Genomic DNA, 72,089 nt, shown 5'->3' on the forward strand with positions numbered 1-72,089 from the left:
GCATACAGAGAAGGTGAGACGGAGGGCCCGACAGCTTCTGCGAGACTTAATGGCCACTAAGAACAGAGACAGTCCATACGAGCCCTGCGCGACCCCATTCTCCTGGATATGGATGGAACTATGGAAGTCGCCAACTTTGACAAAGTACTAAGCGAGCGGCAATCAGGTGTTGCCGCCTGGAAAAGGCTGTTCGGGTGGCATACTCAATGGACAAAAGATTTTCAGTAGTAGAGCGACCCTGGCGGAAGCCGCCCTGACTTGGAGTCAGTAGGCCACGTGACTCTAGGACTCAACCTAACTGCTTATATACCGTATGTTCCAGCAGCTTACAAGAGCACTGGTGAGGCTCATGAGCCGATAGCTGTCGACATCAAACAGGTTTTTACCGCGCTTGAGCACCAGAATCATGATGCTATCTCACCATTGCGATGGAAAGACGATATCGCACCGGATACAGTTAAAGATGACGAAGATGTAACTTGTAGTCATATGAGAGATGTTTAATCATCTGGCTATGGATGCGATCAGGCCCAGGAACTGTGTCAGGGCAATGTGCAAGGGCACTGAGGAGCTCCCACTCTAAATGAGGCGTTATAGGATTCACCATATCATGTAGTGAAAGAGGACGTTCCCTTCCACCTGCTGTTTGAATGCGTGAAAGGCTGTGAGGTAATTCTCAGACGCAGAGGCTCGATCAAAGTGCTGAGCAAAGTGCTCGGCAACCGTGTTTGCGTCGGTACAGAACTCGCCATTCATGGTAACATTGGGAACAGCTGTTGGGACATGGTACCCGAAAAGACGTATCATCTTTGTCCAGACTTGGGAAGGTGACTTGTGACACCCAATGGAGACACCTCTCTCCCAACACTCCGACTTCCGTTGTCTGATAAGGTAGCGAGCAGAGGCAGAACCATTTAAAGGCCGTGAGGTGCTTCAGGGAAGTGTGCCGCTTACGCCGCTGTGTAGCTTGCCGACGCTCCTTAACTGCTTCTGCGACTTCCGGTGGCCACCAAAGGACTGCCATACGCCTTGGGCACCGTAAAGAGCGAGGGATCGTGTTTTCTGACGCAGAAATAATTGCGCTAGTCACCTGCTCAACCATCACATCCATGTTACCCTGTGCAGGAGATTCAGTGGTGACAACAGAGGTGAAAGTTCCCCAATCCAACTTGTTCGAAGCATATCTGGGCAAGCGTCTGTGTGGCTGACGTTGGGGCAGTGACAGGAAGATGGGGAAGTGGTCACTATCACACAGGTCGTCATGGGCTCTCCAGTGGATAGATGGGAGAAGTCCTGGACTGCAGATTGGTAAATCAATTGGCGATTAACTACCATGAGCCACAGTGAAATGTGTGGCGGCCAAAGTATTTAAGTGGCTGAGGTCGAATTGCGACAGTAAAGTTTCGAGATCCTTGCCTCGGCCAGTAAGCATGGTACCACCCCACAACAGGTTATGGGCATTAAAATCTCCCTGAAGTAGGAAAGATTTAGGGAGTTTATCAATCAGTGCTGCTATAACATTCAAGGGTACTGCACCACCTGGAGGAAGATATACATTGCAGACAGTTCTTTCCTACATAGTCATTCTCACAGCCACAGCTTCACAAGGGGTCTGAAGGGGCACATGTTCACTTCAGACCGAGTTTAGGACATAAACGCAAACTTCACTTGATTATTACAGTCGCTATAATTCCTGTAACATCCCATATAGCCAAGGAGGACAGGGGTCTACATTGCTGGGAACCAGGTTTCCTTGAGGGCAATGCAGATAGGTGTAAAGCTTAACAGTTGCCATATCTCAGGCAGGCAGTGGAAAAAACCGTCTCAATCCCACTGGAGGACGACATTGTTAGACTGGGAAGGCATGGAACATTCAATGAGGAAATTAACACCGATTTATTGCCTGGGAAGTATATACGCATAGGATCTCAGCGGATGCCAAAAGCTCCACCCATCCTCAGTCAGAGAGCTTGTAGGTTGCAGTGGTTAGGGTGCCACTGCAATTTCCTTGGTCTTAGGGGTTTTCATTTCGGATTTCTCTCGCTGTTCCTTGGATTTCCATGGCTGAGAGGACTTCACTGGCTTAGTCTCTGGGACTGAGGGTGAGCATGAAGCCCTACTATCAGCTGCTTTTGGGCTTTTCAGCCACTGGCAGGTGTCTTTCCCACTAGAATAAACCTGGGAAGGGAGCGACCCAATCGACCCCTTCCTAGCGAGAGAAGGTGAAGACATATGCTTCTGCAGCTTAGAAGTGGTAATTTACATCCCCAATTGTTGGGGGCTGTTGCTCCCAAACTAGGTGGTGCAGAAGCAACAAGGAGGGAAATGTCACCACCATCAAGGGGGCAGGTGTAGTCTTCCAGCTCCGAGAGGCGACCTGGATTGGTGGAGCTGATGGTGCCAAAACTAAGTCTGCAGGCATTAGTGGCAGTTGTCACTTAAGTTAAAATCTTCTGGGTTATTAGGCCGCATCTACTAAAATGTTCAACGTTTCGACTCCTCTGCTGGGATCTTCCTCAGGATATTTTGGTGTCCACTACTGCTAGAACAGTGTTCTAGCAGTAGTGGCCACCAAAAGATCCTGAGGATCCCAGCAGAGGAGTCGAAATGTCTAACATTTTAGAAGACGCAGCCTAATAACCCAGAATATTTTGACTTCAGTGCCAGAGCTCTTGAAGCTGCGGCGTAATACGATGCCATACGTACAGGATGCAGGAGTTCAAATTCTCTTAGCCTCAGAGGAGATCAGTCTGTCCAGGGTCTTTTATTCCATGATTTTGCTTTCTTTCTAGGAAATACTGCAGTCAGGCGAGGAAGGTGAATGGTGCCCTCTGCAGTTGACACAGATGGGAGGCAGGGCACATTGAGTATTGGGATGTGATGGGCGTCCGCAATCTCGGCATGTGACGGTGGAAGTACAGCAGGAAGACGTATGACTAAACTCCCAACACGTGTAGTACCACATCGGGGGAGAGAGATAGGGCTGTACATCACACTGGTAGACCATCATCTTTACCTTCTCTGGCAATGTATCACCATCGAAGGCCAATATGAAAGCACCTTTAGCAACCTGTGTATCCTTCGGACCCCGATGGACACGCCATACAAAATGTACACCTCGCCACTAAATTGGCGAGCAGCTTATCGTCGGACTGCAAAAGAAGGTCTCCGAAATATTATACCCTCTACCATATTTAAGCTCTTATGGGGCGTGATGGTTACAGAAACATCCCCAGCTTGTCACAAGCGAGTAACTTCTGTGACTGGGCAGAGGATGCTGTTTTGATCAAGACTCACCCAGATCTCACTTTGGAGAAGCCCTCCACCTCCCCGAACTTGTCCTCTAAACGCTCAACACAAATGAGGCTTCATAGTCATGAAAGATTTCCGATCAGCTCTTCAACAGACAAGGTACTGGGGTGAATAAGATCCTATGTCATCCTTAACCTTACGTTCCTGTTGTGGTTTGGTTAGCTATGGGAACGATTTGGGATTGTACTTCTGAGCATTGAATTGAGCTCTTAATTGCTTTGAGACTGCTGGTGTTTCGCAACCAGCAAGTGAAGACGGACTATGCTTCATCGCCTTTCATCCACCCTGATGCCAGCCACTGACCAGGGGCCCTCCCTACATGTACACCCAGCCACAGCTAAGGCCACCTCAGGCTGGCCTTTGTTGGGAGTCTACACCCCAGGGGAATGGTCACCTACCCCTTGTCTTTTTGTCATCAGTCTACTGACTGGTTTGATGCGACCCGCCACGAATTCCTTTCCTGTGCTAACCTCTTCATCTCAGAGTAGCATTTGCAACCTACGTCCTCCATTATTTGCTTGACGTATTCCAATCTCTCTCTTCCTCTACAGTTTTTGCCCTCTACAGCTCCCTCTAGTACCATGGAAGTCATTCCCTCATGTCTTAGCAGATGTCCTATCATCTTGTCCCTTCTTTTCAGTGTTTACCACATATTCCTTTCCTCTCCGATTCTGCATAGAACCTCATTCCTTACCTTATCAGTTCACCTAATTTTCAACATTCGTCTATAGCACCACATCTCAAATACTTCGATTCTCTTCTGTTCCGGTTTTCCCACAGTACATGTTTCACTACCACACAATGTTGTACTACAAACTTACATCCTCAGAAATTTCTTCCTCAAATTAAGGCCGGTATTCGATAGTAGTAGACTTCTCTTGGCCAGAAATGCCTTTTTGCCATAGCGAGTCTGCTTTTGATGTCCTCCTTGCTCCGTCCGTCATTGATTATTTTACTGCCTAGGTAGCAGAATTCCTTAACCTCATTGACTTCGTGACCATCAATCCTGATGTTAAGTTTCTCGCTGTTCTCATTTCTACTCCTTCTCATTACCTTCGTCTTTTTGCGATTTACTCTCAAACCATACTGTATACTCATTAGACTGTTCATTTCGTTTAGGAGATCATTTAATTCTTCTTCACTTTTACTCAGGATAGCAATGTCATCAGCGAATCGTATCATTGATATCATTTAACCTTGTATTTTAATTCCACTCCAGAACCTTCCTTTTATTTCCATCGTTGCTTCCTCGATGTACAGATTGAAGAGTAGGGACGAAAGGTCACAGCCTTGTCTTACACCCTTCTTAATACGAGCACCGTTCTTGATCGTCCACTCTTATTATTCCCTCTTGGTTGTTGTACATATTGTGTATGACCCGTCTCTCCCTATAGCTTACCCCTACTTTCTTCAGAATCTCAAACAGCTTACACCATTTTATATTGTCGAACGCTTTTTCCAGGTCGACAAATCCTATGAACGAGTCTTGATTTTTTTTTAGCCTTGCTTCCAATATTAGCCGTAACGTCAGAATTGCCTCTCTCGTGCCTTTACTTTTCCTAAAGCCAAACTGATCGTCACCTAGCGCGTTATAAATTTTCTTTTCCATTCTTCTGTATATTATTCTTGTAAGCACCTTCGATGCGTGAGCTGTTAAGCTGATTGTGCTATAATTCTCGCACTTGTCAGCTCTTGCCGTCTTCGGAATTGTGTGGATGATGCTTTTCCGAGAGTCACATGGTATGTCGCCAGACTCATTCTACACACCCACGTGAAAAGTCGTCTTGTTGCCACTTCCCCTAATGATTTTAGAAATTCTAATGGAATGTTATCTATCCCTTCTGCCTTATTTGACCGTAAGTCCTCCAAAGCTCTTTTAAATTCCGATTCTAATACTGGATCCCCTATCTCTTCTATATCGACTCCTGTTTCTTCTTCTATCACATCAGACAAATATTCACCCTCATAGAGGCTTTCAATGTATTCTTTCTACCTATCTGCTCTCACCTCTGTATTTAACATTGGAATTCCCGTTGCACTCTCAATGTTACCACCGTTGCTTTTAATGTCACCAAAGGTTGTTTCGACTTTCCTGTATGTTGAGTCTGTCCTTCCGACAATCATATCTTTTCCGATGTCTTCACATTTTTCCTGCAGCCATTTCGTCTTAGCTTCCCTGCACTTCCTATTTATTTCATTCCTCAGCGACTTTTATTTCTGTATTCCTGATATTCCGGGAAAATGTTTGTACTTTCTCCTTGCATCAATCAACTGAAGTATTTCTTCTGTTACCCATGGTTTCTTCGCAGCTACCTTCTTTGTACCTATGTTTTCCTTCCCAACTTCTGTGATGGCCCTGTTTAGAGACGTCCATTCCTCTTCAGCTGTGTTGCCTACTGCGCTATTTCTTATTGCTGTATCTATAGCGTTAGAGAACTTCAAACGTATCTCTTCATTCCTTAGAACTTCCATATCCCACTTCTTTGCCTATTGATTCTTCCTGACTAACGCCAGGAACTTCAGCCAACTCTTCATCACTACTATATTGTGATCGGAGTCTATCTGCTCCTAGGTACGCTTTACAATCCAGTATCTGATTTCGGCATCTCTGTCTGACCATGATGTAATCTAACTGAAATCTTCCCGTATCTCCCGGCCTTTTCCAAGTATATCTCCTCCTCTTGTGATTCTTGAAGAGGGTATTCGCTATTGCTAGCTGAAACTTGTTACAGAACTCAATTAGTCTTTCTCCTCTTTCATTGCTTGTCTCAAGCCCATATTCTCCTGTAACCTTTTCTTCTACTCCTTCCCCTACAACTGCATTCCAGTCGCCCATGACTTAGATTTTCGTCCTCCTTTGCATACTGCATTACCCTTTCAATATCCTCATACACTATCTGTTCGTCTTCAGCTTGCGACGTCGGCATGTATACCTGAACTATAGTTGTCGGTGTTGGTCTGCTGTCGATTCTGACTAGAACAACCCGGTCACTGAACCGTTCACAGTAACATACCCTCTGCCCTACCTTCCTATTCATAACGAATCCTACACCTGTTGTACCATTTTCTGCTGTTGATATTACCCAATACTCATATGACCAGAAATCTTTGTCTTCCTTCCACTTCACTGACCCCTACTATATCTAGATTGAGCGTTTGCATGTCCCTTTTCAGATTTTCTAGTTTATCACGTTCAAGCTTCTGACATTCTACGCCCCGACTCGTAGAACATTATCCTTTCGTTGATTATTCAATCAATTTCTCATGGTAACCTCCCCATTGGCAGTCTCCTCCCGGAGATCCGAATGGGGGACTATTCCGGAATCTTTAGCCAATGGAGAGATCATCATGACACTTCAACTACAGGCCACCTGTCCTGTGGATACAGTGTGCTCCCTGCCGCCGTTGGATAAGCAGCTGCAGCATCAAGTCGCATAACCCTAGCTTACTTGTTTGTTAGATAGTTTAATTAATTTCTTTGCGTGTTTTTGGGTACTTGCATTGTTTAATTCATATATTTCGGGCGTATTATAGTATTTGAGGGTTGTAGCATCGCGCCTTAGTACCTGAATAGTGTAAATTCGCGTAGTCGTCTGTCTTCTGTTTTTGATGTGAACGGCCAGTGTCGGTTGGTCAGTCAGGAGAGAGGGAAAGAAAGGACAGACTGTCTCAAACGCCGAGGCAGAGTCAAGGAGAAGGAGGCAACGGAAAGAGTAAGGAAGACAGTGAGATGGAGAAGAAGGAAGACAGTGAGATGGAGAAGAAGGAAGACAGTGAGATGGAGAAGAAGGAAGACAGTGAGATGGAGAAGAAGGAAGACAGTGAGATGGAGAAGAAGGAAGACAGTGAGATGGAGAAGAAGGAAGACAGTGAGATGGAGAAGAAGGAAGACAGTGAGATGGAGAAGAAGGAAGACAGTGAGATGGAGAAGAAGGAAGACAGTGAGATGGAGAAGAAGGAAGACAGTGAGATGGAGAAGAAGGAAGACAGTGAGATGGAGAAGAAGGAAGACAGTGAGATGGAGAAGAAGGAAGACAGTGAGATGGAGAAGAAGGAAGACAGAAAGAAACCAGTGGAAGGAAGACAGAAAGAAACCAGTGGAAGGAAGACAGAAAGAAACCAGTGGAAGGAAGACAGAAAGAAACCAGTGGAAGGAAGACAGAAAGAAACCAGTGGAAGGAAGACAGAAAGAAACCAGTGGAAGGAAGACAGAAAGAAACCAGTGGAAGGAAGACAGAAAGAAACCAGTGGAAGGAAGACAGAAAGAAACCAGTGGAAGGAAGACAGAAAGAAACCAGTGGAAGGAAGACAGAAAGAAACCAGTGGAAGGAAGACAGAAAGAAACCAGTGGAAGGAAGACAGAAAGAAACCAGTGGAAGGAAGACAGAAAGAAACCAGTGGAAGGAAGACAGAAAGAAACCAGTGGAAGGAAGACAGAAAGAAACCAGTGGAAGGAAGACAGAAAGAAACCAGTGGAAGGAAGACAGAAAGAAACCAGTGGAAGGAAGACAGAAAGAAACCAGTGGAAGGAAGACAGAAAGAAACCAGTGGAAGGAAGACAGAAAGAAACCAGTGGAAGGAAGACAGAAAGAAACCAGTGGAAGGAAGACAGAAAGAAACCAGTGGAAGGAAGACAGAAAGAAACCATACCACAGTTCATCAAGAGTAGTGACTGGTGCATTGTGACGAGCCAGCTGTTCGGCCACCATTGACCAGACGTTTTCAGTTGGTGAGAGATGTGGAGAAGGTGATGGCCAGTGCAGCAGTAGAACATTCTCTGTATCCAGAATGGCCCGTACACGACCTGCAACATGCGGTCGTGCATTATCCTGTTGAAATGTAGGGTTTCGCAGGGATCGAATGAATGGTAGAGCCAAGGGTCATAACGCATCTGAAATGTAACTTCCACTGTTCAAAGTTCCGTCAATGCGAACAAGAGGTGACCGAGACGTGTAACCAATGGCACCCTATAACACCACACCGGGTGATCCGCCAGTATGGCGATGACGAATACACGCTTCAAATGTGCGTTCACCGCGATATCCACAAACACGGATGCCACTGTCATGATGCTGAAAACACAATCTGTATTCATCCGAAAACATGACGTTTTGCCATTCGTGAACCCAAGTTCGTCGTTAAGTACACCATCGCAGGCGCTCCTGTCTGTGATGTAGCGTCAAGGGTAACAGCACCCATGGTCTCCGAGCTGATAGTCCTTGCTGCTGCAAACGTCGTCGAACTGTTCATGCAGATGATTGTTGTCTTGCAAACGTCCACATCTGTTTACTCAGGGATGGAGATGCGGCTGCCCGATCCGTTACAGCCATGTGGATAAGATGCTTGTCATCTCGACTGCTAGTGATACAAGGCTTTGGGATCCAGCACAGCGTTCCGTATTACCCTCCTGAACCCACTGATTCCATATTCTGCTAACAGTCATTGGATCTCGACCAACGCGAGCAGCAATGCCGCAATACGATAAACCGCAATTACGATAGGCTACAATCCGACCTTTATCAAAGTCGGAAAAATTATGGTACGCATTCCTCCTCCTTACACGAGGCATCACAACAATCTTTCGCTAGGCAACGACTGTCAACTGCTATTTGTGTACGAGAAATCGGTTGGAAACTTTCCTCATGTCAACACGTTGTAGGTGTCACCACCGGCGCCACCCTTCTGTGAATGCTCTGAAAAGCTAATCATTTGCATATCTCAGCATCTTCTTCCTCTCCGTATATATATATATATATATATATATATATATATATATATATATATATATATATATATATATGTGTGTGTGTGTGTGTGTGTGTGTGTGTGTGTGTGTGTGTGAATCAGCACTAGTTTGTAGGTGTCAGACACTTTATTAAGAGAAAACTCCCCTGAGCAAGTCTAACCGTTATGCACTACGAAATGCTGGCAGTGGGCGAGCCATGTCGGCTAATGCAAATCTGTCTAGTTCAGGGCAGAGTGACTCTCAGTGAATACGATTCTTTGAAATAGCTTGCGTCCTGTTTGTGAAATCTCTATGTTGCGGTCGGCTTCAGCAAGTCGGTATTTCGTTCACTGAATAAGCTGTACCTAACATGAACTTCTAATGTACATTGAAAAACTGATTTTTGTAGGGGTGTGCTAAGGACAACTTGTGATTCATGTTACTTTAGGTGATGTCGTTATGGGGAATTACGTGTATATGAGGCACAATATTAGCCCAAGTAATAAATCTGATACTTTTTATTTCAAATCCATACCAATGATAGATTCAGTTTAATGAAGCACAGTCTTTGTGAGTCAACAAGCGTTAGCTATTCACAAGCCTTTTTGGAAGCCTTGGGTGGAAGTAACAAGTTAACTACTCTCGTAGCCAATTCAATTTATATTTCATTCAGAACTAGTTGCCCATAATCAATATTCAGAAACACGATACTTTTTGTTTTATTAAGCTACTTTTTTGAGAGGGCAGCTGCATCAATCTGAATACACGTTTTATGGTATACAAGGTTGCCACAGATAGAGAATCATATTATGTATTAACGCAGAACTACTACTCATATTTTACTAATTAGAGGAAAGCTAGATCCTTGGAACATTCCATCTGGTTTCAGTAAAAGGAAAAGTTAACCAGCAGTAAATATTTTAAATCGCCCCCTTTGCCAGAAAAGCATTAGGAAAAAGTTTTTTCTTTCTGAGATTACAATACCAAAAAGGACAAATGTTGTTTTTATGTTACCTGGCATATGTCGATTCGAGAAATGGCCTCGGCCATTTTTCCGTGCAAATTAAAGATGTGTCAGTGGTGTGCTTAGCAACACACTGTTTGGAATTTTGGTACATTATTTACGCTGACACAATGGATATTGATGGTGAGCAAAGAGTGAATGCTAAGTTCTGCATCAAGCTCGGGAAAACCTCAAGTGAAACTTGAGCAATAAATGCAGGCGAGGCATTTTCAAGAACACAAAGGGTTTCACGAAGACTGAGATTCGAATCAACACGAACACGATCTGGTTGCCCGTCTGCAACACATACTGATGCAAACGAGGAGCGTGTAAGGCTTTTATTGCAAGCGACTTGCAACTGTGCGTGTGATATCAGGAGAGCTCAATTTGAATCTTGATGTGTGTCTTACGATTGTATGCGAAGATTTAGGCAAACGAAAAATTGTTGCAGTACGCGTCCCTCACACACTAACAGACCAACAGAAAGAGGAAAGAAAGGAGTTTCTGCTGAACTACTGGATAGAGTCACTCACACGTTTCTGTCAAAGATTATTCTTAGTGCTTAAGATTGGTCTACCGTTAACACCCTCACATGAAGCGTCAAGTGCTGAATGGAGGAATTTTCTGGATCATGAGCCTCGAAAATTGTGAAACGACAATCTTCGAAAACAAAGGCAATGTTGAACGCATTCTTTGATACTAAACGATTAGTTCGCCACGACTATGTCCTCGAGGTCAAACAGTGAACCAAACTACTTACATCGAAGTCTTGAAAGGTTTGCGACATCAATTTGACATCGCCCTTCTGATGTGCGGCATTCACAAGACTGTTTCTTACTGCACGACAATGCAAGACCCCTTAATGCTTCATCTGGTATTGAGTATCTGGTCAGTCACTCTATTACTGACATCCCACATCCACCAAATGAGCTGTGAGAAATGAACTTACAAGCACCACAGTTGAAACTTTCCATGCTTGCTTCTAAGACCTCCAGCAACGTTGGCAACTGTGTGTAGGTAGCCAAGGGGACTACTTTGTGGGAGCTAGTATCATGCCTTGGTAAGTGTAGTTTTCTATTGTTTTTTAAAAAAAAGTGTCTTGAGATTTTTCTGACAAACGGACCATTTAAAACATCACATATAAAGTCCATTGCGCTTTTTTAGTGTCAGACTCTGAGAATCGTCACACAGTAGAGTCATTTTCGCAGGGAGGCCAAACTTTATGCAGCACATAACAAACATCAACTGTTGCACTTTAAAGTACAAGAAAAATATCGACTATACAGAAATCATACATTCTCTAATAGCATGAAAACAACATTTAATTGCAAGACAAATCTTTGTTTCAGTGAATATAAAAATATATATCAGCCCAACGATTGTTCTTCTGGATAACATTCTCTAACCTTCAAAATATTTTAAATGTCTCTAATTATAATTAAAGTCCCCACATAACGTGAGATGAGAAACACACTTCAAATAATGTGTACCTTGGTCCTCATTACAGGGAATTTTGTAATAAACAGTAAATTGTCAGACCAAATTCTGTAACCATGGTAGGCCGCTAAACAGTCACATTTCATAACACCATCCACATTACTGTTGACGTTCATAGTCTTTCCACGATCAAAATAAAGCCGATAACTATTGAGTGTACTCAGCCTCAGTAAATAGTCTTTCCACGATCAAAATAAAGCCGATAACTATTGAGTGTACTCAGCCTCAGTAAATTCACTGTACACTAGCGTTTTGTGATGACTGCTAGTTCTTCTCATACTTCTGATGGCTTGATTTTTCTTTTCTCCTGTCAAATTTTAGAGTCTTGAATCGCCTTTTTTGAAATTTTTTCTTTCTATCTTTTTGATTCAAATCTTCTTGTCTTGCATATCCTCTTCTTCGTCTATAACATTAACATCGGTATCTATTCTTAAAAATATGCTCGTCTCTGCACGGTCAAACTGCATTCTTCTACTCGTTACGATAATTCTATGCTCTACATAAAATCTTGTGACTTTCGTCACAAACAAACTAAATAACTTTCTTCGAAGCTATCACTCTTTCTCACAGGTTGAATTTCTTGTCCTGTGTGTTCATCGTTAGGTTACCGAACCCCACCATCGACTGACCCTTATCATTTCCCGATTCCTCCTTATCAAAATTTTTCACAGATAGAAGTTTTCCTGCTACACGAAAGCGATCTCTATACGTGTAAACTGCATACAGTCCAAAGTGTTTGTAACATTAGAATACAAAAAAGGACGTCGTCTTTCATTTACACTTAAATACAAAATAACAAAAAAACTTATGGTACAACTTATATCACATTATCGTTGTTTAATGAATCACTGAAAATGCACTGCATTATGTGGCGGAGAAAATGTCCATTACAGTATCACCACGGAATAAGGAAAGAAGCAATCAGCCGGCATTTGTAGTTAACAGAGGAGATAAAGCAAACAGGAAAAAAAATACATTCCCAGTTGACTGGCAAATATTTCTTCACTCACTGCTTTGTTTCTTGAATGTCTTTTACACAAGAATAATCTGTTTGATGATTTCTGTTAGGGATGGCTGCCACGATAACTGTTTGCTACCTTACTAGACACACATTCACTGTCAGAGTTTCAAGTGAATGTTTCAGTTTGTTCCTGTGAACATCACACGCATCATCAAGTGTTGGAATCTATTGATTTTTTGATGCATTGCGTTTCATAAAAATTTCGTGCATACAACAACCAGGATTTGTTTGTAATGTTTGTAAAATTGAGTCACTCTCTTTGCGTGGTTGTCTGAACATAAGGTGTTAATCTAAGTTTTATTATGATTCATAACAGAAAGCGTTATTTCGGTTCCAATATTATGGCTAATTGTAGGCATGTTTTCTTTATTTGGCTGCTGAAGCACATTTCACTGTAAGTCAAACAGTCAGTCTCATGACATAATTGCAGCTATTGGGATATTTTTTCTGAAGTAGGGCATTAATATTTACTGTGGGATAGAGACTGATTTCTTGTGATATCTGTTCTTTTATTTATTTACTGCGGTTAGTTACACATTGCGAAGTGTCAGAAGCACTTGTTATTCGTTGAGTTACTCGAGAATGGCATTCAAATTGAATCGACGAATAACTTAAAAAAACATATGATTACAGTACTTTTTCTTGTGCCTTCAAACACTTTCGGACCGACGAAACGGACGACTCCTTACAATTTTATCTTATCGAGCGTATTTGGTGGTACCGAAATAATTTTTACATCCACTGAATGCATTCCGTGTGTTTCGAGTAGCAAAAGTGAGACGTGCTATTAGTCTATCAACAAACCAATAGTTCAAAGAACGTTTTTTGCAGTCTTTCTCCAAATTTTATTTTCTATTTTTATTTCAGAGACAGAGATACTTTTGTCAACTTTGCGCTCTGCTATGGTCCATTCGTGCGTTCCACCGCAGTTCGGACGAAAAATATCTGCTCAAGTAGCGTTGGCCTTGACATCTCTCTATTAGGCTCTATTAGGTTGCCAGTTCGGATGTCATATATGTCAAGCGACATTACCTCTACTCCGAAGGTACTGATCGCATTCAATTGATGCTGTATCTGTAGGGTGAAGATAGCAGAAGAGGTGTACACAAATGACGTCATTCAAAGTTATGAATAAGGTGACATGAGTGCAGCTGCCGTACTCAACGAATAACAATGAACTAGCAGAGCCAGGATTAACAGAGTTAAAATAATTTTGTACCGACCTATGACCCAGTTTTGCACTCGATGATATCCATGGCTGCATACAGAGGATAAAGTTACAATTTTGGTATGATCTTCAGAAGATGCAGTACAATCAATCAAACTGACGTAAATGAGCCAACACTTTCCATATCTATAGGGAATACAGACTGTACTTTTACATTATGTATATGTATTATGCACACTGAATCATTTAGTTATCCATACCTGAAAATAATGCGAGACAAACCTCTTCCGTGAGAGCTTGCCGTTTATTAACAGTTTAACTTGTTCTAACTCCCTTTCCTGAATAGCTAATCCGTGTATCAACGGAAGATGGAGGTGAGAAATTCATATAGATCATGTATTCGATATTTCAAAACAAACTGCGAGTAGAAAGGTGCGGTATTCTAGGAAGGCGTAAGGAGCATCACAGAAAATATCTTAGAAATCTCTCAATCATCAGATTTAAGGCGCAGATTTATATCGGTACAACTGTGCAATCTACAGACATGTAGGTATCTGTGACATCGAAGTAAACTTCGTAGGAGAAAGCAGATTGTGGGATTCCTCCGCAACGTTCCATCAATGTTTTATCCAACGGAGTCCTAAACATCTTATGGCCGTTATATATCTCTATATAATATGTTCACATGTGTGTACAAATTTCCAACCTATAGCCATTTGAGATATGGTGTTACACCTCATTACAGACACTTATCTAACCCACTCTAAAAACTATAAAACTAAATTGAGCTTCTCAGTGACCTACGAAGTGCATCATTGTGAAGTGAATTGGGTATTGTAAAATAAGCTAAAGTATCCGTCACAGGTGGAGGTACATGTTTACCCTATTTATGGCACTGTAGTCAGGTTTCCAAGTGCCTTATATTATCCTGAATGCACATCGTACTGGTTGGTGATAACGCAGCTGCATATGGTGAGCAATTACAAGTAATGTATCCTGTGGCCGCAAGGATATGTGTGTGGTGCTGTGGACATGGGGCTTACGTGTTTTGCACTCGGTTGACAGCCGGCTGTGATGTTTTATTTTAAACTGCTACCTTCGATTAGTTTCGAGAATGCGAAGCGTCTATCATTGGTTGCTATTAAATACAGAAAAATAAACTTCTTAGAATGTATGTTCGTCAACTTTCATGTTACAGTAACACGCTTAAAAAACTCGACAACAGTTGACGAAAAACAAAAGATTTATTTTTTGTTAATAAATTTGCCGAAGATTGGTAATGAAAATTCAAAACAGAGCAAACATGAACTCGAACAAAAGAACAACGAACAAAAGAACAACGAACAAAACTGAACAAGTAACTCAAACAGAACAAAAAACTCGAAACAAAGAGGAACTACTGGAACAAATAAATATTTTCTTCAGTTGCTGGAAGCAGCAACCGCAGCACGGCTGCTGAGCTCCTCGGCTGCCCCCTCCTCCACTCCTTGACGAGGTTTCTCCCTACCAGCAGCGTCCACCTAGGCAAACAGCATGGCTATAGTTGCGACAAAATCAGTCATCACATAGAACGTACATAATAAAATAACAGTAGCAAAGTATATCCAGACACTGTGAGGAACAAAGACATAATAGGGAACACCATTCTTATTATTACGTGTGTCGTGCAAAGAAGAGAAAAAAGAAAAAGAAACTTCAACCATATTCATAACAGCTGATAGCTAATAAATAAGACACTTTTACACGTCCTCTTAGGCCTGTTACAATTCATAAACTAGAGAGTTGGGCTATTTAGCAAACGACGTTGAGGCAGAGTGAATACAGCCATAGGCCGCCTTTAGAATCATCTTACTGTTACAGAGCAGCGGACAAAATAGAACATATTGCTTCTACGTGCTGATAAGAAACGCTTAGTCCTTTTCACCACAAGAAGACAAGACCTGGGGGCAGACTGCAAATCAGTGACACACAGATACAGTGGACCAACCACATCAGATACCTAGGTGTATTATTAGACAATAAATTTATGTTCAACTTACACATACAAGTTAAGAAAGAGAAGACAATAAGAGTAATTCATGTCCTACATCCCTTACTAGACAGAGAAAACGTGAAAGTCAATACAAAAATAAGACGTTATATGGCAGTCACTATTAAGGCCATGACATACAGAAGTTCGTTTTGGGGCGCAGTATTTCTCTTTTCATATGAGATGCTTGATACTCATTTTCAAATAACTCCAATTGTCTAGAGCCAGAGACCTAAATAGTGAACTTCATGAAGTGATGATAGGTTAGTTGGTTGATCAAAACAGCATTAAACTGCTTGAAAAATTAAAAATCTTATACCAGCCTCACAACATTTATAATATACAAGCACAGTCAATCGCCAAAGATGGCCTCATGTACGAGTTCCATGAGCAATGATAGAAGCTTTCGAGTTGTAGCAGCAGAGTATAATCAAGTCCAGGACAGGAGCACAACGTCCTGTTAACGTCAGAGAAGCACTACAATGATTCTAAGAAGTCCAGCCTTCAGAGAATACAGTACTGCTGCTAACCGTTAAAAAATATGAAAGAGAAGTAAATTGTTTACAAACAGGAGTCTTCGTCTATCGCACAATATTCAATGGGATACCATCTCTCTATTAGTAACGGGACTTTAATTAGATACACACTGAAACGATTTCTGGCAGGTTATTAATTAAGTTGTCCTTTCAATGTAATCCCTTTCTTGTAAGTAAGTATGATGTCGGTTTTGTTACTGTTATCGAATTATCTGTTCTGAATTGGTTGATGCTAATCTAAAACGGATAGTCAACTGCTTGCGAGCAGTCTTGTAACTGAGAATTACCCAACTTGGTGGTTTACTTTTATTCAATGAAGAACTGTGTGTCAGTTATAAGCATCGTTTGATTTCAGCTGTTACGAGTCCTCCAAAATTACCCATTTCCTCTCCTTCCCCTAGTGCACATTTGCTTATTCAGTACATTTTGCGGTCTCTGGACACCAAACATATTGTCCTATTGTGATGCGATATTATGCTGGGCGTCAGGGTATGAGAGAATCTGTTGCAATAAAATAATTGGAATTGCAAACGAAAAGACAACACACTGCCTGCCGGTGCATAGTGTAAAGTGTTACTGTATGCAACTGCCTCACACCTGAGCTACAGAGCCCCGTGTTACTGGGAGGAAGACACGCTGAGCACTATGGGACTTGACATCTATGGTCATCAGCCCCTAGAACTTAGAACTACTTAAATCTAACGACAACACACAACACCCAGCTCTCACGAGCCAGAGAAAATCCCTGGCCCCGCCTCATTCCAGCCAGCGAGACGAAGTAAGGTCTTCATTTGCGTCGTGATTAGGCATTTTCCTTTGTTACACGTTTTCCTGCTAAGGAATTTAATTTTGTCAGTGAGGTGGGGTTTGTTGTCTGGGTACTTCGAACATCTGAAATTAAAAGGAAATTTCTCAGGAGATAATTTATTTATGAACAAGAAAATAGGAATGCGGCCGAACAACATAGTAGACAGATGAACATGAGTAGCCAGATAAACATGAGTCTTAAACCCACATGATGTTAGTATGATAGGCTGCTAGTTTGTAGATCATTAGGAGGTGGAAATAAATAAAGTTTGAATAGACAAAAATATTCATTGCATGAAAAGAGAAAAAAAGTAATTGTGATGCAAGGCGAGAATTCGAGAGCAGGACAATATAAAATACGGCAGAGCACCATGAGCTATGGGCAAGTAATTGTTGAGAAAGGTGCCTGGAAAAATGTGCACAGAAATCACTTGAATTTGTAAATTTAAAAAATATGAAAGGAGGCTATCCATCTTTTAGAAACCTGGAGATACCAGAAGACTTCAGAAGACTATCGACTGTTTCAAAGGGAGCTCTAGGCAACCGCTGATTCAGAAAGAGAGATGTATTGCAAAAGATGACGAACAGTTGGTTTCGAGAGATGTGATAATGAGAGCTGCATAGGATCAAATGGGGGAAAAGACAACTCATCAGTAATGAATTTTATTCACGAAAGAAGAATATACCTAAATACAGAAAACTAAGCCAACACAGATGTGAATACATAAGTTTAAAAATAATGGAGATGAAACTCTAAACTTGACTGTGGGAATAATAGACGCTCCACACAGGAAAATTTAAGAAAACTTTAGAGACAAACTTAATCACATAAATCAATACCTAGGGCTCAGATGGCAAGACAGTATGAAGCAAGAAAGGAAAGACTGAAACTGGGATACAGTGTATGGACAGGTTCAACAAAGAGTACCAGCTTGAAGTAAATATTATCTAAACGGAAGAGGAATTAGACGAGGCTAAGAAGGTGCACATTATACTGTGAAAGGAATTTCACAGATCACTGAAAGACATATGTCGGAGAAGGACACCTGGAGTAGACAACCCATCTTTAGTGTTATTGGGATCATTGTGAGAAGCAAGAAAAAAAGCGATCACGAGACATGTAACACGTGCAATGTTGAATACATACTCTCAGTCTTCAAAAACATCTAATGATCCCACTTCAAACGTGGGAAAATTCCAAAGGGGTTTGAATGTTAATGGAATAGTTGGAAGAGAACTAACACGAAATTATTATAAGTTTAGGTTCAAGAGGGATGTAGAGATGCACGAATCATTACTGACTCAATTCTACGACTTGGGAGATAGACTGAAGCAAAGCAAACGGACGTTCATATCTGCTGCATTTCTGAAGGTAACAAGGATGAAATGCGAGACAGGAATGTGACAGGTTTTTAGCCTACTCCACAGGTTATTCGGTGTGGACATTCAGCAAGCAATACGAAAAGAAAAACATAAACTTAAAATGGAGATTTTAGTTCCTGGGGAAAAAAATTAAACTTTTAGTTTAGTCGATGACGTGACGGCACTTTACTTGAATTATCAGCTCAACGAAATGTGTAACGTATTGAAAATATGTTGTTTGCTGAATGCTAAAAAAGTGAAAGTAAGTTAGTTAAATGCAATAGAATAAAATCGAAATTGTGAGCTGTGGAGGGAAATGGATTAGGAAATGACAGTGAACATATCACAAGAGTTTTTCTACTTGGGTGGAAAAATAGCAGATAGATGCCGAAGTGCAGAAGACATAAAATGAGAACGCCAATAACAAAATTTTTTAACAGAGAAGGCACATTTCGATGTCACATGGTCTTTTCTGAAGGTATTTCTCTGCAGTCTAGCCTTCTACATGGATGAAACGCGAACTGATGATTTTGATGGGGAAGTGTTCCAGGAGAGTGCTGAAATACGAAGTCGACCTACGGCGTGGCTTACATGGGGAACTCAATCGAGCCGAGGAGACAAATATTTTCATGACAGAAAGCGAATAAAAGATGGAATCTGTATAGAATGCATCATGAAATCTCAGGGGATTATCAGGTTGGTGAAAAAGGACTGAGGGAGTGTGTGTGATCGCGGAACGTGGGATGTTTGTGAAATTCTGCTGATAGATGAAGATTTGAACATGTAAAGTGGACTCACATGATTGACGCTTGCCATAGTTTTGAAGAAACCAAGAGGCTCTCAATCGATGGACTACTGTGGCGAGCTGCATAAAGCCATTCTTCACACAGGAGACAACAAGAGCAACGGTAGTGCCTCGGGTTGATATTCTACTAGTTGCCTGTTCCGTACGTACTAAGGACTATGGCTGTACTGATGCTATTCACAGCAAAATAGTGGATGAGGCTAATTAGACGTACCCTTACACGAAAAATATTCTGTCATTGTATATTCTGGTAGCAGTGGCGACTGTAGGTATGTAACATAGGAGTTGTTCTTGTACCTTCACATGCAGTACCTTTATTAATCTTCTGACATTTAACACACTTCATCATACCATTCTCCTTTAAACTCGCCGTTGTTAATTCTTATTGTCATATCACATGATAAAACGTTCACCGTTATTTTGTGTGTTAGGTTATCCGCATTCTTTGGTGTAACGGTCAGTGAATTATCACTTTGTCACAGCAGTAAAATATGAGAGAAAAGATACTGAAGTTGCAGATAGGCTCAGTATCATTGTTCGCCTTGAAAATTTCAATGAATCTTACATCTACGCCCGACATGTCCTTAGATGTAGCTTTGGGTGAAACGAAAGTCCTCGTTACCAAGCTTACTGCATTAATGTAACAATTCCGTCGGTTCCTAAAATCTGCGTTACATGGAACGTCAAATTCTCGTGGGTATCAGGCACTGGAGTGTTGTAATTGTTTTTGATTGCTTTATCGATGACATTATACTTCATAACATGGTCATCTGTGGTATTCAGGCGACATGTCACTCTGCCTCCCGGTTTCATATCTTATTAGACTCATACCCTACTATAGCGTCCAGTTCAGCTCATAGGTTTCCTTACGTCGCTTTAACATGTGAGTACATCGCAATGTTTTCCTTTGACAGTGTTACGTCTTCGGTTTAATATTTCTGTTTGGTGCGTAATCGGGCAGACGAACCTATGCTACTGCGGTCATTGTTTACATTACTGACCAGCAGGTAGGTAATTTCCTCTGTTCTTTTCAGCAAATGGCTAAGGATGCAATCTCGTTGAAGAAAGAGGTACTTGAGATCACTTGAAACTAGTGGATCAGTTCATCTCCGAAGGAGTCGACTTCGGGGAAGTCTTACACTTCTAGCAGAAACAAGCTAGATACAGACGATATTCCAAAGAAAACTACAACGTGGCGAAGGTGTGAGTTGGCTAAGACACAGTACTCGAAACTAGTGTGTGCCCTTTTAAATGTTCACCGACTATCCAGATTTAGATTGTTCACGTTTCCATAAATTACGTAATACATTAATCGTCATAGTTGCGTTGAATGTTAGTCAATGGATTTGAGTATTCGTCAATTCCAAATTAGAAATCACGCTACGTAAATAACGTCTTTGTTGCGGAATAAAAGTTAACTGCTTATATTAGACAATAAGCATCTGTCATATAGACGGAGGGATGTAACTCCAGTCAGCAGTGACATACTGTCACTTGTGACTCGCAAGAACTATGGTCTGCAACTGGCACGACTCAAGTCGTTGCAGGATGCCATGTAACCATACCGAACACGAGACAATTTTGCAATGGAAGCTTATAATCTCTAGTGATACCATCGCGTTAGACATTGGATTCAGTTTAGCGTCTAGTAACTGAAGGACGTGAGTACACTCTAAATAACCAAGTGATGTAGATATATAGACAAACAAATTATTACAGTTTCAGTAAAACTGAATTGTTTATGTAAGAGAAAGGGCTTCACAAGTTGAGGGAGTCAATAATGCTCTGTTCCTCCTCTGGGCTTTATACCAGCAGTTTTTCGACGTGGCACAGATTATTGCAGTTGCTGGATGTCTTCCTGGCAACGTGGCATATTCTGCAGATCGGCGTGTTAGAGCACCAAAATCTCGAACTTGACAGAGGACCCTACGCATAACACTCCGAACGTTCTGAAATGGGGAGAGATCCGACGAAATTGATGGCCATGTTAGAACCTGACAAGCAAGAAGGGAGGCAGTATAAACTCTCGTCTTGCTGAAATATAAGCCCTGGATAGCAACAAACCGTTGCTGTCGTGCTGTAAAGGAGCCGCGAATGGAATCCAAGTGGTTCCAGTTGTGAAAAGGAATGACGCCCCAGACCTTCACTCCTGGTTGTCAGACTGTATGGCGGGCGGCAGTCAGGGTCTTCTCGAGACACGTCTCGTCGGATCATCGGTGCTCAACTCGAAGAGAGCTTCTTCGCTGAAGAAAATTCTACTCGTGTCAGAGAGATACCTAGCTGGAAACGCATATATATGGCCCACACACCAACCTGAATGTCGCCCGACGTAAGGACCGACAACTAGAAATAATGCTTAGTGCTCCTTTTCCATTCATAGCAGGACTCAGTTGGTTTTCATCCGTGGAGCCCTTACAGCACTGCGTTGCGTCGAAGATATTCAGCACCTCGTTTCATTGTCCTACATGACAACCATCATGGGATTAAATTTCAGCAAAATATTGTTCTTCCGCACAAGGCGAGAGTTTTTGCTGAACTTCACCAGCAAACTCGCCGGATCTCTTTCCAATTGAAAACGTCTGTAGCATTATGGAAGGGAACCTGCAACCAACTGAGGATTTTGAGCATCTAACCCGTCAGTTGGACAGAATGTGGCACGATATCTCAGGAGGACATCCAACAATGATGTCAATCAATGCCAAGGCCAACAACTGCTTGGAGAAGGTCCAGAGGTGTACCAAAGCGTTTCTGACTTGCTCAGTTTGTTAAGATCATCCAATATTTTTGAAAGCGTAATCATTTGTTTGTCTGCACCTCTACATCACGTCTACCGATATCCTTCCCATTCTGATACTTCGTTTGGGTGAGTCGTTCTTTTGTCTTAGAGTGTATTAGAGGATTGTAATATAGTGAATCTCTCGTTTCGTCCTTCATGTAAACGAGACAGTCGACTACATTTTAGCGTCGTGAAAGGTAACCGGATTGTGAGAGGTTCGCGAAAATTATCGTCCGGCAGTACAGACAGTCTGAGATGTATTCGTCTTTTCGTCGCTCCAAACTGAGTGGCCATTTATTCCTGGTAGCTCTTCATTGTACTAATAACACTAACTTACCTCAGCGGGATCCTCCTTAGGCAGATCAACGAATTCCACCTCTTCTTTCTTGCAAATAGTCTCGGCGTTCACAGTCAGTTTACAGGCGTCGTCCTCGAGCGGTGAAATTTCTTCCAGCACATCTGTCACGTTGAAACGCCCAATGACGCGGACCTGTGGATGGTTTGACTTCATCATCACTGAGTCAGCTGTAAGGCAAGCGCCTAACCTACAGAGAACCTTAGTCTAACTGACTTAACTCTCTTAAATGGGTTATACGAGATCTCTATGTGTAGATTGTAATAAAGCTGAAAAACAGTGCTACAGATGTCTGTTAAAAAATAAGATAGAGGTAGAGAACTAACAGGTACAGGTATGTAAAGGAGGGGGAACATTTTTATGGGCCAGACTGATCAGAAAGGCTAACGTGAATACTGGTAAGTCAAGGAGGAATAGTTAATCGGGCACTTGAAAATAAGAATTGTTAAGATATGTTCAGGTTCGAACATGAGAAGCAGGTTATTACCTATGCAGTGTTTTGTGCACACCATGATACAAAATGATAACACAGAAGGATGAAACTTGCTAAGAGAATGATGATCTAGGGACTTTAGACATTTTCTGTGGTCTATATGGCATGTAATCTTCGTGTTGGTTTTTGATTACTACTTACAATAGGAAACATACAGACGTATAGGAACTACGTAGCAAAATATGCAGTCAACTCTAAGCAAGGGAGGTTGCTAAAGAAAATGTCGATATATATGTTTTTTTTAATACTCTGTATCATGTAGTAAAGTTAAGTAATAATCCAATAATCGTGACAACGTTTGGAATTAAATGCAATATATTTGTCAGTTGTCCAGATAATTAATTTCATTTACAATAAAAGTGTTTAGTCAAGTATAAAACGTTCATACGTCTTTCACATTCATGTGTCATATACCAGAACTTGTATGATTGCTCTGAAGTTGATGAAGCTTTACGTTTTAATTCGCTCCAATAAAGTTACATCCGCTTCCCCCCAACAGATGTGGTTCTTCTACTTAACTTATGTCTGTTATACGCATGATTTCATATTTTTAACCTCCAAAAAATAGAACTAGTTCCTAATGCATTACTACTATTCATCTTGTTGAGTGTAATATTTTTCATCAACTGTTCTTCTTTACTAAATGTTTGCTGTTTCGTTACGTATCACACATTTGTATTCATCCACTGTTAACCCTTTTATATCTAGAATTATTACTGTGTTATCACGTGGAACTATTTTGCACGCTTTTATGTGCGTCATTCTCTTCTGTCAAATCATCCCAGCTAATAAGTTTAAGGAGCGTTTTTGCTCGTACAGAATCTGTCCCTCATCGAGTCATTCAATAAAGTATTCGACTTTCTTAGGTTTTCAGATAGCCAGTGCAACACCATTAACCACACAGTAGTAAATTTCAAGAAGGTATTATCCGAGGTACCCCTAACAGCACAGTTGTCGCAAGGCACCGTAACATGTAAAAAAGTGTGTGCAGTGGCAGCCGCAATGACGGGAGTATGCTGATTGAGACGTAACGTACCATCGTTGACGAGGTCATTAGAAAACTTTGTCTACATATGGGAAAGGATGATGGATGAAAGAGCATGTGTTCTTTTCGATTGGATGCATCTTGACTATGTTTTACAACAGTACCAGCAAAACGCGTAACACAGTTCGCACAAATTTTCATTTCCTACTAAGTTATTCATTTACTCTGATTAAGTACCTGAAGTAAAAAGTGGTCAGAGGTAATCCTCTTTTGTGACTAAGAAGCGCAATCTTTTGGTAAATACTACTATGTAAGGCGTATTTCGCACATTCTTTGTCTTCGGATTACATCGTTATGACGTTTGAAGTGGAACTATTTGCAGATAGACGACGAGCTAAATTCCAAAAATCCTATCTTCGCCGAGGATGTAGAGCATATATTACTACGACCAACTTTCAAATCCCGCAATGATCACCATTCAAAGATAAGGGAATTTACAGCTCGAACTGAGGCTTTCAGTCGATTTTTCCTCGTGCGAACCGCAAGTGGAAAAGTGTGTGTGTGTGTGTGTGTGTGTGTGTGTGTGTGTGTGTGTGTGTGTGTGGTGATGGTGGGCGGGGAGGGGGTATTATGATTATAGCTCGAGTAGTGCCCTCCGCCACACACCGCATGGTAGCTAGCGGAGTATATTTGTAGATATAGAACTTTCCCCTAAGATGTTGCTCAGCCTGCGACGTAAGGTGATCCAAAACACTGTTACAGCCACCATTTAAATAATTTAGCCCCGAAGGCAGTCTACTACGGACTCCATAAATCAAAATTCTTTCCACATTTATTTTTATAAATTGCTGTCCAATACAGACGTCGTAATAGTGTAGTAACTATCTATAACTTCGGCATTAAATCCGAACGATACCGGTGTGGCCGAACAGATGGGATGGCACTGTTTCAGTTCTCGTGGTACGTCTGTCAGGGCCACTAATCATTCGCCCGTTCCTTACGGCTTGTGCCATTGATTCCATGTGATCTCTGCCAACTGTTCTTATGCTGTTACAGTTTTTATACTCTTACAGTTTAATTATCCAGATAGTTTTCATCAAGAACTTAATTACAAGATCACGTAAGGGTCAGCATTAGAACAACCGTTGGCAGTATCATAATAAGGCAAAACAGACGCCACGAAACTTTAGCTGGAGCAATTATGTGTGGGCTATGTTAGAAGGTAGATAAAAGAGTCCCAGTAGAGCGCCTTTGTGGATGTCATAGAATATTCCATAAGTTCATTCGGAATCTTTATGACGTCCCTGTTGAACTTTACAAGGGACTGAACCATCGTACCCGTTACCACGCATACTGAATTGGTGTAATAGTCATTCCGTGTCTATCGTGGCACGTTCACCATATAGTCGGCTACAATCATTGAGATGTTGTGATTCCTTCTGTCTTCTTTATCTGTCCCCTGCTGCCACATAACTTGTTAATTTATGGCGTTCATAGTCATTTATTTCCAGCTCTTGGTTTCCCATGCCCTGACATCTGGATGTCGGATCCGAGACATCAGTTCAACTAACAGGTTTGCCTAACGTCACACAATTACAGAGCTGCATCGCAGCTTTACCCTTTACTACTGATACGTCTTCGCAATGATACCTCTGTTTAGTGCGTGCTGATGAGACAAGTTGTGCAGCTGCGGTCTACTGTTACAGCACAGTGAGGCCTGCAGCCGACCTCGTCTGTTCCCCCCACAAAATGGCTGAGGGCGCAGTCCACTGTGAGCCACGGGTCAACTTAAGCTTAGTTGCAAGCAACAGAACAGTCCAGCTTTGATGCGGTCGTATGTTTCAGTAAATTATTGTATCTTTCTTTAGGAGACAAGGTACACAAATGTTTATTTCCGCAAGAAATTACAACGCGGTGCGTTGGTTAAGACAAAGTGTTGAAATCAATATGTACTATGATAATTTCACTTTTCTCCTGATGTAACTACTCCACGTTAACATAAATCGCTTAACACTATCCTCCTCGTAGTTGCGTTAATAATGAGGCCAACGGTTTCAACCTCCCTCGGCCCACAACTCGAAATCGGAGTGTATGTATAACGCCTTCGTCGCAAACTGAAAGTCAGCTTCCAATCTTACACGTTTGACTCGAACTTACGACACCGATGGACGTATGAGTCTGGTCAGCAGTAGAGCTCGACCAGCTGCGACTCTACAAGGCTGTCGTCTATAATCGGTGCATCTCAACTCCTTTTAGACCGACATGTGTCACGATAGTGGCATTCCGAAGTCATGGCAATTTTACATCTGAAGCTTACTGTATCTCAGAAAAATTAAGTTCTATCTGAAGTTTACTTTAACGTCTTCTAACCAATGGATGTTAGTCTTACTGGATTGTAATAAAATGTAAATTTGACTCTCGACTGCATTTTGCTTTCATGAAGGCATGTCTGGAGTGTGAGAGATTCGAAATAAATAAATAAATTTCGCAGAGTGGGTGGCTCTGCAGTGCATGCTGTCAGACGTGTAACTGGCTTTTCTCCGCTGTCACCCTCTCAGGCCGTTTCTCCCTGCTAGCTATTCATGGCAGTAATGCTACTGACTTACCTCAGTACGGCCCTCTTGCGGAGCATCGATCAACTCTGTCTCTGGTTTCTGCGGTAAAATTTCAGGTTGAGCACTCCGATCGCAAGTGTCGCCCTCGAAACGTGGAATCTCTCCAGCCACCTCTTCTTCCCCGAAGTCCCAAGTGAAATCAACCTGTGGGACATACGAGTTTATCATCACTGATTCATCTAGGACAGCATGTGTCTAAAGGACAGAAATGTTAAGACGTCTGTCTCAGCATTCTTAAATGGATTACATATTAAGTAACTAAGCCTTAATTGCAGACAGTGATGAACGTGAATTACAGTGTGTTTAATGTATGTCAAAATTGTCAAGATATGGGCAGGTTAGAAAAAAATAAGCAGATCATTGCATATACAGTGGGATAGGGTGCGTGATATTATAAAATGATTAGACCATACACAAGAGCGACACCGAGCAAGAATATGATGATCTAAAAACATGACGCATTCTTTTTTAGCGGTATGATATGTAACGTATTCGATGGTTTTTGGTTACTACTTGCAATCTTACAGCAACTACGCCGGTAGATTTAAAAAAGGAAGATTATTAATGAAAATATAAGTATATTTTGATATTGCTATGTTGTATTTTTCGCCAGGATGAAATATTACGCCTGATTAACAATGCATCATGTAGAGTTATTTACTCTATGTTTCTCAATGTCTTGATATATTGTTTTTTACAATAAAAGTAATTAGTAACATATCTTAAATTCATACTGCTTTCACACTGTCTTGCTATATTATAAGAAGATGTATAATTCCTCCGAACATATTAATACCGTTATGTTTGATTAATTTACACCAATTATACTAGAGCCACGTCTCCCTATGTATATTGCTCTTCATCTTCCTTCTTCTTCAGTTTAATAGCCTAGCATCCCTTTCCACATTTATATCCTTGCATGCAACCTTAGTTTTACCTTAGGGTCTTGTAACAAGTTGACGATAATATTGGTCTGTAGTAGAGTGAATCTCTCTCATTGCTCTTCTTGTAAATCTGAGTGTCAGTTGCAGTCTCTGATGCTTTGAAAGCACCTACGGACCTTGAGCGATTCTCAGTAATGCACGTAAGTGCCAACGAAAATGGTATAGGCACGTGTACTGAAATACAGAAATATGTAAACAGCAGAATACACCGCTGGAGTCCGCAACGCCAGTATAAGACAATAACTGTCTGGCGGAGTTTTTAGATCGGTTAGTGCTGCTACAACGGCACGTTATCAAGATTCAACTTAGTTTGAATGTGGTGTTATAGTCGGGAAACGAGTGATGTGACACGGCATCTCCGAAGTAGAGATGAAGTGGGGATTTTCTCGTACGATCATTTCATGAGTGTACCGTGAATATCAGGAGTCCGGTAAAACGTCAAAATCCAGACATGAGTTTGGCCGGGAAAAGATCCTGCAAGAAGGGGAGCAACAACTACTGAAGAGAATCGATCAACGTGGTAGAAGAGCAACCTCACCGCAAATTACTGAAGATTTCAATGCTGAGCCATCAACAAGTGTCAGAGTGCGAACCGTTCAACGAAACATCATCGATATGGGCTTTCGGAGCCGAAGTCCCACTTGTATACCCTTGATGAGTGCACTACACATAGCTTCAAGCCTCGTCTGGGTGCGTCAACACCGACAATGGACTGTTGACGAAAGTGTTCCAGTTTCTTTGGCTCTTCAGTGTATTACCTGGCAGTGGAGGATCCCGCAGTGCACACCATCTGAGATACCATACTGAGATACCATACTTCCCTCTCACCCTGTGTGGCCGTTCTCTACTGCTTCTTTATCATGGTAGTAATAATATTGACTTACATCAATGGGATTCTTCTGTTTCCTCTCTCGTCTCTTCCGGCGGTTGCGAGGTTCTACAGGAAGCTTGCAGTCGTGGGCAACAGACGGAGGCATTTCTTCGGCCACATTTATCACCTTGAAGCGCCCAAAGATACGAACCTGGGGGAGTTTTGTTTTTACCATCAATAATTTAGGCAAGACGTCATGTATATAGCAAAAATAATGGTTTAGATATCTGAATCGTAATAGTTAAGCAGACTATGTGTTCAATAAGTCGCCCGTAGTTGTAGTTTTAAGGAATTTTAGTACGGTGCTACTGATGTGTCCTGAAAGTAAAGATTTGGAATAAGGTAGAGAACTAAGAGGAACAAGAGTGAAAAGACAAAGAAAGATATTTGCGGAGCACACTTAGTAACTTACCTGTAGTTTGTTTCCACTAGTGCTAAGGCATCAACAAACAGTTAACTTACGACACTGCAGCAAGTAAATTCCGAGTGCCAGCACACAATAAAATACGCAGGGAATTTACAAGTGAGAGTACTTACTAACGAAAATGTAAATTTATGTTTATAATTATCTTTGTTATCACAGTAATTTCTCTTAGATTATTCTTCCCATCGTCATTTGAATTTATCTTTTCTCTTCCTTCACACCGCTAATCAACCTCGAATTCCGGTTCTGCAACATTACAGGGGGTCTCTACGACAGGACTGTTATCTTTTGTTTAAGAATCCCCGCGCTCTAATACCCTCTCTAACACCTCTGTACTCTCTGTTCCGGTTATCTATTTTCTTACCAACTATTCTTAAATTTTCTAAACTTCCTCCTGCATCGGCTCTAGGTAAGCGTTACATGGACTGAAATTAATTTGTGTGCAGTAATTTGAGGAAGTAGTATTAATCCACCGTATAAAAATGCACATAATGGCAGAACGATATAATGTGTGTTTTAAAGTCATCTTTCGTCTTCCTTTTAAACCGAAAGCATACGCTTTTACCAGTTTATGGAAGTGCTTAGCTTTAAGCAAGGATATCCAAACTAACACTCCCTATGGCCGTATCCTGTCTACTGGAGACTGAGGTAGCACGTCGAAAGCTCTTGCCAGATTCTGGTGCACTGAGTCACTGTTAACCTTCATTTTTCATTTCGTGAAGACGGAGCGCCGAAGAACACTCTTGCGTATGAAAGGAGTGATATTTTCCGAACCCCCGGCAGTTTAAACAGAGGAATCTTAGTGCACGAGTACTACCGCTGCTTTTCACCGTATATATACCTTAGGTTCTTGTAACCAGGGCAAAATACTATTACTGGATTGTAATAAAATTCAATTCTTATTTAGTCCTTTATGTACAAATGAAGCTCTCGTTCTTTCTTACCCTTTCTTCGAGTTTACTACACATGGTTGTATTGAAATTGACTTACCTCTGCATCTCCGTCCTTCAGCGTAAAGTCCACACTGTTATCTCCATTCTTGATGCTACTGGCTGATTCTGGGGTCCACTGGCAGGGAAATATCTCAAAGACAGAAGGCACTTGTGACACCCTCCTCTTTCTCAAACGGCCATAAACCTGGAAGAGTAGATTGTATATTTCTAACAGATGCGAATGTTCTAGACACTTGACTCACAATACTGGAACAGATTTTATACAACGTAAGCAGACCATAACTGTACCGTTGTAACTAGGCTGTTAAGGCTTTTATGTTGGCGACGCCACGTAGCGTTATACATGAAAATCACTGACTGTGCTGTGTGAAGTCTGTGGCTGGTTTGCATTGTTGGAATATTCGCTATTGTAGTGTTGGGCAGCTGTATGTGAACAGCGCATAGTGTAGCGCAATTGGAGGTGAGCCGCCAGCAGTGGTGGATGTGGGGGGATAGATGGCAGAATTTTAAGAGCGGAAGATCTCGACGTGCATCCATCAGAAAGAGTAAATTTGTAATACTGGATATCATGAACTGATTATATATATATAATGACCTTTCAATGTTATTAAGGTAAATACATTGTTTGTTATCTATCACAACCTTTCATTTGCTGAGTATACCTATCAGTAGTTAGTGCCGGCAGTAGGTAGAATCTCTTATTTAGCTGGCAGTAGTGGCGCTCGCTCTACTGCAGTAGTCCGAGTAACGAAGATTTTTGTGAGGTAAGTAATTCATAAAAGGCATAGGTTATTGTTAGTCAAGGTCATTCTTTTGTAGGGATTATTAAAAGTGACAATGCGTTGCGTTAAAAATATTGTGTGTCAGTTTAAAGAGTGAACTGACTGAGTAAGTTCAGTTTTGCTGAGCTGTATGAAAATCAAATAACGTAAAGGTTTCCCCGCACAGTAATTCATTAATTTTTCAAAGGGGATGTTTCACGGTTTAAAGGATGTGAAGTATACTGCTACAGATGGCGATTATAAGTTACGACATCAAATAAGGTAGAGAACTAAGAGCTACAAGAATGAAAACGTGAGGTAAGATTTTAATGGAAAACACTAGACAAAGCTGTGGCACGGTAATATGACTGCTGTTAAGGCATCCTGTAATTGTTAGCCTGATTTTTGAAAGGAGAAAAATTGTATGTACAAGGAAGGTTTAGAGTATGTGAAGCAAATGTGGATAGATAAATACAATAAACACGTAGTGAAATATGAAGGCCGGAATATGCCGCGCTGGAACTCGAGTACGAGATCTTTGCCTTTCTGTGAAGTTTTGAAGTCGGGAAATGAGGCACTGGTGGAACTACAATTGTGAGGACACGTGGTGTGACGTACTTGGTTAGTACAGTCGATGGAGCACGTGCCCGCAAAAGGAGAGTTCATGCTACTACCATCATACCACTGTGATCTCTATGCTGCTGACGAATGTAATGAATTTGAAAATTCGTTAAGAACATGAAGATTCCAAGCCACTCTGGGTTGCAGAGAAAGACTGGTACATCAAATATCATTTAAGCAACACACATCTGTGTACATGAAACGCATATCCTTACAGCAGGCGTAATGAAAATAATGCTCTGTCATATAGCTCTGCTTAAGGTCATGATGTCAGAAATGGGAAAATGCGTGATATTCCTCTCAGATGCACGCTGGGAAGAGTATTGACAAGTTAAATAACTGTAGACGCATTACAATCTACTGTGCATCTATTTTAATATCGCGCAGTCTCTGATGGTGTGACATGTCTGGGCTACATCTACTAAGGGAAATGAGCTTTTCTATTAAAAGATATATAGTTTTCCTAAATATCTGAACCATTCATTGATTGCTACACCTAAATATTCTCAAAAGGATCGGTGTTTCATAATACCAGGCATGTTTTTACTGTTTGACCCACATGTCTGTAACAATATCGACTGAATGTAATTTTCACCTGCCTTCATGCGCACTTCACTTTACTATTTATTAAAAACAGCATGCTGCTGTCCGCAGCGTTGCGACTGATTGTAACATTATGTATAGAAATTGCCTCCTAGTAGGACGAAAGTAAGTCCGCGGTCTTCTTATCTCAAACCGTTAATGAGTGCAAGCTTGACTGAAGGAAATTATAATGTAATATACACACACCGTATAAACACAGACTGTACAAATGATTATTATATTTGCGTCGATGGACAAAAATGACGATTGTAATTATTAGTCTCTCCCTCTGCGTGCACAATAAAATGCGAACATAGAAAATATGGGCAGTATGTGACGTATGGAAATTTTGTCAGTCCGATATGCGTACATGTATAGCCGAAACGATTAGGGCGACCACTCGCGAAGAACAATAAATCTGGGATCGAGCGCCGTTCGGTTACAGATTTCAGTGTGTCACATATAAAATCTACTGGTGACGGCAAAGAGTATTCGATATTTGTAAATATAGTTTATAATTTCAACGTTATATTTTCTTCAGTTCAGTTTACTTGCTTACTTCCAACCATTAGTGTTGTTACCGTTGTCACTAGTTATTACGAGTTTATATAATATGAAGGTATAGCTATGACCCTGATCCGAAGATCATACGAATGTGGGCGGCTAATGATATGGGGGTGAAGGATACGAAGACGTGTGGCTGCAGTAGGGTTACTTGGCTTGATCCACGTTTATTTCACTGTCTCTGAAGATGCACTTATAAAACGGTGGGGTCAGTGTGCACTGTAGAAGGAGCTGTCGCTTATTGATGGCTTGTTTATGACAACGAGTAGTTAAAGAGAGTTTAGCAGAGTCCAGAAGCTGATACAGTGAGCTTCAGTTTTGTGTTATAGCAGTGTCTATATTAACTGTAATGTAACTGGTCGTTGGCTTCATTATGGAACTTTTCATACACCTTGGAGTTACTCAGTGCTCACCTTGTCCATGTCCACTTTACTGTAATCATAGGCTTCAGTCGAATGTGCTTTCTTTAATTTGTCCCCCAAATCACGTGTCTTCTTCCTGCAGGGAAGACACAGGCAGCATAACATGCTGTAAAGCACCTGCGAAGACAAAAGAACATTATAACACATGTGATTCAGAGTTTATGTATTGAGAGAGAAAAATGACACCGTCTCAAACTCTTGCTGCGGAGCAGTCAGAAAGTTACGAACTTTTTGTGGGCTAGCTCCCACAAGGAGTTGACCCTTTCCTCAATTTGTTTGAAAAATACCCTAAAACTACAAAATGTCACGTGAAGAGTACTGGAAACTCACAGGCCATCCCCCTGCTTCCTCTGTCCCAGGAAAGAATGACATGTCACGAAGCAGGCACGCAAGTAACCTTCACGACGAATGGCAGCCACCATCAGTCCACGCGTAACACCAGCACCATCACATTAACAACCGAGGTACTCTTCCCCACCAAAGTAGAGATACACATGAGAGATTTAAGAAATGGAATTGAATGTGCTGTTACCTATCACGGTTTTCGGGGTCGTTCAGTGGAGCGTTCGGTCAGCCACAGAAAATCAAGAGAGTCTTGCGAGATACTTCATACCCAAATATATCTGCAGCTTGCGTTTCCGAAACGTTTTTGGCACAAGAGAGACGTATCGTTTCTAGACAGTTTTTTATTATCAGATCGAGCAGACCAGAGTGGATGGGCGGTGTCCCTGCCCTGCTGTGGGAAGAAGATACTTCTTCGGAACGACAGATCAGTTTCCCTAATGTAAGACTGTAGATATCAGTAGCACAGATATAATTACGTTTTGTGTTATTCACCCTGTTATCGGTACGTTTCTCCCCGGAAAGCAATTTATGCGAATTGGAGTGGAATGCACTGTTGAACAACCTCTGGTGCTCTGTGGGGATCCCAACGCTTACATCGCAAGATAGGTAAATTCGTACCGGAGAAAACGAATCCTATCGAAACACATAATTCGAATATTTTCCTGTTTGAAATTTCTCTGACTGAAGTATGGTCTACCAGCCGCCTCATTATGGTACCATCAGCGCCTTTAAAATTTTCCCAAATATTTTTGCACGCCAACATATTCGCACTCTATGTAACATGCAACTCATCTCTCATTCCGACAAACTCCCCTAGCTGTAACCCACACCCCTACTACTACTGCACCCCCTCACTGTCATTGTCTCCCTCTTCCTCTCTCTTACTGCAGCTATTTCATTCTCCACTTCAAACGGCCGACGCCTTCTCACTGTCACTCTCTCGTCCTCGATGTCACTGTCATAGACGCTGTCTCTCTTTATCACTGGCTTTCCTCACTTCCAACTGCACCTTCCCTTTACTCCTGCCTCACTGGCACCGTCTCCTTCACTCTTTTCCTAGCACTAGCAACTACGATCCTATGCCACTGTTTCACTCTCTTTCTCTCACATTACTAATGTCTCCTTCTGTCTTATTATGCCACAACCACCTTTTACTATCTTCCAGTATATCTGTGTCTTTTCCATTGCCACTTTAACATTCTCTCTCTGCATAAAAAAGCGCGAGAATTTGCCTGCAAGCCAAAAACTTTGCGAAAATTTTTTATTGCTGTTGTGGAAAGTAAGATGAGGCAGCTGGTACTTCAGTTTCAGTCAGAGTATATTAAACAACAGCGTCCTCCGGTAGGAGCATTTTTCCGCTACTTCCCCACTTTTGCCAGCCACAGTGAGGCACATCACTCATACGGATAGAACTTTATGGGTCAGTAAAATTTTGATACATTACTTATATGAAACTGAAATATTTCGCATTTAATTTCACATCTCACAAAGGATTTAACGCGCACAAAACTTCCCCTGCACTGCAGTACCACAACGTGGGGTTCATACAACATTTTAGAACTTGTTCATCGGTGCTGTGCCACTTCATAAACTACGTTTTCGTCTCACAACGTATTACAGTCTTCGTTACACGTTAACATCCCTGTGATATTATGGAATACGGGAATTTCGCAAATCATTTCGTATCATTGACTAGCACGTAAGTAATATAAGATCTCCATATCTTGAAAAGACAACGCCCATTGCAGGAAGACAGATGATATAACTACCAGGTTGTAGAAATAAAAAAAAGTCAGGAACATCTGAAACAAATAATTATTGTGAAACGTTGAATAGTGTTACTAAGATTCCCCATGTATTGAATACACTATGAAAACTCAGAAATCGCAAATGGAGCTCGGACCAAATGTTTGCCTTGCGACTGCAGTCCCGTTATTCCACCGGTAGCCATAGAATGTTGCAATATCCTGTGATCACCTTGTCAACTAAAAGAGTTGAAGAAAATATTGAAGTCCTCGACGAACTCTGTTCTTGGAATGGATCGTGTTCACTATCCTTCCCTGTGTAATTCGCCAAATAGTGCATTGACAAAGTTTCTACGAACTTTCAACGGTATGTGGATGACACTCTTCTCCTCACTGAACAGTTCAAATAATTATTCCAGCTCCATGACCTAAAGCAATGGCCGGAGTACAACGTTGTCTTGAGCCAGAAGAACCCTTGTATAGTTTATTAAGACCCACTCAGAGTGGTAGCTGCGATAGAAGTATTTGCTTTCAGAAAACCAGGTGGGGTTTCCGAAGGGTAACGGAAACTATGCGTTCTTCGTATTATACATTTTGAAATTTTTCGAACGTTCATCACTAGGCAACATTTTTGCATTAGTGTTTATCGACGTAAAAGTGCGCACGACAATGTTTAAATTTCACTTCTACTACAAAAATTAAGCGATATGTGTATTCTAGAGACGTTTTTGTTTAGTACTGAAACCTTTCTAAGATACAGTGCTCTGACTGCAGAACAAATAGCTCGTACAACCTAGAGAGGACTGCCTCAGTGCTCCATGCCCAGCCCTCATGTTTTAAACGTACACACGAGATACGGACCACGGACAACATCATTTCACCCGGCACTGAAACTACCCGGTTTGCAGATGATTTATACCTTTTTCCTATACAACACGATCTTGGAGCCTAGTCAGCGTCTTGAATCCTGTACAGCATGATCTTGAATATCTTTGCATGGCTTTAGACAGAGTCGTTTAGGCATTAACTCGCTGTTACAATGTCAACGACCTAACAATTTCAACTCAGAAATGTTCCATTGTTCTCTTTAACAGGAGATGGTTGCGACGGTGTAATTCATCCATTTTACTACATAGTGTCTCCTTCCCATAGGCAACTGAAGCCTGTGGTGTTTGGAACGCACTTCAGATGGGATGATCACATATCTCTTGTAATCAGAAAACAGCATTAACATTACGATATCTGTAGATGTAACTTGGTAGGGTGTGGAGCCCACCGTTCTCTTTAACATATCCTAGGGCCTCCTCCTCTCAGTCATCGATTATGGATACCAAAGGTGCACCTCTTAAACTTGAAGCAGTACATTTCGGTTGCCAGCGACTTCGCCTTGGAACAATGCGATCAACTTCGACAAATACATTACCAGTACAGACTCTTGAATCTCCACCGTATGAACTACTATTTCGCCTCACACCCCGTTACACATGCATATCTTACTTGTTCAAGTAGGGTAACTTTCGAACTTCGTCTCACGGAAACGGCCTCGGTATTGTAGGAGTATATCGTAGGAAATCCAGTCATATGCTATTAAAATCCGTCTTGGAATCCGCGGCTCGGTTTTGGTAGAAAGTATACATGAAATAACAATTTTGGGAGGTTTTCTGACAACCGCAAATAAATTAATGATACTTCAAGAAGCCTCTTAAGGCACACGATACACCATATCAAACGCAAAAGGCAGCAAACGATTGTGTCCGTTGGCTACAGCAAGAGATAGTGTGCAATATTCATATTTTGAACGTGCACTGTAGCACAGTTTCACTAAGACGATGCTCCTGTTGGGTATACAATATAAAAGAACATAGCACTTAACGAACAAATCTGTTCGTCAACTGCCATGTTCTTGTATAATGATCCCAACTCAGCCGGCCGTGGCGGCCGAGTGGTTCTAGGTGCTTCAGTCTGGAACCGCGCGACCGCTACGGTCGCAGGTTCGAATCCTGCCTCGGGCATGGATGTGTATGATGTCCTTAAGTTAGTTAGGTTTAAGTAGTTTCAAGTTCTAGGGGACTGATGACCTCAGATGTTTAGTCCCATTGTGCTCAGAGGTATTTTATCCCAACTTGTAATATTTGCTATTATTAAACGAGTCTTCACGACTTTAATATTTGCAGTGATGGTGGTCATTCAGTGACTAAAATCGATTTTCTGTAATAAATGCTTTCACACCCTTTACGACCGATGCTGCCGATTTTGTTGTTTACATACTGTCGATTGTCAACGATGGCTGTCCTCTCTTGATGTGTCTTATCCACAAAGGCAGCTCTGTTGACGTTCTCACGTTATGTTTTACCAGATGATAGGGTTTCTGCTTAATATGGCATGACACATTACGATCAGATTATTTCTCTAATGTTCTGATGACAAACCGACAGCAAGAACGTGGAATTCTTTCCTAACACTCCTTGACACTCCTTCAAACAATCGTGGAGAATACAGTAGCTGTTGTGCCGGAAACGGACCCATAGAACGTATCCTGCTACACATTGTTCAATGCATTAAATGTGACAGATCTCTCTATCCCAAAAACGACATGCTACTTCCTTACAGATTGACAGCTCTGTGACATGGGATACGAAATCTTCACAATTACTGGGCAACGTGGACTAGTGCGTAAGCAATATAAGCTCTCCTTATCTTCGGAAGACAACGAACATTGCTAGAAGACGGATGCTAAAACTAACGTGTTGTACGAAAGAAGTAAAAACGTCTTATCTGGATAAATTATTGTGAAACAATGAATAGTGATATTAAGATATCTGATATGTGGAGTACAACAAGGAATCTCAGAAATCGTGACTGGAACCCAGAACAGAGAGACTTCGTTAGATGTTGTGCTTGACAACAAAGTACTTCTACATCTACATCCACATCCATACTCCGCAGGCCACCTGACGATGTGTGGCGGAGGGTACTTTGAGTACATCTATCGGTTCTCCCTTCTATTCCAGTCTCGTACTGTTCGTGAAAAGAAAGATTGTCGGCATGCCTCGGTGTGGGCTCTAATCTCTCTGATTTTATCCTCATGGCCTCTTCACGAGATATACGTAGGAGGGAGCAATATACTGCTTGATTCCTCAGTGAAGGTACGTTCCCGAAACTCCAACAAAAGCCCGTACCGAGCTACTGAGCGCGTCTCCTGCAAAGTCTTCCATTGGAGTTTATCTATCATCTCCGTAACGCTTTCGCGATCACTAAATGATCCTATAACGAGGCGCGCTGCTCTCCGTTGGATCTTCTCTATCACTTCTGTCAACCCTATCTGGTACGGAACCCACACTGGTGAGCAATATTCAAGCAGTGGGCGAACATGTGTACTGTAACCTACTTCCTTCGTTTTCGGATTGCACTTCCTTAGGATTCTTCCAATGAATCTCAGTCTGGCATCTGCTTTACCGACTATCAACTTTATATGATCATTGCATTATAAATCACTCCTAATGCGTACTCCCAGATAATTTATGGAATTGACTGTTTTCAGTTGCTGACCTGCTACATTGTAGCTAAATGATAAAGGATCTTTCTTTCTATGTATTCGCAGCACATTACACTTGTCCACATTGAGATTTAATTGCCATTCCCTGCACCATGTGTCAATTCGTTGCAGATCCTCCTGCATTTCAGTACACTTTCCCATTGTTACAAACCCTCGATGTACCACAACATCATCCGCAAAAAGCCTCAGTGAAATTCCGATGTTATCCACAAGGTCATTTACGTACATTGTGAATAGCAACGGTCCTACGATACTCCCCTGCGGCACACCTGAAATCACTCTTACGTCGGAAGACTTCTCTCCATTGAGAATGACATGCTGCGTTCGGTTATAATCACACAATTGGTCTGATAGTCCATATGCTTTTACTTTGTTCATTAAACGACTGTGGGCAGCTGTATCGAACGCCTTGCAGAAGTCAAGACACACAGCTTCCCCCTGGGAACCCCCTCTGAGTCTCGTGGACGAATAGCGCGAGCTGGGTTTCACACGATCGACTTTTTCGAAACCTATTCTGATTCCTAAAAAGTAGATTTCTAGTCTCCAGAAAAGTCATTATACTCGAACATAATACGTGTTCCAAATTTTTACAACTGATCGACGTTAGAGATATAAGTCTATAGTTCTGCACACCTGTTCGACGTCCCTTCCTGAATACGGAGATGACCTGTGCCCATTTTAAATCTTTTGGAACGCTACGCTCTTCTAGAGACCTACGGTACACCGCTGCAAGAAGGGGGACAAGTTCCTTTGCGTATTCTGTGTAAAATCGAACTGGTATCCCATGAGGACCAGCGGCTACTCCTCTTTTGAGTGATTCTCATTGTTTTTGTATCCCTCTGTCATCTGTTCCGATATCTACCATTTTGCCATCTGTGCGACAATCTAGAGAAGGAACTACAGTGCAGTCTTCCTCTGTGAAACAGCTTTGGAAAAAGGCTTTTAATATTTCGGCCTTAGTCTGTCATCCTCTGTTTCAGTACCATTTTGGTCACAGCGTGTCTGGATATTTTGTTTTGATCCACCTACTGCTTTGACATAAAACCAAAATTTCTTACGATTTTCTGCCAAGCCAGTACACAGAACTTCACTTTCCATTCCGTTGAACGCCTCTTGCATAGCCCTCCTCATACTACAGTTCACTTTATGTAATTTTTGTTTGTCTGCAAGGCTTTTTTATGTTTATTTTTGTTGTGAAGATCCCTTTGCTTCCAAAGCAGTTTTCTAACTCGGTTGTTGTTCAACGGTGGTTCTTTTCCATCTCTTACGATCTTGCTTGGTACATACTCATTTAATGCATATTGTACGGTGATTTTGAAATTAGTCCACTGATCCTCAACACCATCTGTACTTGAGACGAAACTTTTGTGTTGTGCCGTCAAGTACTCTGAAATCAGCTTTTTGTAACTTTTGTTAAACAGAAAAACCTTCCTAGCTGTTTTAATATTTCTTTTTACGGCTGAAATGATCGGTGCAGTAACCACTTTATGATAGCTGATACCCTGTTCTCCGTTAATTGTTTCAAATAGTTCGGGGTCTGTTTGTCACCAGAAAGTCTAATACGCAATCGCCATGAGTCGGTTCTCTGTTTAACTGTCGAGAAGGTTTATTGGCCTAGAGAGACAGCAGTCCAACAGTAGATTAATCACCCTCCTGCGGGATGTAAGATAAATTCCTCCGTACATAAGTTCCAAATCGGATATGTAGCGTCTTTATCCCTTACTAGTTTAAGCATTAGATCCGGTGTGTAACACCTACGGTTGAACTCAATTTGATATCTACATAGGCTCTCTTGGTATTCCTACATATGTTTGTAAACCTCGAGGTTCTCTTCTACGGTTTTACGAAAAACTGTTTTGGCACAATCAGTTCAACGGTGTTATTCGACGAACATTGTTATGTTTATACTAATGGCTTGTTCTTTCAAGAGATTTCAGCAGGACGACGTGTATTTCTTGTCCAGAAGCTGAAATATTCCAAGCAGTTTCGTCTTCCACCACATTTATCATTTTCTACAGCAGAAGCTATAGCGATTCGAGAGAGTCTCAAATCTGGTCGTCCCGCGGGACTGTAGAGCGTTCTGTAGAGTAACAAGCCAAATGTGTACACGAATGTGTTCAGCAATGACTATGGATCAGTAAAATGAATATTCGGGTACTGCAACTAAGCGAAGAGGTACATGGATCTCCTTTCCGTGGAACCGAGTTCACTTGGGATTAGTTTACAATGACTGGGACGAACAGATGACGAACAATGGCGGTGTTTCTCACCCTGTAATTAATGTCATTTACCATCCTCAGATATCAGGTTGCAGAGGACGAAACTCGCCAAGGAAGAATGGACAGAGAATTGGGTCCTTTAGTGTACAATAGAAGTCAATACTACACTCCAATAGAAGCTCCTATTAGAAGCCCCAGCAAGTTTCGAAAATTTCGGGAGAGGAGGCTGGTAACTGTTTTTCTACAGATACATCGAAACACAATGAAACTGTTTCCTGCAAGGTAGGTCTTGAAGGTCTCCCTTCCGACAAGTGTTACAGTTTTATTGTTCCATGAAGATCCTGAAATACCCTTCCCAGTCCTCACTAAGCACATACTCTGTATCCAAATTTTATTTGTTTTAGTCTACGTCAGATAATTAATTGAACTTGTTATGCCTGATTGTAGGTTGTACTTTGCACCATGTGTTTTCTGTTCATCACTTGGTTCCGTTTCTGCAATCGCCTCGTAAGTTTCAGTATCTGACTGAAGAAAGCTGTTTATCGCACTTTTAGCGTAGTTTGGACAAAATAAGGTAATTTAAGGTTGTACATGTGTATATATTACGATATGGAATAAGAGACCACTTATTTGCGAGAAACAATGTAAAGATAATTTTCTTCGATGTACGAAAGCGTGCTGAAAAGTGATGGCTCCAAATTTTTTATTCTGTTCTAAATATCGGTTGAGGTATTACATGTCATGCAATTTACCCGGTTGATTTTTTAGCATCGGAGATGGAAGTTGAAATACGATGGCGATAGAGTGCTCCGATTTTTTTTTTCGTGTAACATGTCTGTGTGAATCGTAACTATGTCGTGGCGTGAGAAACAGAATCTCAAAAAACAGGAAATACGAATTCGGAGAGTTCGTCTACAAATGGAACACAGACGACCGCTGCGACATCTGAAACAATCCGTCAGTGGTGTTCTCTGTCATCGATACATTCCCGACTAGGTCTAACCTGTTTTCAAAAAACTTAAAGATTACCTTCGCGGACTTCGCTTTAATAGTAATGAAAGGGTGCAAGCAGAGGTGATGTAGACATGAAGAATAAAGGTCTAGTATGTTAATAACGTACGCTTTATTTAAAAACCTTAAGAGATTCATTACTATGTACACATTCGGCAACGGCATACACATTCACATTCACAGTAGAGAATAGAAGGTGCAGAAGACAGTGAGGAAGAAGTGGAATGTAATGACAAATGCGATGCATTTCAAATGAGGAAATGCTCCAGAACGCCAAACTCTGAGCCAACACTAACAGTAAAGATTCTCCATGCCATGTGTCGTGTCCACCTGAGATACTGAATGGATGTATTCAGTAGAGAAGCCGATTCAGATGTGCGCTGCCTGGATGTAAGGGTTTCACGTTATGCAGTACACTAAATGTATTTGTCTCACAGAAAAAAGGAACTGTTCTTTTCAATTCCATAAAAACAGCAGAAACGCGCCATATAGGCAGCGTCTTCAGGGACTAACACACGTTGACACACGCTAAGACCACTGCACAACTAGAGTGGTGCGTCATCAGAAGACAGTACATGCCCTGAGCCTTCTGCAGACACAGCTACGCTGCGGTACATATAATAACTGCGTCACGCTTTGAGAGTGAAATGGAACAGAAACTGGAAAGCTGCACCTAAGTTGAGCTACGCGAGACAGTCCGATTCGTGTGGGCAAAACATCTAAATTGCACACAAACTGACCGTGAATTTGTGCTGTGTGTGTACAAAATGCAATGACGCGTCCCGCTGTGTTTAAATGGTGTCATCAAGTTACCCAATGCTGAACGGTCATATATGATGCTGATAGGAAAAGAAGGCCATCAATATCGACTTCGATTACAGTCGACAATATCTAGATCATCGAGGAACTGATTCAAAGAAGTCGGGGTTTCCGCGACGAATACATTCACGTAGCAGTTCTGGAAAGGTTCCGTGACCAACAAGCCGATTTCTGTCATCGAGTAATTGAATGACTGGTAGAAGGCTCCGAGACCTGTTTACAGAGATTTGGTAACTATGTTGCTAAGCTATCTCATGTATCTGTGTCAGTTTGAAGTGTAGGAGAGCATTCAATAAAAGCCTATCATGAGAATCTCTAACTTACCAGTTGAGGGCGCCTCGTACGTAAAATTTTCTTCAAATTCAAATGGCTCTGAGCACTATAGAACTTAACATCTGAAGTCATCAGTGCCCTAGAAATTAGAACTACTTAAACCTAACGAATCTAAGGACATCACACACATCCATGCCCGAGGAATGACCGTAGCAGTCACGCGGTTCCGGACTGAAGCGCCTACAACCGCTCGGCCACTGATGGCGGCTAAAATTTTCTTATTTCATCTTCAGATATAATAATAAACTAATAATTTGTTGTGCTTGCACATTTATATGTTTCAGTTGCCAGGTTGTTAAGTAAACGTCAGCAAATTAACCCGCGGAAATAAGTCACTACGAAGATGAAAAACATGTGGGATTACTGATGTAAAGTATATGCTACGTGTCCTAATATTTTGGTCAATATCAAGAATTTTTGTAATTTAGTATCTCAGTCTTATTTCGTCCCAGAAAAAACATTGACCACCGACATAAAATTTTCATTCACTATATCTAAGTTCAAGATTTAGGTGGATCCAAAACATTTTTTTGATTTACATGAGGTAAAAACATGATTATATGAAATTCGTGTTTTATCTGTGATTACATAAAGGTGATAATGCCCATGTGTATGACTCTAATTCTCTCTTGAGTTGTATTTGGTTTATTCTGCCTGTCGCTGATATGTGAATATTTATTAGATACAAACCATGGCCCTTCAAGGAAATTGTACAATAATTTGAAATCATTGTTTGCACTGCTTATATTCTGCTTACTCAGCATATATTACTTTGTATCTGTAGCAGGCTTTTTGCAGTATGGCTCAATAAACCCAATGCAAATAACAGGAGTCATAAAACTCCTACAAGATAAAACTACAGTGGATGTTGCCTTTTCTATTTATGCCTATTTCGGATAGATCCACACTTGTCTACTCTGCGACCCAGTTGGTTTCAGCCTATTTGGCAGATTAATGTACGTGTGCTGTTGTTTTGTAAAGATCCGATAGGTCGCGAAATGGAAAGCACGGTGGTAGCAAAAAATGATTTATTTGGAAGAGTTGGTTGGTTTGGGGGATGGGACCAATGAGCGAGAGCTGCGATCTCTTCGGATTATGGAAGGATGGAGAAGGGAGACGACCGTGTCCTGTCAAAGAAAGCATTCCAGCACTTGCCTGAAGCGATTTAGGGAAATCACGGAAATCCAAAAATCTGGATAGCAGAACGCGGTCTTGAACCGTCGTCCTTGCCGCCGCGAGTCAAATATGCTAACCATTGCGCCACATCCATCTGTTCAAAAAACTTGGCTACACCATCCATCTACTTCTCTACATAGTCGCCGTTTAGCGTTAGACGAATGTCGCATCCTTGTACTACACTTACAGTACCGTCACCTTAGAAGGCAGCTGCCTGCGCTTTCCGAGAATTCTATAGGCTGGTCTGCAGTCTTGTCTGGTCGTGACTGCATGGTGGATGATCTGTTACAGTTGACACAAGGCGCCGATTTGTTGCATATGTCGCAGTGCTCCCTCTGTTCCATGTGCAACCAAACCTTCCTCGTGGAGAGCGGTTCATATGAGCAGAGATGAAACCAAGAGGGAGCCATTTCTGGCTGTAGGGCAGGTGATCAAACACTTTTCAGCGAAAACGCTGCAGGAGCATCTTCATTGCCGCTGGAGTGTGTGGCCAGAAATGTCATGGAAATACCTAACAGCTACGTTACGTGAGCTGCATGTAATAAGACGAAATCCCTCGGCAGGCATTTGTGCTTGGTGGGAAACACTATCTTCTGTGCATTTTTACTTGATCTCCGTTCTCTCAGAACTGAAAAGAGTGACATGACGCTATCGACGGGCATTTCTAGGACACTACCGGAGACATCTGTGCAAGGTTTCATCAGATTTTCTCTGTGATTTAGACTTCACGACGCAGCAAACCTTAATAATGGAATAGCCCACATTAATCTTAATCAGCTAAGACGTTTATTTTGAATGTGGACGAGTAAGAAGAGCAGCACACGTTGGCGGAGACATTAATGCACTGGAGTTTTCTACGGTTCGAGCTGTTCAACGATCTTAGCTGGAATTTACTTCATTTCCATAAGTCACTTCAGTCAGGTGACAGACTGGTGCATCTGAGAATATGGTGGCACAGGTTTGTTGGATCCGCATGTCACCGAGAAGCCAAAGGCATGTTTTCCTTTCAGCTATATTGTGATCCACCGCATAAGCTGAAGTTCCAGCAATGCTCTAGATATCCTTTTAATCTGTTCGCAAAATTTTAGGATCGTTTGTCGACAGTTTGACTACTAGTAATTAAGTCTGCATCTTCCTACTTCGTACCTGGAACTCAAAAAAATCACTCACGATTTTAATTGGAAACTTAGTAACTTCCCACACAATAAATGGTTCACAGGTATCATCCATTTCCAAACGTCTTTTATGAGTTTCTGATGTCTGCGTAAGTAGTGAGGGTATTCTATTACTGACAACGCTAAACAATTACCTTCAGTGCATTAGTCATAAATTTCAGGGAATGTGCCAACGACAGATACATAATGAACAGACATCTGAGATTCGAAAATCAGCTGCTAGTTGCGTATACTACGAGCTGTTGTGTTGTCAATTTACACCTCAGCACAAAATGCAGCTGTAGCAGATGATAAAATACGGCGCTACTGCCACGCGTGTTTTGGTGATAGCAGATCTTTTAATATATACGCACAACAGACTTACTGGCGTTTAACTAATTATATTCCATAAATACCTTACTTATGACTAATATACCGTTGTGTCCGAATGAAGAACTGAAATCAAGATTTCTGGAACACGCAAATAACATTTAAAAAATCTAAATTCTCTTCTTATTCACAGTACTTAGCTATAAAATGAAGTCACAGGAACGAAAATTATTATGTACTGCCTACGCGACGCAGTACAGCCGTACAAGGTACTGGACCACGACTTTCCAACAGCTATAAAGGGCAATTTACATATTTTTCTGAGCATGTCAACCTGTATAAAATATTTCGAATCACTTTCAGTAAACAATATTGTTATTGCTAAGCTGATCATAAGTTGCTATAGTTACTTCGCAATGCTTCAGCTCCGTCTCAACTACATGTGATTCTGAGCAGTGGGAAAACAAAATTCTGATATTGTGGAGAAAGAGTGATAATAATTTAAAGCTGGAATATACTTTATCTTCCATTCAAACCTATCTTCTTGTGGATTTAACACAATTTGTTTGTGGTGACCGGTTATACAGGCTTTACTTAATGAAGAAAATCTTAATTTGTATGCTGATTTTGCTACCACAGTTCTACATTCGGATTATACGTGCTAAGGTATTAAGGGATCGCATTCTGACAGTTCTGGTAATCGAAAAATTTAATTTGGTTGACACCAGATGAAAGGCAACCTATTTGCGAAGCACATACTGCAAAAGACTAGTCTTTGATGGCGGTAGGTCGGAGAGTTACTGATCAACCTTTTTACGTGACGTAGACTCACTGCGCTTGAGAGAAACATCAACACAACAAACACGGTGACAGAGAGCTAAAATTTATCAACTTCTTATTGTCGATTACTCCATCTAATCTGTGGACTGGTGAAACACATTGGTATCTGATAAGATGCTGGAATATTCAGTACAGATTAATCTAAGAACTTGTGACCCTTCAAGTAACTCTTTATCGTAAGTCGCCAGTGCAACTGACGATGTCAACGTATTGGATAAGAATTGCAGGCCATTCCCGTTTCCGAGAAGGATCGTCGGATAGATGCACATAATTATATCACTGTATTTCCAAGACAATCTGTTGGAGAATAGTGGAATATTTTTTATACTTATGCATTATTAAGCTACTGCAGGAAGAAAGTTCAAAAAGAGTCTTCTGAAAACACAGATCTTGATCAGGTTAGTGGTTAACGTCGAAGGTTCCTTGAGGCTACACGTAGGTGAATCTATCGTCTATAGAAAAGTTGAAATTGCAAAAGACTATTAGCAAAATTTCTGAAGTGAATCAATTAGTGGCACAGGAAAAGGTAGTAACGTAAAAATACTTCTCATTATAACACATTGTGTATAGATAGTTGAAGAACTCCATTATTGTTCGATTACGATACTAGCGATATATCAATGGAAACTGAAACAACGATAAAACACGCAGAAGCGGCATGAAGTCGAATGATGGTGTACAAATAACTGCAGGAAAAGCAGATCCCAAGCTGAGACTCACTAGAAGAGTCTTGAGAAAGTGCAGTGCATCCACGAAAACAGCTACTTACAAAAACCTTGTTGGACCAATGCTTCAGTACTGCTGATTACTCTATGCCCTTTACCATCTTGGAGTAGAAGAAGAGCTGCAGGAGATTCATCGGAGATGGATATGTGTCGTCACGGGATCGCTTAGTCAGTGCGACAGCGTTATGTAAATGCTCAACTCCAGTGGGAGACGGTAAAAGAGTTGTGTACCGCGGAGAAGCTACTGTTGAAATTGCGAGAGAGTAAGTTCCCAAGAGAATCGGACAGGATATTATCTTCTCGCTTACAGCTCTGGCGAAATGATAATGATGTGAAACCCTGAGTGTTTAGAGACGTTACGGTAGCAAATTATTACGCGATATTATAAATCACCTCTCGCGAATACAACAGGAAAGGTGGGAATTCACAAGCACTCTCGGCCACACGCCGTAAAGTGGCTTGCGGAATATAGATTTCTATGTACAGTGATAGGCGAGTCACGCTGGGGACTGTGAGTCCCACATACGAAACTCTGTATTATTCTGATTAGGAGGTATGAGATAATAGTATTCAACAGTAGCGGGTCTTTTGGTTGATGCACACAGTCGAGGTTTCTCCTTAGACGTTGATGATGGCTCAGTGTAAACAGTTAATGGTCACTTACCTCCACTGGCTTCATGGTTTCTTCTGATATCTGCCTCTCTTCAGTAATAAACCTGTTTTCGGTGACGACCTAACTCCTTCTAGCACAGATGTGCACCTCACTTCACTTTTCAGCAGATTCCTTTTCTACAATCAGTGAAACGCACCCCAATAGCTTATGTTCACCAGGCAGACAAATGCTAGGCAACGCACGCACCACGTCCCACGATGTTTCATTGTTGTGACCCTCGCCTGGAACAATGCTTAAGAGTTACCATCGTCTGTGACTGTAGAAAACTTCCCAACCATTCGCGATTTGCTTGTAACTGTCTGTTGTTCATTGCAACAATCCTCATAAGAAAAGAAGAAAACATAATAAATTTATTTCTTCATCATCGGAAAACCGGAATCTAATTTAAAGTTCGCGCAAAACAACAATATAAAAGTGTAATAGAGACATTCAGCAAAACCCACATTTTTCTCAGTTAGTTCAGCTAGAACCGTTCCTCGGTTTGTTTTATTGTGATCAGATCGAAACATTTTGATATTGTGATATTCTGGCGAAAATGAGCACGAAATATGATTGAAGGAAACATTCGCCGTGAAATTTGTAAATTTATGCATTAAAGCAACGCCACAATCCAACGTTCCTTCAGTGTATTGAAATTTATTTCTGATTTTGGAGAAAACAACCGATACTCAATGGCGTGAGCGTCAAACTCAACTGATCGTGAGGGGTAAATGTCGTATTAAGAAGAGTGAACGGCAGCACACAATGACCATACGTTCAACGTTTTAACAAATAAACGAAGGAGTAATGCATATAGTTGTTTTTACATTAGTCAACTGGACAGGTTGGGCATATGAACTACTAAATAGCAGAGTTCCCTGTGAAACACCCTCGTTGAAAATGGCGTGTACACATACGACTAAAGTTCTTTAAATTCCAACCGTGAGCTAACATAAAAGTGCTACAGATGGGAGGTTTGCGCGCCTCTTTCTGTATCAGTGCGGTGAATGAAAAGTACGGGGAAAATGAGAGAGAAAGAGAGAAGGAAAGAAGACAGCGTAAACGTTCCAGATGAAAAGGATGAGAACGGAGTAACTGAACTAATAAAGGCGTTTCATAGTAAGGGAAAAGGAATGTAGCAGGGCGAGAGGTGCAGTTACGTTTCACATCAGAAATTATACCTGTACCCAAAAGTTGAGAGTAATAAAGAAATGGCAAAACGCTTTTTTAACTGGAAAACTGAAGAGCTACAGAAAAAGAGAACTTAAGCATGCGGATGTTTATCTCACAGATATATGCAAAACCTTTAAACAACCACCTTCATAATTCGCAAATACTCGTTTAAAAGAAAGAAGTATGTATAGGAAATTTCTTCCCTTAAAAACGTTACATTTAATATGGTACGTGATTATCGTCCTGGGCCTTATAGTGGCGTGTCACGTTTTCAGTCAATACGTTTCAGATTCAGAGACGTAGCTGTCATTTTAGTTTTTGAATACTTTCCACCACGCAAAGCTTACGTCCCGTCGCAGTTCGATGTGAGCGCTTATTACCACGAATACGAAGCTACTACGAAAAACCGTCCATTAAGTATGATCAACTCTACCAAGGAAAAATTGGGCTTGTGGTTGCAGTATCTCAAGATAGACATCAGCTTCGCTCCGGGGATAACCAGTAAAGATGTACAGCCACGGTGAAAATTGCCTTCCCATACCTGGTGTGAATCACAAGCATCCACTGATCTTGATACCAACGTCGACGAAGCGCAAATATTTCACGGACATATAGCGATCTTCTGCCATAGAGGCATTAAAATCCTCAATAAAGTAGCAGCAATTGGCCAAAGAAGTTTTCTGCTGTCACTGCGACCAGAAAGAACGTACCGAAATGCAAACGTAATCGCTATTGTGGGCTACAGATCGAGCGTTTGGGCTCACAGAGCCACAAAGGTTAGCACAGCACAGGCTCTACGGCGAGCACAAAGAAGTGTACTCCTGCACTTGAAAGGCCATAACACCGTCTGAGGCGCAGCGGTGATAATAGGCTTGCTGTCTCTAGACCTAAAGAAAGGCAGGTCCACAATTTTGGCTGACAAATGGCGAACATGATAAGCTAAAAGAGGTACTGGACATATGAGCCACATCGAACAACAAAATATGGCATGCTCTGACAGGGAATGACGTGATATCTGGGCAGGGCAGCAATAGCTGTAGGGACATGGTCCATATTTAACTGCTTACTCAGTACACTTGTTAACGTGGAGCAATCGGCAGTCTGACCACATCGTCTAAGACAGTGCCATCAGCCCACATGTTACAGACAACGAAAGGAACGTCTTTGGCAATACTACAGTCTGTAACGTAATAAGGAATTAGGAACTGTGGAGTCAGCTGTATTGGTTTAAGGCTAAAACATCAGTTTATGAAATTCAAGCCTTCATAGCAGAAAGGCAACAAAGACGAAGCCACGCATCATGGAAACGACACGCAACACGCCAGAAGATCCACCTACTACCACCTTCCAGAAGCAGTGAGGAGATGAACCTCGAGGAGGATAAGGAAAGATTTCCTGTGACCCTAACAGCAAACTACAGATCTCCACTCCTTTGGTGGCACAGCAGCACAGCCCCTGTGAGTCCTGTGTTGTAGCTCAGTGCCGTATTGGATAAGTATCCATACAAACAAGTAATCTAGCTTGGTTCTAATACGACGTATTGTAGTGTAGTGTAGTTTAGTGCTGTGTAGAACGTAGTTTGCAATTTTTACTCTGAGATGAAGAGGTTGGCACGGGAGAGGAATCCGTGGCAGGCCGCATCAAACCAGTCAGAAGACTGATGACCCAAACAAAAAAAAGGTTTTCATTCTAGATTGTGGCCTCTATATGTGGTCTCGACACTCTTGTGAATGACTTAGCGTTACAGGCAGATTCCACAAACCTTATCTGTGTCCAGTAAATATTAGTGGGGGAGTGGTTCGTGATTTCTCATATCATGGTTGTCACGCAAGGCAACTGTTTTCCCCTTTCCACATGCCCCATGTTAGATTCGTCCGTCGGCGTATCCAAAGTCGAGGGCGTGCAGCACGAAACTTCCGGTACATCCTCATCCGACGATATACAGACAACCTAGCCCGAACTTTATTGCTACCCTTGTCACGTATCCCCACTGCCAGACATGCTGATGCCACTCTTTCACTAAATCCCAAGCATTTTCCAAAGGCATAAGCCATTTGTGCTTAGTGAACTCCGTGATTTTGTCCCCAGCTTCCTTCTTAGTACCTGCTAATCGCCACACAATTACTTTAATCACAACTTATACCTAGGAGTACATTGCCTCAGGCACGCATCTCATAATTGATAATTGTCAAAACCTCACCCTATATCCCTAAGCAAATAAAGTTAAGTGAATCATTACAAAATCAAACTTGAGGATGCTAAAGTGGAGTTTTAAGTTAATCCATGAGCGTGAAGTGATGATCAACAGCGTGATATTTGCAGTGTTCTGTATTCCTTCACGGCTCCGGTTTCTGGGTCGACAACTAGGTAGCCGTGGTCATCCAGAAGTTATATGACTCCGCAGGGACCGTCATACAGCGGACAGATCTTGACTACCTTCTTTTCTAAGAGATCATATCGGTGATGGTTTCGGACTAGAATCAAATAGCCTTCCTTAAACGCAGGATGCTCGGCTGTCTGATCATGTTGCGCCTTCTGGTGAGATCCTTCCTCCTCATTCTTGCTAGTGTGTTTGACAATCTGGTTTGCAATACGTCTTCTTGGGAAGGAGGTAATTGCACCAGAGCACGGACAGGCGTAATTACTGGTCTCTGAAGCGCAGGTTCGGTAGGGGAATACGTCGTAGAATCGTGGATTAAACTATTAAAAGATCTCTTGGAACTGCGCGATATACTGCACCCATTTGGTATGTTGGGCTGAACAGTGAATCCGTGTCAGTCTCCCCACTTCGAGGGAACGCCGTTCAACTGTGTCTGTGGCTGCGTGGTAAAGGCTTGTCCTCCGAACAATGACTCCTCACGGCTGCATTTCGACGATCCAGGCACGAGATGTAAACTGTGGTCCATCTATCGGGTTGTCGAACCTGCAAGTGCAACGCCACGAACAACTCACGAGATCGTCGAGGTAGGTGCACATGTGGCAACGAGTATCTTTCATGTGGATCCAGAACAGTGGCAAGCTACTCGTGGACTTTGATACGCCTGTACTGATACGAGACATTCTGCCGCCAGTAAGCTTTCCAAAGGATTCTGCGGGCGGTTGTGCTCACATCCCAAAGCACTACACACAGCCAGCGGAAGTATCTTGACTCTGCTCCTTAGCTTTCCCTAGCAACGCCTGTAACGGAAGTGGCTGCCATTGGTTGTATAACATCATTATCGTTCTGAGACGGCACAAAGTGTAAAGTTTTCTTGATTTCCTTTCTTACTGAATTAAAACACTGAGGGGCAGCGGGAATTAAGTTGTTTTCCTGTCAACGCTATCACTCAGTAAATAGCGGCCATCAACTGTAGCTGGATTGAGCGTTTGAAACTCACGACCGTTACAAACCCAAAATATGTTGTCTGAGATATGTAGTCGATCCTGACACAGTCGCCACATCTGTAGCATTCGGGTGTCGGTGGATGTGACTGTAGAAAATTAGTAAAGAACCACAGACTAACATTGTTCCGTAGCAGATCGCTAACCAGTCGATCATCTGTTTCAGGCGTTCCACTTCATTTCTTACAGCAGATGTTTCATCGCCTAGTAAGGAACTGATTTACGAAAGGGGAATTAGCGAAGATACAGACAATGAAATTCGAGATAATTTGGTGAAATATATACTCAAAAATGAATACATAAATGAGAAGAAAGTCTATACAAGTTAAGATAGATTATCGCTCACGGAATTCAGCCGCTGGGCGAGCATTACATTTGCCAAAGGTCAAGTTTGAAGTATACAAAAAAAAAAAAAAACAGCTAACACGACAACTGTAACACAGGTTGCCCAAGCAGCTTTCCACGCTACGTGTCAGTCTGCAGTACCAGTACCTCTCGGCGCACACGTAGCGGTAGTAGAGTCCCAGCTATTGATATTTCGATGTGCTTAGTATCTCTAAACATTACGAGTGAATCGCGGATGACTAAACTAGGCTGTTCCCAAGTTAATGGAAAGCACTAGCTGCCAAATATCGGTACACTGAACCTGGCGATGTTGCACCTCTGCAGACTGCAATGGAATGGACCTCTGATTACTTACAGACTCTGTCAATGAGCTACGATACAGCTCCGTTGTACACGACAAAGTCCCTGTAGCCAACCAAACAGGTGTGAGAAGTGGAAACGTTCCTTCTGTCCTGGCCGCCTGGAGTGGCTGAGTTCCGGTTCTCAAGTTGGGTGACCGGAACGGGAGCCAATTCTCAGAACGCAGGAGAACTGTGTGTGCCTCCGTCACGGAGTGGCTTGAACAGCGACTCGAAAAAACGGCCAGAGGGCCAAACTAGATTTCACCATCTGGGCCGCTTCCTATATTAATTAATCATGAAATGTTAAATTTTTTCCTGCATCTTCAACTGATGGAACTGTATGTAGACATTGCCTCAATAGTGTCTGTAGACTTCGGAAAAATTAATTTAATAGTGTCTGTTCAGTAATTTAGCTGAGACGAGTTGATTAATTACTTCACAATTCATCGAAATTAGTGTCAGATCATTCGGATCTTTTTCTTTTTTTCAGTTAGAATCTGAGATATGGATTGAAGGATTAATTTTATTACTCTCTCTTCTTTTGTGGTGGGAATGGTCTGGACAGATGGTGTGGCCTGGATACGTGTATCTTGCGTTTGTCAAAACCACTGTACTACAAACTGAAACGAGAGTCACAGTTATTTTTTGTCATTCACGTGATGCTTTTCATACGACCCCGCCTCTGATATACCAAGAAACGGACGCACGTTGAGATTCGTCTAATGAGAAATACACAACTGTAGAGGACGTGCAACTCATCAAATTGAAGGTCTCCAGAGAGTTGTCTTGTGGATACTCTTGGCCTTCTATTTGGCGTTAATCGTAGATATTGCTCCTGTTGTGGCGTTGCTGGTATAGGTCGATGTTGTCATATCCCTTGGGCCTCGCAACGGTCACCCATCATCTAAAATCACACTTGGTGGTACATTCCACTTCGCTGGAGTTGTTGTCACTGTCTCACTCGTAGTGAATCTTCCGAGGAATCTGTAACAGAGAGGAAAGGACACTAACTGACGGTTCCAGCACACGGATTCTCGATACATTCATCTGACCTCTTATTCGAAGCCTGGAGTTCTCCTTAGCAGTGCTGTTGTCACTTTTGCTGTTTTTTTCCAAAATCTTGCTGCCAGTCATGCGAGTGCTCACATTTTCTCGTTATATTTCTCTTAATTCGCAGCCAGCTTTTCGCCACTAGAGTACTAGATAGGTGGATTGCTGACACAGACTGCCACAGTTTTGGATAACGAAATCCAGCAAAAAACTTGTCGGTACTGTATACGTGGAAAGTAAAGAGGCCGAGCAAGTAACTGAAAAGACTCATAATCATAAGTAGCCCACAAAGTTTTCAACCGAGATAAAGGTAAAACTAGGGGCACTGACTGCTCTGTTCTTCAGAGAAGCTGTGCTAATGGAGTCCGCAAGCGTCTCCACCACTGAAAATGAATGCGCAGCCTGTAGAAAGGAAAAGCATTTTACACCAGTGCTATTTTCATCAGGAGGTTTTTTTTTTTTTTTACAGAGGTCAGGACATTCGGATGAAAGTCACACGCAATGAGTACATCCAGGTTGCTAGAAGGTCGTGAAAAGCGTTGAATCATCAAATGAACACATGTCACCAAAGACAGTGTCGTTATTCATGGTGAGACATCGTCAGAAGCCACGGTAGGTACTGTTTAGTGAGACAGCGCGATATTGTTCACAGTATACAGTCGTATCGGTACACTCTACTGTATTGCGGAATTGACCATTAGACGTAACAAGAGGTGGATCTGGCAGTATGAAACGAGATAGGGAGAACTGTATGGCCAGCATAAAACGTTGTCTATTGGGAGAAGTCAGCAAGTTTGAACGTGAAGTAGTCACTAGACGTCAACTGAGTACAAAGGAATTGGTGGTACATTATGAGGGTGCTTTTTATATTTAGGTGTGGTCCCGTTACTACGCTTAAGATAATGCTAAAAGCTCAAGGGTGTGAACCCATTTATAGTACTGAAGTGCATATAAAGCAGCATCTTAGGACCAATCGTCTGCGGACTACAACTTTGCATAAATGGACTACGTTTCAAAGAGGACTGACATGAAACCGTTGTAATGCTCCTGAGATTAGTTAGAACGCTAGCTTCACTCCCGATTCCACCGACTAAGCTTACCAACTTCTCTGGAAGGTAAAGGTCAATTTCATTTCGTAGTTACTCAGAAAACTAAACAGCTACAAATTGAGTTTCAATATTTGAGGGTGGAATATGAAAGGAACAAAAGAGGCTTCTTAAAAAACTTTGAACAGGAAGTGGTATCTCAAATTCAACATCAAATCCCGAGTCATGCTGCAGTACTACAGAGATTGTCACCGATTAAGGAAGAAGGGAAACGAACAGTCAAGAAGGCCGGTGGTTATGTTTTATACAGTTGTGAAGAATTATCTAGTGCTGATTAGAATGATTTCGTATTCATGAAAAAGATTTATGTACTTAGAATTTCAGTAAATGACATTCATCGTCACGCTTGCTTAGTTCAGTTTGATTTTCCACGCCCATCACCACGGCCTGGCAGTCGTAACATTGAATTTGTGTGTGGTTATCTGGTGGGCAACTGCAATGCAGATGTATGGCTTAGAGGACAACTGCGAATAATATGACGAATTTCGATGTTTCTTTTCTACATACTGGTCTCAGGAAGCACAAGACTGAGTGAAGCATGGTACAGTAATGGTGAAAATCTTTTTCAGTCTGGCATTAAAACTCCAGTTCGGTTCCTTGACAGTGCAGAGTCAGAAAATCAGTTTTTCGAAACTTCCTACGATCCTGCTGAACGAACTTGTATTTGGATTATGAAATTTCTCTCAGAGCTCCACCAAATTATTGTGTTCGGCGTAAAGGTAATCTCTAAAGAGTTCCAAGGTTTTCTACAAGAGGTGAGGTCGTGTTGAAGAGGAGAGTGCTGGCCAGAATGATAATGTTTTCTCCGCTTCAACTGAGGTCACAGCGAAACGCAAAGTATTCTTTCAGGTGAAACAACTTGCTTCTGGGTCAACATGGCGTTAACGGTTGAAGTGGTTGCGTGGAGGAACTTCTAGATAGAAATAAGAAGGATAATTTTGACAGTGATAGAAGTCACTGAAAAGTCTGCGATGTGTGGCAGCTGTAAACATCATTTACTGTTACACTGTGGTGTAAATGATATTTTTATATTTTAGTTAACAGTTTTCTCTTCTGTGCAAAAAATAATGAACGTATATTCTTTTAAAGTGTAATTTGTGTGCCACGATTCATTCCCTTGATGAGATCTTCTATGTGATATTAGTTTTTAGGCAAATATGTATGACATTACATGGAGTCATGATTTTGGTATGATTATGTGGATGGATTACCGTAGAATATTTCTTTGTATGCCACATTTCATTAGTCTTTCTTATGATGCTGATTTTGAATGCAGTGCTATGGAAGCTACAGTCTGTGCAAAACAATTGCGACAACTGAAAACAAATAAATGTACACATGCAATGTTACAAAGGACACAAAATATCACGTCATTCAGTAGATGCAGTATCATCATCAGAACCTCAGTAACGTGATTTGATAAGCAAATTTCAATGTAATCAATTTTTATCTCTAGGTAGCGTCAACCGAAGTTATACATCTGTAGTCTGCAACCATTTAAGTAACCTATGAGAGTCACTACACCTGACATCTCTGTGTGTAAAAAATGATGTGTCGGTGTTCATGAATATCTGTTATGAACAAACAAAGCGTTGCAAAATGGGCTTCAAACTCCAGCGCCACAACTTGCTGAAAGATGAAACTTGGAAGAGTGACACGGGTCGCAATGCTGAGTCACTGCCCACATTAAAACATGCTTCATTGTGTACACTGTAAATCAAAACACAACAGGCACTGTCGCAACTGGAACGCTGTACAGCCGCTGCTCTGATGGCACCGATTCGACTGTCCTCCAAGGGTATGTGGTTTGAGATGTCCATACACAGGTCACAAAATTCTCATAAATTATGCTCCATGTCTGAATGTGTGTTCACGGCCGATAACATCCAGATGTTTGTCATCCGTATCACAGCAATAAAATTTGTTGGCCAATACATCAATAATACAACAAAAATGTGGGGTCATGACACAGACAGATATCCTACTGAAAGATGGCAACTCTATCGGAAAGACATAATATTCACGTAGTTCACAGCTGCCTTGGTGCTTTTGATTACTACCGTAAATCTTATGAGACCTCAGGTGAATGTCCCCTCAGAGGACAATACTAAACCAGGGGCTTACGTCCCTGGGGCAGAGCACGTTTTTAGCATCCATTGACCTGAATGACGAAGTATCCAGACATGACCTTAGACCGAGTGTAACAATAAAAACAATGAACGTGATTCATTCGATAAAGTGACACGATTCCACTGATCGTGAGGTCCATCAGATGTTCAAATGTGTGTGAAATCTTATGGGATTTAGCTGCTAAGGTCATCAGTCCCTAAGCTTACTCACTACTTAATCTAAATTACACATACACCCATGCCCGTGGGAGGATTCGAACTTCCGCCGGGCCCAGCCGCACAGTCTATGACTGCAGCGTCTTAGACCGTGAGGACAATCTCAATCCCCCTACGTCCATTCCAGCTGGAACCGATGGTGTTGTTGGATAAACATGATAATACGCGAGGGTCATCTGCTGCAGAGGTACTTATTCAATAGTGTGTGATGAAAGGTATGCTCCGAAACGTGCCTGCACCAGTACTCTCCTGTGTCTTGAGCTATGCAGAGCAGGAAAGCCCTTGTACTCCACATTCAGTGATGATACCTACTCGTGGATAGACCTTGTGTCATGGGGACCTGCTGGTAAAAAGTGACCAAAAATTAAAAAAAAGATCTTGTTCTATAGAAAAGAGCACTTTTTGCTAAGTTACAAAAATGTGTAATTTATCTTCATGTTTATTTTCCGTTTGTAAATATAGTTTAAATTTAATTTTACACACTCATCTGTCATTTTAAAGTCCGTTAGAATATGTGATGTAGCCTTCTTTTCCATCTTCTGCCTTTCAGACTCGGATCGCAAACACAGATTTATTCTAGAAGGTTCTGATTACCGGAACATAAGTACAGGTGCATATAGAAGGCTGTGGCTTAGACGCAACAAAAGATCTAGCATACATTTGTTTACTTCTTCCTTTCGGAATTCGAAACACGTGTGCTTCGTAGTTACTGCCATGTTTTTCTACTTCAATGTATGGTTTGCTGTGCTAGAAATGCCGAGACCGACGAACTTTGCCCTGAAACCTCTGTTTAGTGTCAGTCAGTTGAAAGCAACGTCGAATAATAAGCTGCACATCATTTGGGATGAGTTGTCACTTACAGAAATAGGGTGTACAAGCATACAATACTCTCACAAGCACACTGAGAGAAGTCAGGCGATTCCTCCTAATATCGTGTCGGATCTTTATTTGCTTGGTGTAGTACAGCAACTGGGGTCAGAAGTCCCTTCCAGAAAAACTGAACTATAAGGCATCTGCAGCCACTCACAATTACGCAAGTGTTGTCGGTGCAGGATCCTGTCAATTAACTCCTATAAATGTTCTAAGGGATTTCATGTCGTGAGATCTGGATGTCCAAACCATTCGCCAGAATTGTCCAAAGCGCTCTTCAAACCAACCATAAACAATTGAAGCCCAGTGACGTAGAGCACTGTCATCCACAAAGATTCCATCGCTATTCGCCAACGTGGGTCCATAAATAACTGAAAATGGTCTCTAAGTAGCCGAACATCCGTAGGGCACAGTCCATTCTATGTAAACACAACTCATGCCGTTATGGAGTCTCCACCAGCTTGCGCAGCGCCATATTGACAACCTGGGTCCATGGCTCCGTGAGGCCTGCGGCACACTCGAAACATGTCTTCAGCTCTTACCAACTGAAATCTATCTCATCTAATGGGACCACCAGTTTCCGGCCTTCTAGGTTCCTGCCAATGTGGTAACGAGCCAAATATAGGCGCTGCAGGGGATGTCGTGCTGTTGGCAAAGGCACTCTCGTCGATCGTCTGCTGCCACAGCCCATAACGCCAAATTTCGCCTCACTTTCCAAGCGCACACGTTCGTCTTACGTCCCGCATTAATTTCTGCTGTTATTCCATGCAGTGTTGTTCAGCCTTAGCGTTGACATAGCTGCTCCTGGTCGTTAAATAAAGGCCATCGGCCACTGCATTGTCCATGGTGAGAGGTAATGCCTATAATTTGGTATATTCTCGGAGCACACTTAACACTGGGGATCTCAGAATGTTAAATCCCCTAAAAATTTGCAAAATGGAATTTCTCACCCGTCTAGCTTCAACTACGATTTATAATCAGAGTCCGTTTATTCCTGTCGTGCGGCAATAACCACGTCGCACACCTTTTCGCATCTCCGCCAGTGCACTGCCCATTTACATCTCTTGTAAGCCATACTACCGCCATCTGTATATGTGCACAATGCAATCTCGCGAGGACTCGGAAGTACCGCAGCACGACGTGGCATAGACTCCACGAATGTGTGAAGTAGTGCTGGAGGGAATTGCCACCATGAATCTTGTAGGGATGTCAATAAATCAGTTAGATTACGAGGCGGTGGAAATCTCTTCTGAACAGCACGTCGAAAGGCATCCCACGTATGTTCAATATATTTATATCTACGGAGTCTCGTGGCCAGCGGAAGTGTTTAAACTCAGAAGAGTGTTCCTCGAGCCACTCTGTAGCAATTCTGGACGTGTGTGGTGTCGCATTGTCCTGTTGGAATTGACCAAGTCAGTCGGAATGCACAATGGACATGAATGGATGCAAGTTATCAGACAGTATGCTTAAGTAGTTTCACCTGTTAGAATCGTATTTTGACATATTAGGGGTCCCCTATCACTCCAACTGCTCACGTCCCACAACATTACAGATCCACCACCAGCTTGAACATTCCCCTGCAGACATGCAGGGTTGTCTCCATACCCGTACGCGTACATCCACACGATACAATTTGAAACTAGACTCGTCCGACTAGGCAGCATGTTTCCAGTCAATCAACAGTCCAATGTTGGCGTTAACGGGCCAGGCGAGGCGTAAAGGTTTGTGTCGTGCAGTCGTCAAGTGTACACAAGAGCCCATATCCATGATGTTTCTTTGAATAGTTCACACGCTGACATTTGCTGATGGCCAAGCATTGAAATCTGCTACAATTCACGGAAGTGTTCCCCTTCTATCACTTTGAGCGACTGTTGTCGTTGGTCCCGTCCTTGAAGGTTATTTTTCCGGCCACAGCGATGTCCGAGGTTTGATGTTTTACTGGATTGCTGATATTCACGTTGCACTCGTGAAATGATTGTACGGAAAAATCTCCACTTTATCACTACCTCGGAGACGTGTCCCATCACTAGTGCGACGACTATAGCACCACGTTCAAACTCACTTAAATCTTGATAAGCTACTATTGTAGCAACACTAACCGACCTAACAACTGCGCCAGACAATTGTCTTAAGTAGGTGTTGCCGACCGGAGCTCCGTAGTCTGGCCGCTTACATATTTCAGTATTTGAATCGGCGTTTGACGCTTTGGCGCTTCAGTGTGAAATTTATGGAGGAAAAGGAAGACACTGTTTACGTTTATGAAAGTTTCATTTTATCATCACACATAAGTGGGAAATCATGAACTAATAACACAACGCACGGTCTTATCAAACCGAAATCGAGGGAGAACGGCTAATAATTATCCATACAGGCGGTGAAAATGGGTTTATTCCTAATGCGCTTGTCGTGTGGAAGTCAAATCAAGCAATAGGAGATTACCACAACCACATGAACGAACATAATTGTGAAAAATGGGTGACAGAAACGGTGATTCTAATTCTCGACAATATATTACAACCTTAAAGTAAATATATCTCCAACGTCTAATTCCACGAAAGTGGCCAACAAAGGAACGTACCACATTTCGCGGATGACATGCTGAAACCTTTTCAACACGAGCTTCTTCGAAGAACCAAGAAAAGGATTCTCAAGTATTCCATCGGTAAGTTTCTATACAATGAGGGGCACGTTGTTTTGCTACTTCCTGCTTACAACACCGAATTTAATCCGACAGAAAATATTTGACCATTTCTGAAAGGTTGACTAGCTTGTAGCAACATCCTCTGCAGCAGACCAGCTGTAAAACATTAGTGACAGGAGAAATTTAATTCCGTAGACAAAGAAGTTTGGATTCCGTTGTGCCAACAAGCTAACAAAATTTAACGAACATGCTAGCAGTAAGATATCTTTCTTGACGATGAAACTGTTAAAATAATAATACCCTTAAGTGACGTAGATAGTGACAGCGAAAGTGTTGGGAGTAACTGCGCTCCATGGTGGTGACTGAAAGTGAGTGTCTAAGGAGGATATGCTTGTGCCCAAGTTATATATACGACAGGTCTGGTCACGATCCATGATCTTTTGCGATAGCGCCTATTTTAGGTCCAGCCTATTACACGACTGTATCAGATTGTTTTAGCACTGGGTATAGTGTTTAGACGAACTGCTGCTGAAATTAGGTGCAGCACAGAGACCTATTTTTGAATACATTCACGTTCTAGCGACAAAGACGTCAAATTATTCACATTACCTGCAGTCAAAGATGACAGAGTTAAATAAGTAAATTACCGGTTCAAAGATTTAGAGCTGAAATATCGTATGTTTTCTATATATTTTATATGTTTACGATTTTTTAAAGCTTCTCTTTGCGGAACGGTCAAGAGTTACTGAGAGCATTCCAACAAAAATTTAAGTTCCAAATGCACCCAAACTAAACGTAAACATCTAAACGCAAGGTCAGTAAATAAATCAGATGTCAATGCAGGTGAGATATTCATTAATCAACGTTTTTCAGTTTGCATATGTAGCCATGTTTCGAACGAAACACAATAGGTTACTTTATTTTAGATTTATGAACGTAACCTTCCAATCTATGATCTTTATAACCTGAAATGATATTAGCTTATGAGGGGACCAATATAGTGGAGAGAAAATTGTGTCCAGAATTAAAATGTAGACGCACATAAATTGACATGAAACAGTTCTCTTTAAAACTCTTCTTTGACCCTACTGCAGTTTCTGTTAATTCTCAGAACTGTACTGGCATGCATTCCGTCGACAACATGAGCTTGTACAGTTTGTTACTCTTGTATTAAGAATAAATCGTAAATCGGAGGGTAGCAATTTTCGCACCCGAGACACTAATTGTTCTATGCCAGTACTGTAGCTGCAAATGCTATGTTGGGATTAGGGAACTTGGTTTCATAGCTGAAGGCTTGCCAGTGTTCGTTTAAAGGCGCAATGCTGGTAAGATGGTTACTGAAAAGGCTGTTTCAAATTTTATTTTAATATTTTTAGCTGTGAAATAATGGAGTTTTGTTGTTCAAATACGCGTCCGGCCATCCTGATTTAGGATTTCCGTTATTTCCCATCGCTTCAGAAAAATGCCGGGATGGTTCCAATGAAAGAGCACGGCCGATTTACTTCCCAATCCTTCCATAATCCAAGCTTGTGCTCCGTCTCTACTGACCTTGTTGTCGACGGGACGCCAAAATCTAATCTCCTCCTCCTCCTCTTCTGTAGCCAGATGAAGTGTGAAATTATGCATCCGCGCTTGTCTGCCGAGAGCTTATATTTTGCTGCAGATGTGCCCCACGTTATAGAGAACATTATAAATTGTTTTCTCTGGTCACAGTAAAAGAAACTACTCTGAGTCACAACACAGTTTCACTGAAGCACGTAGAATCTTTAGTCAAACATCAACGGGTGGAAGTGGGGGGGAGGGGGGAAGGGGGGTAGTCCTGTTTTGTTTCCAAGTTTGTCAACTACAGAGATTAATCCGAGTATATTTAAAACATGAGAGTTCCAGTGGCAAGAATTTGTTGAATCGTAATGCAGCTTCAGTTTTATAGTTTGCTGTATTAGCAGGGCTTCCTTCAAAAGAGGCTCTAACAACAAGCTGGTTTATTAATACTTTTAATAAATGGTATGAGAAAGAAAACTGGCGTTCTACGGATCGGAGCGTGGAATGTCAGACCCTTAATCGGACAGGTAGGTTAGAAAATTTAAAAAGGGAAATGGATTGGTTGAAGTTAGATATAGTGGGAATTAGTGAAGTACGGTGGCAAGACGAACAAGACTTCTGGTCAGGCGAATACAGAGTTATAAATACAAAATCAAATAGGGGTAATGCAGGAGTACGGTTAATTATGAATAAAAAAAATAGGAGTGCGGGTAAGCTACTACAAACAGCATAATGAACGCATTATTGTGGCCAAGACAGACACGAAGCCCACGACTACTACAGTAGTACAAGTTTATATACCAACTAGCTCTGCAGATGAAGAAATTGAAGAAATGTATGATGAAATAAAAAAAATTATTCAGGGAGTGAAGGGAGATGAAAATTTCATAGTCATGGGTGACTGGAATTCGGTAATAGAAAAAGGGAGAGAAGGAAAAGCAGTAGGTGAATATGGATTGCGGGTAAGAAATGGAAGAGGAAGCCGCCTGGTAGAAATTTGCTGAGAGCACAACTCAATCATACCTAAAACTTGGTTCAAGAATCATAATAGAAGGTTGAATACATGGAAGAAACCTGACGATACTAATAGGTTCCAGATAGATTATATAATGGTAAGACACAATTTAAAAACCCGGTTCATAAATCTCTAAGACAATTCCAGAGACTTTGACCACACTCTATCGGTTATGCACTGCATATTAAAACTGAAGAAACTGCAAAAAGGTGGGAATTTATAGAGATGAGACCTGGATAAACTAACTAAGAGGTTGTACAGAGTTTCAGGGAGAGCATAAGGGAACAATTGATAGGAATGGGGGAAAGAAATACAGTAGAAGATGAATGGGTAGCTTTGAGGGATGAAGTAGTGAGGGCAGCAGATGATCAAGTAGGAAAAAGACGAGGACTTGTAGAAATCCTTGGGTAACAGAAGAAATATTGAATTTAAATGATGAAAGGAGAAAATATAAAAATGAAGTAAATGAAGCAGGCAAAAAGGAATAGAAACGTCTAAAAAAGAGATCGACAGAAAGTGCAAAATGGCTAAGCAGGGATGGCTAGAGGCCAAATGTAAGGACGTAGAGGCTTATCCCAATAGGGGTAAGATAGATACTGCCTACAGGAAAATTAAAGAGATCTTTGGAGAAAAGACAACCACTTGTATGAATATCAAGAGCTCAGATGGAAACCCAGTTCTAAGCAAAGAATGGAAAGCAGAAAGGTGGAAGGAGTATACAGAGGGTCTATATAAGGGCGATGTACTTGAGGACAATATTATGGAAATGGAAGAGGATGTAGATGAAGATGAAATGGGTGATATGATACTGCGTGAAGAGTTTGACAGAGTACTGAAAGACCTGAGTCGAAACAAAGCCCCCAGAGTGGGAAATTAGTAGAAGCCGACCTTGGGGAAGATCAGTCTGGATTCCGTAGAAATATTGGAACATAGGTTTGCCTTTTCTTAATCTACCTTCTACGTTTCTAGCATTTATAGACTTAGAAAAAGCTTTTGACAGCGTTGACTGGAGTACCCTCTTTCAAATTCTAAAGGTGGCAGGGGTAAAATACAGGGAGCGAATGGCTATTTACAATTTGTACAGGAACCAGATGGCAGTTATAAGAGTCGAGGGACATGAAAGGGCAGCAGTGATTGGGAAGGGAGTGAGACAGGGTTGTAGCCTTTCCCCGATGTTATCCAATCTGTACATTGAACAAGCAGTGAAGGAAACAAAAGAAAGATTCGGAGTAGGTATTAAAAACCATGGAGAAGAAAAAAAACTGTGAGTTTCGCCGATGACATTGTAATTTTGTCAGAGACGGCAGAGGACTTGAAAGAGCAGTTTAACGGAATTTATAGTGTCTTGAAAGGAGGATATACGATGAATATCAACGAAAGCAAAACGAGGATAATGGAATGTAGTCGAATGAAGTCGGGTGACTCTGAGGGAGTTAAATTAGGATATGGGACACTTAAAGTAGTAAAGGAGTTTTGCTATTTGGGGAGCAAAGTACAGAGGGTATAAAATGCAGACTTTCAGTGACAAGGAAAGCGTTTCTGAAGAAGAGAAATTTGTTAACATCGAGCACAGATTTAAGAGTCAGGAAGTCGTTTCTGAAAGTATTTGTATGGAGTGTAGTTATGTATGGAAGTGAAAATGGACGACAAATAGTTTAGACAAGAAGAGAATAGAAGCTTTCGAAATGTGGTGCCACCGAAGAATGCTGAAGATTAAATGGGTAGATCACATAACTAATGAAGAGGTATTGATTAGGATTGGGGAAAAGAGAAGTTTGTGGCAAAACTTGACTGGAAGAAGGGATCGGTTGGTAGGACATGTTCTGAGGCATCAAGGGATCACCAATTTATTACTGGAGAGCAGCGTGGAAGGTAAAACTCGTAGAGATGGACCAAGAGATGAATACACTAAGCAGATTCAGAAGGATGTAGGTTGCAGTAGGTATTGGGAGATGAAGAAGCTAGCACAGGCTAGAGTAGCATGTAGAGCTGCATCAAACCAGTCTCAGGACTGAAGGCCACAACAACAACAACAACAACAAGTGGTATGAAATAATCGTCAGTAGAAATAAAGCGGAATCAATCTGTAAGAACAATGAAGATAGGATGACGCATTTGAGACAGATGCTCAAGTGCTTTACAGCATTGAGTTTCAGCAGCAAGAAGTAGTGGAAACGAACACAAGCTGGACTTCAGTTGTCTTCTGCAACTGCTCTGGAACTGTTTGAGGAACTACCTTCACAGCAGAAAATAGACTATCTACTAACTATTAGGCTGTCGATAGACTATGTAGAATATTTATTTTCCCAAGTCTGTGAAACTGGTGGTATTCAACCTACACTAGTAAAATTAAGACGTGTAATCATAAGATTAGCATTGCACAGTATTCAAGTGTACCACGGTCATGATGTCGACTTACTCCAAATCAAAACAGCCAGTGACCAAGGCTGAGAGCCTCAAGCCTCAGACTCTTAAGTGTTAACACTCTTGAGCTAGCATGACTGTATGACTTGTATGGGTGGGTTGTGCATAAACTTACCAGAACTTCAAAGTCAGTTGCATGTGACACATATTAAATCAATATATCCTCCACAACCTTCAGAGAATCTTCTATATGTGTGGACATCGTTAATGCATTTTTGGAAGACCACTTCACCATGACGCATAACATTAAATGCAGCCTGTATTGGATGCATTCCTTGATTCACAGTCGAACTGTTGAAGTATGAGAATGTGCCTCACCATTTGCTTACAATGTATCTCAGTTGTACTAAATGCGTCAGTGATTCTTTTTGTCCTGAGAATGCTGTAGTGGAACTGCTTTTAAAGACTTTTTTCTCTGTACGACCACACACTTTTGCCAAAGACTTAAACATGTGTTTCACTAGTAAATCAAAAGTCTGTACCCGTAAAAGTTCCCTTAGGCGAACGACTGCTGATGTTCAGAAACCATGTTTTGCTACTGTAAGTAGAACGTTGCGTTTTACCTGGTCATTTCCTACCAATTCAGAATGTTTGTAGTACTCTTGCCCTGGCTGAAACACACCCAGAATAGTTAGTGCTTTTCAGTGACCTACCTCTAACGTTTGTGTTGACAAAGTTGATGTCTAGTGGTGGATCAGGTAATGCTTGTCAAAGAAAATCCACTGAGTCTGATTTGATGGTCGACTTTTGCCACTGTTCAAGCACAAGATACTTCGATCCTAGATGTTAGCAACCTTTATCCTTCCACTGAAATTCTCTCTTACTTGTTGTAAAGGGGAACTGTGTTCATAGTGATGTAAAAATCATTTTCAAGACGTAATTATATTTCTTATTCATTGCGTGAACTTGGTAAAATATTCACTGTTTAATATGTTGTATAACAGTGCACTCCATTCGCAGTTCACAATAACACAAGACTGCTTGTTACTTCAGCAGTACTCTAGTTTGCCATAACTAATGAATTTCTATCAGATCAACTGTTAAAACTAAAAATTTCACCCAGCAGCAGTTACATTACTGATTTCCAGGAAATGTAAATCTGATGCCACACTATCATTTGGGATTGTGAGTAAATAAACTTTCTATGTAAATGTGAGCTTACAGAAAGAAAATCTTCCAATTTTAGCAAGTATATCACACTCATTACTCTGATTTATCAAAAGAAATATTTGTAAATTATAGGAATTTGTTACTCTTTTCTACAATCATGCTTCGTCGATCAGTTGCAATATTGATTTGGTTTGAAGCAGTGAAACCAAAATTTTTATAAGGCTTGCTGGTTACACGGAATGTGATCATGTTCATTCTCACTGCAGTACTGGTATGTATGGCTCTGGCTAAAGATACAATTACTGCTGTATTACATTGGAAGAAAAATGACCTTTTCTTTAACAAAATTCTGATTTCCCCAAAGGTATCTGGTGAACATAAAGCTACACTCCTGGAAATGGAAAAATGAACACATTGACACTGGTGTGTCAGTGCCACCATACTTGCTCCGGACACTGCGAGAGGGCTGTACAAGCAATAATCACACGCACGGCACAGCGGACACACCAGGAACCGCGGTGTTGGCCGTCGAATGGCGCAAGCTGCGCAGCATTTGTGCACCGCCGCCGTCAGTGTCAGCCAGTTTGCCGTGGCATACGGAGCTCCATCGCAGTCTAACACTGGTAGCATGCCGCGACAGCGTGGACGTGAACCGTATGTGCAGTTGACGGACTTTGAGCGAGGGCGTATAGTGGGCATGGTTGAAGCCGGGTGGACGTACCGCCGAATTGCTCAACACGTGGGGCGTGAGGTCTCCACAGTACATCGATGTTGTCGCCAGTGGTCGGCGGAAGGTGCACGTGCCCGTCGACCTGGGACCGGACCGCAGCGACGCACGGATGCACGCCAAGACTGTAGGATCCTACGCAGTGGCGTAGGGGACCGCACCGCCACTTCCCAGCAAATTAGGGACACTGTTGCTCCTGGGGTATCGGCGAGGACCATTCGCAACCGTCTCCATGAAGCTGGGCTACGGTCCCGCACACCGTTAGGCCGTCTTCCGCTCACGCCCCAACATCGTGCAGCCCGCCTCCAGTGGTGTCGCGACAGGCGTGAATGGAGGGACGAATGGAGACGTGTCGTCTTCAGCGATGAGAGTCGCTTCTGCCTTGGTGTCAATGATGGTCGTATGCGTGTTTGGCGCCGTGCAGGTGAGCGCCACAATCAGGACTGCATACGACCGAGGCACACAGGGCCAACACCCGGCATCATGGTGTGGGGAGCGATCTCCTACACTGGCCGTATACCTCTGGTGATCGTCGAGGGGACACTGAATAGTGCACGGTACATCCAAACCGTCATCGAACCCATCGTTCTACCATTCCTAGACCGGCAAGTGAACTTGCTGTTCCAACAGGACAATGCACGTCCGCATGTATCCCGTGCCACCCAACGTGCTCTAGAAGGTGTAAGTCAACTACCCTGGCCAGCAAGATCTCCGGATCTGTCCCCCATTGAGCATGTTTGGGACTGGATGAAGCGTCGTCTCACGCGGTCTGCACGTCCAGCACGAACGCTGGTCCAACTGAGGCGCCAGGTGGAAATGGCATGGCAAGCCGTTCCACAGGACTACATCCAGCATCTCTACGATCGTCTCCATGGGAGAATAGCAGCCTGCATTGCTGCGAAAGGTGGATATACACTGTACTAGTGCCGACATTGTGCATGCTCTGTTGCCTGTGTCTATGTGCCTGTGGTTCTGTCAGTGTGATCATGTGATGTATCTGACCCCAGGAATGTGTCAATAAAGTTTCCCCTTCCTGGGACAATGAATGCACGGTGTTCTTATTTCAATTTCCAGGAGTGTATGTGTTATGCTTTAAGGGGAGGTAGGACGCCAAACGGGCTGACTTGGAGCAGGAGAGGCATCACAGGACATTTTAATTTCCAGTGTCTATACTTTTACAATTAAATTCATAAAACATTGTCAGAATCACCAGGAAGGATTCAGGATTCACACTCATTGCAGTGGAAGTTTGAAAACATAACAAAATAAAATTTTTTACGTGTGAAATTTCATCATTTTTTCACTTACAAATGGCTGCATTTGTTGCTATAGGAACACATTTCTTCATAAGTTAGAGAGATTCTTCGATGAATTTTGCACAGCATACATACCATACTTACAGGTGTATGAAACTCAGGAATTTATTTATTTTTTGAAAAAAAGAAAGAATTGTTGAATTTTAAATTTCATGTTTATAAAAAACACAAATTTTGTACTTAATTTCCTCAATTTTTACCACAGTTTGAAACAGATTTGGAAAATTCTAGAGTTTCATACACCTTTAAGTACGGTTTGTATGCTGTGCAAAATTTATCGAACCATGTCTCTTACTTATGAAAAAAAGTGCATCTGTAGCAACAAATGCTGCCATTAGTAAGTGAAAAAAAGATGAAATTTCACACTTAAAAAAATTAGTTTTGTTATGTTTTCGAACTTCCACTGCAATGAGTGTGAATCCTGATCCTTCCTGGTAATGCTGACAATGTTTTATTAATTTATTTGTAAAAGTATAGACACTGGAAAGAAAAATGTCCTGTGATGCCTCTCCTGCTCCAAGTCGGCCCGTTTGACGTCCTACCCTCCCCCCCTCCCCCCCTCCCCTTAAGTAGTCTGCAATTGTTCCTTGCGTGCCAGTCGCTGAAGCACAGTATTATTATTGAAGAAGAGCTGACGGGTGTTGTCGGTAGAATGGAATGCATAGTGAGCTTTCCTGGCCAGATTTGTTCTGATAGCATTGTTTTTAACCAGTTGCTTGTTTTTAGGCACATGAAACGGTTCAACTTTGCAGTCAACGAGTTACTTGTGATGCTCCCGTGACACACTGCACAGTTCCTCTGACTCGTTTGTTCACTCAGAATACAGTACAGATATAAATGTCATAAACGCTAAATTAAACTCTATATTTTTAATATCCTCAAAACTAATCGTCTGCAAATGGTGCTGTTTTCGTATTCACACGACTGCACAACTTTCTCTGTATAAAGATAGCACCAGTAATAACGTACAACATTTGTAACTATTCGTCCAGCGACTTCCATAGCAGAAGTCACAGTGACGGCATGATTGTGAAAATGCGGCGTCAGTTTTCTCTATCAAGTGTTTACAATGAGCAGGTACAAACATTTATGAAGGCACATCGTTTTGCTCAAACGAAGTAGGCAATATTGGTCTTACACATACCGAGCATTCTACTTTTAAACTAAAACATATAATTTCCGACACAAAAGGCAGGCAAACTGTTTTTGGAACGATAATAGTTTCCGGAAGGAACCGCTCTCCTCCCTAGCGTCTGTGTCGTCTGCTCTAGCCCCGATGTGGCGGCTCCATAAGGAACATTCGTGACCAGACCTTCCCTATATAGACACTGCTTGTGACGAGCTTCGCGGCAGTTCTCTCCGTGACGTCACCCACGAACTTCAATGTCTGGCGTGGAGTGTAACGCCGCCCGTGGAACAGGTGGCTGGCTGCGAAGGCAGCACACAGCAACGGGGAGAGTGAGCAGGGGCCGCTCGAGTCGCTTATAGTCAGCGGAGGCCGCCACCGACTGCCGGGAACGGCAACCGGGCCACACAAAAGCCGTGAGCAGCCGAAGGCGGCAGTGCCTGCAGTCCAAGAGCTCTGCAGGCGGTAGACCCGAACTCTAGCTTCAATTAGAAAAGCAAGAGACAGGAAGAAAGAGAGAGAGAGAAGGTGCAAAGGCTGCTAGGAAGCAGTGATCTAAGCAGGCTGCATGCTTTTCTATTAACTGCACAGTCTTCAGTCAGGTTCATTCCCCACTTTCGTGCATGTAAAATCCTAAATGGAGGGATATCTAGCTGTTGATAGTGAAAGCAGACTAGCAATACAAGCAGTTGAAACAATCAAATGAAAGACACGTTCCAAAGTACAGTTTAAACTTTCCTTAAACGAAAAGTGCTGCTAATGAGAGAAATAGAAATAATTAGTAAGGACGGACAGCAAAATAACTGGGTAAAAGAACGGAAATTGTGAAACAGAAATGGATGTAGCCAAAGAAATTAAAAAAAACAATCTGTGCTTCTTTACTCCTGGTGCGAAACGAGATTTACGACTACGGAATGAGTAATGGATACACAGCCCGCATCTCGTGGTCGTGCGGTAGCGTTCTCGCTTCCCACGCCCGGGTTCCCGGGCTCGATTCCCGGCGGGATCAGGGATTTTCTCTGCCTCGTGATGGCTGGGTGTTGTGTGATGTCCTTAGGTTAGATAGGTTTAAGCAGTTCTAAGTTCTAGGGGACTGATGACCATAGATGTTAAGTCCCATAGTGCTCAGAGCCATTTGAACCATTTTTTTTTTCATGGATACATATTACCAGCAAATTGACTTCGATACTGTAAAGAACTCGTAAAATTATTTTGTGGCAACAGACACCGGTCGCCCCGCGTTGAGCGTTCAAAATGTCGTAAACTGTGATTTCTTCTCTCTGCTGTCGGACGTGAAATGACGAGAAGTTGACTGATGAGGTTGCCTGCCGTTAGGAGCCAACAGTTAATGGAAAACAGTAATTAAATAAAATCAGACACAAATCGTACGATATTACGGTGTTCATGTATGAATGTAAAAGATTGCTTATATGATCAAAATCTGAAAGAAATGTATTTATTTTTGTGCTGTTTACACAACCTGAAACCAAATTATATATCTCAGGGCCAACCTGACTTGGCGTGGACACGACTCACTTCTTAAGGGGAAGGAGGAGCGAACGAATCGTCTCACTATTCTTGTTATCGTTCGTCGTATTCTGCTGTCGGCAGCAGGAGCTGCGTCGATGCGGCGCCTCACCTCGGAGCTGTGCTGCACAGATTGGCTGCCGTCATCAGCAATCGCGGCGTTGCGGCGGGTTCCAGGTACCATCTCCGCGTCCTCTGGTCGTTGTCGGTTGCGTGGCCAGAGCTGTGCTGGCACGGTGTCGGAAGGCCGTTGGCGACGGGTGGAAGAGCGCCCATGTCCTCTCGCTTCCGCTGTATCTCCACGATTCCCCTCCTCCTTCTCATCCATCTCCCAGCTCAACTCATCTTCGTAATGTTCTTCCTTTCGGCGTTGTCATTGGCGGAGGAAATGCATCCCAATTACAGGTCGCTGTTTCATCGCCACGCCTCTCCGTGCAACGGGGAAATTTTCTGTCTGGTTAGGGCTGGCGTTTGGCTCGTCAATCGGCATCTTTCCCACTATTTCACATTCTTA

General features: G+C 42.0%; 2 protein-coding genes across 2 annotated transcripts; one reads left to right on the top strand and one right to left on the bottom strand.

Annotated features, from left to right (window-relative positions):
- Positions 1–7,042: 7,042 nt before the first annotated feature.
- Positions 7,043–7,981, top strand: LOC126320498 (cilia- and flagella-associated protein 251-like). Its single transcript, XM_049993995.1, has one exon. The coding sequence runs from the start codon at positions 7,043–7,045 to the stop codon at positions 7,979–7,981; it is 939 nt and encodes a 312-aa protein (XP_049849952.1).
- Positions 7,982–14,951: 6,970 nt separating this feature from the next.
- On the bottom strand, positions 14,952–47,732 carry LOC126320497 (uncharacterized). Its single transcript, XM_049993993.1, has 7 exons — positions 47,549–47,732; positions 32,623–32,748; positions 29,719–29,865; positions 28,318–28,455; positions 26,481–26,633; positions 22,379–22,531; positions 14,952–15,246 (listed from the first exon to the last, which is right to left on the bottom strand). Exons 1-7 carry the CDS (start codon positions 47,561–47,563, stop codon positions 15,148–15,150), a joined length of 831 nt encoding a protein of 276 aa, XP_049849950.1. The 5' UTR covers positions 47,564–47,732; the 3' UTR covers positions 14,952–15,147.
- Positions 47,733–72,089: the final 24,357 nt, after the last annotated feature.

The sequence above is a fragment of the Schistocerca gregaria genome, unplaced genomic scaffold (assembly GCF_023897955.1).
Source record: "Schistocerca gregaria isolate iqSchGreg1 unplaced genomic scaffold, iqSchGreg1.2 ptg000722l, whole genome shotgun sequence".
Classification (NCBI taxonomy): Eukaryota; Metazoa; Arthropoda; class Insecta; order Orthoptera; family Acrididae; genus Schistocerca; species Schistocerca gregaria.

Excerpts from the sequence above, each read along its gene's own strand:
- LOC126320498 (XM_049993995.1), top strand. The coding sequence starts at position 7,043 with ATGGAGAAGAAGGAAGACAGTGAGATGGAGAAGAAGGAAGACAGTGAG.
- LOC126320497 (XM_049993993.1), bottom strand. Across the intron at positions 29,866-32,622 it reads GTAAAGTGGACATGGACAAG|GTTTATGGCCGTTTGAGAAA; the intron begins GTGAGCACTGAG and ends CTACTCTTCCAG. Across the intron at positions 28,456-29,718 it reads TGAAGGACGGAGATGCAGAG|GTTCGTATCTTTGGGCGCTT; the intron begins GTAAGTCAATTT and ends AAACTCCCCCAG.